The 60,948-nt window shown below is 49.3% G+C and overlaps 2 protein-coding genes across 4 annotated transcripts; both read right to left on the reverse strand.

Annotated features, from left to right (window-relative positions):
* Positions 1 to 42,003: 42,003 nt before the first annotated feature.
* Positions 42,004 to 50,959, reverse strand: FOXL1 (forkhead box L1). Of its 2 annotated transcripts, none has more exons than XM_063334758.1 (3): positions 50,546 to 50,959; positions 46,968 to 49,380; positions 42,004 to 42,176 (listed from the first exon to the last, which is right to left on the reverse strand). In XM_063334758.1, exon 2 carries the CDS (start codon positions 49,216 to 49,218, stop codon positions 48,292 to 48,294), a length of 927 nt encoding a protein of 308 aa, XP_063190828.1. In that variant the 5' UTR covers positions 49,219 to 49,380; positions 50,546 to 50,959; the 3' UTR covers positions 42,004 to 42,176; positions 46,968 to 48,291. The 2 variants fall into 2 exon arrangements, with proteins under 2 accessions (XP_063190828.1, XP_063190827.1); XM_063334757.1 differs by having other exon boundaries at positions 50,355 to 50,959.
* Positions 50,960 to 51,303: 344 nt separating this feature from the next.
* FOXC2 (forkhead box C2) lies at positions 51,304 to 58,225 on the reverse strand. 2 transcript variants are annotated; one of them, XM_063334755.1, is made up of 3 exons: positions 56,404 to 58,225; positions 52,963 to 53,217; positions 51,304 to 51,820 (listed from the first exon to the last, which is right to left on the reverse strand). In XM_063334755.1, the coding sequence occupies exons 1-2, from the start codon at positions 57,781 to 57,783 to the stop codon at positions 53,080 to 53,082; spliced, it is 1,518 nt and encodes a 505-aa protein (XP_063190825.1). In that variant the 5' UTR covers positions 57,784 to 58,225; the 3' UTR covers positions 51,304 to 51,820; positions 52,963 to 53,079. The 2 variants fall into 2 exon arrangements, with proteins under 2 accessions (XP_063190825.1, XP_063190826.1); XM_063334756.1 differs by lacking the exon at positions 51,304 to 51,820 and adding an exon at positions 52,023 to 52,878.
* Positions 58,226 to 60,948: the final 2,723 nt, after the last annotated feature.

Genomic DNA, 60,948 nt, shown 5'->3' on the forward strand with positions numbered 1-60,948 from the left:
ATCGCTTTTCACATCCCTCTCAGGGGAAAACCAAAGGAAAAAAAAAAAAAGGACTGGTATAAAGCCTCTATAGAAGAAAGCAGACATAAGGGTATTATATTATTATAAAAAGCGGTTTTCTCCCCACATCATCCCCAGACAAGCAGTTAAAGTGGCAGAGCTGCAGGGAGGGAAAGGCCAGAGTGAAAGCAGGGCTGCCCACGTCCCTGATCCTACATCACTTTTCAGAGACAGCCTCTCCCAAATACACATGGTTCAGCTGTCACTCCGCCCACCCTCCCCCCCCCACCTCCTCCAGCCATGCTCTTTGGAGAAATTGAGTTAAAATAGCCCCACAACTGCTCACGACACTAGAAGGGAATGCGACCAACAAGCTCCTGACCTCTGCCGTCAGCGAGCGACTCCTTTTCCTGCTCCTCGCAGGCAAAATCTCCGCCGGGCAAAGCTCCCTTTGCAGAGCTGGCACCCGTCCCACCTGCGCCAGCGCGAGCAAATTCGGCGTTTTCTCAGAGCGAGGCGCTTGGGTTCCTCGTGGGGCCAAGGATGTGCCCGTGCGCACGCAAGGCTGGGAGGCTGGGAGACGCTGAGGTCAATGGGATACTTTTAACCGATGCTAATCGGAGCCGTTAAATGCCCGGGAAGAGCTGGGCTCCCAGGAGGGTCGTAGGCTGTGCCTACATGAGCCGGCAACGCAGCCCGGGGGCAGCGTGTTTAAGGGGAACCCCGGTGGCGCTGAGGACTTAGCACCCAGGAGCGACGCGACGCCTCTTTCTCCCCGGAAAACCCGTAAAATGCGACAGGTCAGAGTGAGGTACTCAATGCGCCCCCCTTTAGTTGGGATCAGGGCTATAATTAAGGCTAAAAAGAGTTTGTCTGCTCCTTACTGGGCTGTTAGGGGACTTATTTGCATCTAATATCCCTTAAAAAAAATATGGGTTTAGGTAGCGTAAATCCGCGGAAGAAAAGAGTGGCACGAACTCAGCGATACCCCTCAGAAATAAATCACACCCAGGCCCCGGTAAGAAAGCGGATCGGTCGAGTAAGTGACAGCGAATTAACAAATTGCGTCTGATGGGGAAGAAACAGCGTATAAAACAGGGCTCCAACCGAGCGGCTTCGTGCAGCCGGGGAGGGCGATGGGACAGGTTCAACACCAGGTTACTTTCCCACACAGCGTGTTCTCTGTTTGCGCAGACGGATCCGTCTGTCTGCGTCTATATTTAACTAGTCCCGAAACAAAGCGAGATAACCAGGTTAAGGTTAGCGTTCGGGGTACATGTGCGCCTGTGTCAAATAGGGTATCCTGATTACATAATTAAATGCTTTCCTGTCGGAGTAATTAGGAGAGACATGCTGAGATTTATAGACGCCTAATCGTTGCAGACATTCTCGGCTCCCTATCTGAGGGACCGAGCCTGCAGTTTTTTGCCAGATCCTCATTTCCAACACATTTTTACAGTTGCAAAATTAGATTAAAAAACGAGACGAATGCGAGGGCTTCTCGAGAGCGAGCCGGCTGCTGGCATTTTTATTTCCAGCTTACTTACATGGACTTTGTTTATGTGTTGCTCCACTTTAAACAAACTCTCTCTTTGTCTCTTCCCCGACAAGAGCTGTCTAGATGGAAATAGAGATGCAGCCAGCCCTGCGCTCACTGGGTGCCGTTGTACCTCTCTGGGAAGGGATGAAGCAACACGGACCGCTTTTATCCTGTTAGTACATGTGAAAAAGATGAAAACTGGCCTTGACGTGAATTAAGTCGGGCAAACCAGAAAGCCGGCTGGCCATAGCCAACGTGGCAACAGCGCAAAAGCCTCAGAAGATGTGAAGATTTAGGGCTCTGACTCACAGACGGAGCAGATTAAACTCAGGCTTCCCACAGCTTCCTGCCCTGCCCCGTTTTAGAGTCTCCCTCCTCCACAGCACGGACACTTCAGCCACCGCGGCACAAATCCCTGCCGGGCATGGCCAGCACGCCCCGGCCCTTTAGCAAAGGCATTTGCATGGCACCTGCCCCGCAATGATTTCTATTTCTTGCCCCATTTTTGCAGGTGGGGAAACTGAGGCACGGAGAAGCTTTGCCCAAAATTTTTAGGACTGGGTGCCGGAGAAAAGGAGGCTGAGGGGAGACCTTATCGCTCTCTACAACTACCTGAAAGGAGGTTGTAGCGAGCGGGGGGGGGGGTGTGTCCACCTCTTCTCCCAAGTGACAGGCGATGGGACAAGAGGAAATGGCCTCAAGTTGCACCAGGGGAGGTTTAGATTGGATATTAGGAAAAAAATTCTTCACCAAAAGGGTTGTCAAGCATTGGAACAGGCTGCCCAGGGACGGGGTTGAGTTACCATTCCTGGAGGTATCTAAAAGACATGTAGACGTGGTGCTGAGGGACGTGGCTTAGTGGTGGACCTGGCAGCGCTAGGTTAACGGTTGGACTTGATGATCTTAAAGGCCTTTTCCAACCTAAACAATTCTATCAGTCTATGACTGTATGAAACTGTATTTCTAAATCAGTGTATAGGCATCTACTAAACACCTGTAAGGAAATTCAGGTGACCCATGGAAGTATCTCAGTATGGAGTTAGAAATCAGGTTTCAGGCATCATCTTCCTCAATCCTTTCCTCCCGTGACCACAAGAGCGTGTGGATGTCAGCCGACATGTGAGTGCCAGTGTGGATACATCATTAGAAGCAGGATAGGAAGAGTGTGTTTTCTCCATTTTCTTAGCCCAGCTGAACACAAGCTAAGGAGAAGCCCGGGTCCCACCTCGCTCCCATCACCAGGAATCAGGTACAATCCCAAGCCCCAGGACAATGATTAGCAATCACGTCTAGATTTAGTTATCGCAGATAGAGATCTCGGGGACTGTGACTCACAGCCCCGGTTCGCAGCCAGGAGCATCAACGCAAGTTAAAATTGAGGGTGGTCAGCATTAACATGGGACTACGCTTCCGATAGGAGCCATGGGGTGACAGGGGCAGGTGTAACCTCAACCCATGCGGGAATACCCATGGTCATGAGGATTTCCCCTTTGCAGGTTGCTTTCAGAAATCCACGGTGCGATGGTATTTCTTCCTGGGGATTTTGCCACTTATCAGCATTTAGCATCTGCCAAGCTATTGAAATGTGATTTAATTTCTCATCTGCGTGATCCGGACATTAGTATTCTGCTTCAGCGCTGAAAGGTTCAGAGTAAGCCAAGAGGTTGCTGGAACCCAACAGTTAATGAGGAAAAGTTGTCTTGGCAAGAGCAATGGTCTCATAGGCTGGTTCGAATATATTAAAGGTGAAATGTTTTGCAACGGGGAGGATGCTCTTTCCAGACCAAGCTTTTAAGGTTGAGTTTCCTGATTTGCATTCTTTTGAAAGCATAGATAAAAGCTTGGAGTCATTTCTGCTTCCTTTGCTGTTTTGAAAAGTCCAGGGGCTAGAGTGTAGATGCTGAGGGGTATACTTGGCACACACAAAAAAAAAAATTGAGGGGGGGCGGTGAAAGGACAGGAAGAAATTAAGAGTTTGGACACGTGATAACAGGAGATATTGTTCCTCTGATTTGAAGGCTAGTGACTTGCCACCGATGTGAACGAGTCCTGCACCTCTATCATGCCACCAGCTGCAACGTTTCATCGGGGAAACGTGGAATAACTTCTGTCCAGACCAACAGATGCCAGTGGAAGAAGGCGCCCCGGTGATCTCCTTCCCATCTTGAATATCTCTCGGCCGCCTCCTGTGCGGCGTTTCATCTTTTCACGTGGGGCTGGTGCAGAGGAGAGCAGCCTTCCCATGCCTTGGCAAGCCGGGCATCTTGTCTTCAGCTGGAGGCTGCTCCAGTTTTTAAAGGAGCTTTGCTAGTAGGGCAGCCACTGCCAGAGGGAAAGCCCCTCTTTAAACCATTGCCACTTACTTTTCAGCGTGAGAGTCCCTCCTGCCCGCTTTCACACATTCATGGTGGAATACGATAAGTCATAATCATGCTTTCAAGCCTGCCTGTTTGGCTGCCTTCTCTCGGAGCGGCCACTTCGCCGCCGCCTGCCTTTGAAGTGTATCTAAGCTCCTAGTAGCTATACGATGACACTTAAGTTACACCTCTCCTGCATTCTTATCTCTGTCAGCGGTCTTTGAATGGCTGACACATTGGCAGCCCGATGGCCCTTCTGGTGATCGGGTTGTCCCCTGCGTGACCTTTGGGTTTCTGAAGCAGACACCTGAAACCCCAAATGGAAGGGATCAGAGGAAGGGGGAATCCCACCTCTTCTTCATCAGCTGCCAAAGGGCCGTCTCCCCTTCCACAGGAAACAGCATCTGTCTTGTCTCTTTATTTGTCTCCCTTTTTTAAACTTTTCTGTTAGACATAGGACCTTTTGAAACCGCTTCTTGTTTTTCCTTCTTTCCCAATGCGTCGTTGAACCTCTCCTCCAAGTAAATATCGTTACAAAAGGTTGCTAAAGGGAAGGAGGTTGTGTTGCTGCTAGTGGTGCAGAATGAAGATGAAGCCCCAGAAAATCCCCGAGTTTTTGGTCAGCTGCAAGAATTCGGGGTACAAACCAAGCAGCTCTGCTACAGCAGAAGGCAGGTTTCCCTTTTTCTTTCGTACTTCTTTTTGTAACAGTGTGAATACCAGCAGTGTGCTGATACTTTTGTATAATGATTAAAATAAATAACAAGCCTAAATCTCCGGCCTGCTTTGGATAACGCGGTCGAACATCAAAGAGCATCTGCCCCTTCCCATCTGAGTCTTCACCTGCACTCATTCTCATTCCTCACCGTTACACGGATAATAAATCTGGACTTTATCAGCACGTAGGTTAGCTGTTTTATGGTGTTCTCCAGTATGAATGGAGCAATCCCAGAAACAGCACCGAGCCTGGTACCTCTTGCCAGAAAAGTCCCCAGAAAAATCCACTGCCGTTACTCGTAGTGGACAGAAACGGACTTGTTGGCATGACGGTACCTGCTGGGTTTCACTCCCCACATCCCAGACTTGGATTTGCCGAGTACTGGTGGCAGAAGGTCCCCTGAGCAGTGAGGGGCACCATGGGGCTCCCGTACGTGTCAGAAGGTTTGGGGCAGCACCGTGCAAACCCACCGCTCGGGCCTTTCCTTAGCTTTCTCACCTGGGCAGAAAAACAGAGAAGTCCTCATTTCTCCTCAGATGACCAACTCGCTATCGAAAATCTGCTGCCAGTACCGTTCCCTCTTCTCAACACCCTGTTTCTCCCTCCACGGCCCCGTTTAGCGTTTGTGCTTTTCAGCCACGTAACGAAGACCAGAAGGGCTGCTGTGATGGACAGAACTAGTTCAGCTCTTGCTGGATTTTGATGAAAGGCAATTTGATTTCCACAGCCAAGTTATTTAATGAGCCTCTAAAATTACAGCCACAAATTATGCGCATACAAAACTATGCATTTGTGCACTGAAAAGGCAAGATTTCCAAAACAGGAAGCCATTGGTCTGCATTTAAAGAAAAACCCTGCCTGCGTAGCTGGTTCCCCATATCAATGCGTATAATTATTCAGGCTGCCCCGCTAACAGGGTGGACTGAATGCACAACGGCTCTGTCGGTACCCACCCAGCCATTTTCACATTATAGATGCCTCCTGCTGTGTTTATACACCCATTTGCTGGAACTGTGCGTGCAGGTTTATGTCTGGAGCAAGGAAGGACACAGCTCCCATCACGCAAGGAGCGTGCGAGCCCTTTGCTGACGCTGAGTGGGGGGAATAACGTCACCTTAACCCCATCCCCTCCTCCTTCCACCCTCAAGGATTCAACACCTGCTTAACCAGCTCTTTGCAAGACGTCTGAGATGCCCGTAAGCCTGCAAACAGCTCCAGGTGCCCTTGCACTCCGTGCAGTTGCGGGGGAAGAAAATGCACGCGTCAGCCCCGTGGTTACTGATTCACGCCTTTACGTACGTGGCTGCGGCGCTGGTCACGACACTTTGCCTGCTCCGCCAGCAAGCGCTCTCCAAGTCCCAGTTTTCAGGCTGGCCGTGATTTGTCGGGACGAGCTAACGGGGAGAAGGGGACCTTCATTGCAAAAAGCAAGTCGAGTTGTAGAGAAGGCAGAAAAGGAGAGGCGTGTGTCCCCGCAATGGAATTACTTTCAATAAGTAAACCCCATCTTTCACTCTTCCTCAGCAGTTAACGCAAGTCTGTCATCAAGGAGGGGTTTAATTGCTTGTTGCCTTATCTCTTCATCTACTCGCTTTCTTTGTGTTCAGCTCCAGAGGTCTGATCGGCCCTTAATTATAACATATCCTTTTTCTTTTCTGAGTGTGAGTGGTTTAGAGTCTTGCTCTTTTTTTGTCTTTTTTTTTTTTTTTTCCTTCTGAATTATAACAGAAGCCCACCGAACACTGACCTGTTATTTTAAACCTGTTGGCAACCTCACATCAGATCGTTTTGCATCATATCTTATGACCCCCCCTTGCTTCGTCCTTCAAATCTCCTAACAGAGCCCACGGGAGCGGCAACAATTCTCCAAACCAAAGACAAAACTCTTAACATGTTTGTTCGAATCTCGACTATCCTTCCCTGCTCCGTTAAAGCTACTCTCAAAGAGTGATGTTGGAATAGCTGTCAGAAAGGGATTTTTTTCTAATTCCACAAAGCTTGAGAAACTCTCCAGGAATAGTGGGAAAAGTAATCGGTTTTCTGTTCTCAAAGTGATTTTTACAGCAGGGAAAGGAGGTGCTCAGCTGACAGACCGGTGGATGACAGCTGTCTTCTCCAGAGACCATAGGAAGCATGACGAATGCTACAGAGCCGCATATATTATCCTTATACAGCGCTGTCTCCAGCACACTTGCTCCAGTTCAGTTTCCAGAAACTCCAGAGCTCTGAGCCGCGAGTTTCTTTTTTAACTCTTGCAGAACCCTCTGCCGCGCCGTGGGCACCGTGAGCAGCCGGAAGATGACTCATCCCCACTTTTTTTGTTTTCTCTTCTTTTCTGGTTTTCTCTTTCTTGAAGCAAGATCCTTTTTGCCAATTCCTCTTAAAATGTGCACAACCTCAACCTTTTTTTTTTTTTTTTTTCTTTTTTTTTAAGGACTCGCACAGCCGCCATCGGTGTGCAAAAGCCAGCAGCATTAAAGCGATCTCAATGCACAGTCAGCTGCGGTATGAATTTATTTTTATTTCCTTTTGAGACAGAATGCACGTCTTTGTTCTTCATCACGTATTCCCCTAATCCAACCTAAGCAGCTATTTAAGCCCCCCCCCTTTTTTTTTTTTTATCTTGAATAAGTTCTTTGTACAACCTGACCATTTACCTAGCTGTTATAGAATCAAAATTCCCCAGAATATAGCGGCAACTCCTAAAACAGGAGCTCCTGGGAGAGCAAAAGAGCTTCAGAAATAAGAAGAGCTTCCTGTGCAGCAGGAAATGCCAACACGCACCTCCCTGGGCAGAGCATTATTGGCCGACCGACCTGAGAAGGAAGGAACAGGACGGCTAGAACGGCTGATCGTGGCATTTCCTAAACTTAGCAACATAAGAAAATCAGACCGGGCCAGCCTCGGAATAAAAGGAAGACTTTTCAACGCCGCCACAATCTCAGCGGTTAATATACGGGACTGTGAAAGCTGGCAAGTCACTGAAAGGTTAGGCAGAAAACTAGATGCTTTCCAAATAAAAAAATAAAAAAAAAAGACTGCAAGGAGGTCAGGGCAGAGTATGGAAAGATTTCATCACCAGCAAAGACATTTGAGAATTCGTCCTCTTCCAGCCCTTCTCTGGATATCTAAATATTCTGGGGGCATGCACGCTGGACGGCACACGATTCCCACAGCAAGCGCTGAAAACCTGCTGGTAAAGCTGGAGTGAGCTGCCAGATAAAAAGCAAACGTTCTCATGCTGCGGGAAGGGAAAGCGGGACCCTGCACCAGGAGGGGGGACCTGAGCCGTATGCCAGTGCTGGGGGACAAGCGTTGGCCAACGGCGGCACGGTCAGCGCGGTCCCAGCAGCGGAGCCGAGAGGGAGAGCATCTTCACGGAGGCGATTTTTAAGAGCCAGGTCAGGAACCAGCTGCGATCGCCAAGCTGGACACAACAGCTTGAGCCTTGGAAATGTGCAGCAGTGCATCTCCAAGAGAAATCTTTTAAAAAGCCCCAGCAAAGGAAGCAGCGGAGTTGGTTTCAACAGCGTTGAGCTGATGGAAACCGCCGCAAAGGATGGAGAGAAGTGGAAGGGACAAGTTTCCACCCTGCGTGCCAGCGTTGGCCCAGGGAACATGTAACAAAATGTAAAAATAATATGCTTATTAAACATAATGGACAAGTTGACCCAAATGAGTCAAAGGTAGAAAATCAAAATTAAATGTTTCTATGGCATTAAATTAAAGTGACTTGTCGTTATTAAAAAGAAGTTGGAAAACCAAAATTCTACATCTCGCCTTTTTGGAAGTTATAAGTTTCTCCCAAATTATTGAATTTCATATATAATTTAGACAACATTCTGAATTGCTCCATCAAAAACTGTTGGACAACTGCACCCCAACATTGTTGATATGAGAATGACCATCATTGATTTAAGATGGACTTTGGGTCAGCATCTTACGGAGCAAAAGCGTTGCACAAAAATGCACGCATCCTACTCTGTTAGATTAATTTCGGCAATAACCTCCTTCCAAATATTGCTTGCTCGCCAGGGTCAGTCCATATTTAAAGCCAATTTCAAGGCTATGCTTGAATCCCCCAGTCCTTACGTCCTGCTGCATACCTGTGGGAAGGGAAAAGGACACCCTGTAAGTGTTTCAAAGGAACGAGGTTCATCAGAATGTGTATGCCACGTGGGATGGTTAGGACCGCAATGGGGGGGGAGGGAAAAAAGGTAGTTAAGGTACTAGTTAGTAAGTGCCAAAAATGTACCACTATGTAATAAGAATGGCAGCGAATTTTATTTTGAAGGATGTCTGAAGCCGTACTAAAAGTTCCTCTAAATATAGAGAACTCAGAGGTACAAGTGCTTCAGGATGTATAAAAAGTGGATTTTCCTCTCGTATATTTGCTGTTTATAACGCGCGTTTATGGCCGCACCATACAGTGTGTGCTCATGTGAGAAAGGAGGAAGGTTTTGCTTATTTCCAGAAAACTTGCCTGTTCCCAATAACCTTCTATTTCTTTTAACAGTGAGCTGGGAAACAATAGCCTCCAATTAACAACAGCACAAAGCAGCTGAAGCTTGAAATCAGCTGATCCCGACGAGCGCTGAAAGATCAGATTTCTCCGTGTTTAGTTCACCGCCACCCAAGGGTGCTCTGAACCCCCATCTCCAGCTGCTTCCCAGAGACAATAATTAGCATCTCTGTTGCAAATTGCATCTCCAGGACACTTGGCACACACAACCGGGGTGAACCCTGAAAACAGCCAAATGTGGTTTACACTGGAAATATTGATGACTTTGTTGAATCAGATCAAGGTCATCACCTGCAGGTCACAAAAAGGTCCCTTTTGCCATTCCTGGAAACTCAAGTGAGAAGAAGGTGGGGAGAAAGGAGGTCATCCTTACGCATCTTCTAGCAGGAAAAATACCGCTGCGCCCCCTTTTTCCTCCCACAAGGATGTTTTCCATCCACATTTGATTGCTGGGGTGATAACTGCTCTTGTTTTCTTCTCCTTTCTTTTCTAATCCAGCTTTCGCTGAACTCAGGTCACCAGCTTCCCTGTCTCACGTGTCCAAAAGGAAAAACTGTGGATGTATCTTGCCAAGGTGGCATTTTCAATGGCTGGCATGGCACCACAACTCAACCATCGAAACTTTCATCCTGAGTATTTTTGTATTATTCAGGACGCAGCAATCCCAGTTATCACAGCTCCTGTGATGGAAGAGAATAAGGCTCTGTCACATTTCAGTTGTGTTGCGTTGTGTTTTTTTAAATTCCCCAGCCAAGCAGGCAAAGGGGGGGAAAAAAAAATGATGTGGGATTTCAGTACGTACAAAACATCTGAAACCAACATTTTTGGAACGTCTTGATTGCAAATAAAGAAAGAGGTGATTTGAGATTTTCATATTTGCTTGCGTCTTTGAGGATGTTTTCGGTCTTTCATCCCGTTTTGAAGGCGTGTCACCTAATTATGACTCTTTCATCCCTCTATTCCCCAGTTAGAACATGCCAATCCCTTTTACGGCAATTGATTATGACTTGGAGGTTTCCACATTCCAGCCAGTTCAGAGAGCTGGGATATTTGTGAATACCTGAATAAACTCCTTTAATCCAAAAACAAACTCCACCTGAAAGCGGCGGTATGAAAAGGCCATTCATACGGTGTTTTCAAACTTACTGGTTCATGGTTTCTTTGGATTTGACCCGACTTCCTGTACTAATGGTCTCTGAATGCATTCCCAATTGTGGCTTATTGGTCTATAAGGGACCCAGCATTTATGAGGAAGAGGAAAAGGAGTTACACAGCAACTGCTTACACAGAAAACTCTGCCTGAAAGGGCAAAAAATGGACCTGAAGTTGAAAGGAAACATAAAGTGTACAAACGGCTGGCCCCTTCTGCTAAAACTTTTTAAACAAATATTCCCTTGATGTTGCTGCTTTAAAAAGATCTTGGCGTCTTGCTGATGAAAAATACCTTTAAAATTACCGCTACGACTGTCATTCCCAAGTGTGAGAACTGACACTTTGCTGATTAAGGTAGGACCGTGTTTGAGTAATCTGGTAACATAAGTGCAAATGTGCCGATGATCTCACGGAGCGGGGCGAGACCGCAGAGGGAGATCGCTGCTCCCGATAGCTGGGGGACACGGCAAGAGCGCTGAAATCACGGGGCTCGCGCCTGCTGCCGAGATCAGACCAACAAAAGGAGATTAAAGTTCGCAAGCACGCGTAGTCGCCTACAAGTGACATTTTTGGAGGCTGTGAGAGGGTTTAGAGAGGTAGCATTACACGTTTGCACTATTCTTGTACATTTTCTTATGCATCCTCTACGGACCGCTGCCAGAGACAGGACTCTGCTCTCGATGCTTCGTTCAGACCTGGTACGATCTGATCATTCAGTGTGGGGTCAAATCCTTCATCAGCTGGTGAAGGCGAGTCCACCTAAACAAACCTCCTCAGCCTCGTGACTTCCTACAAAAGCCAATTAAACCTACTCAAGGGTGTTCACCTTTTTGGAGATGAGGCCAGTTCCAGTTAGAAAGTTGCAGATGGGTTTTGGTGGCTAAACATGGGCTCCTACCTTTAAAAAGTTGGGCCCTGAATTACAGAAACTCGTTAATCAAAGCGCTCCAACCCCCATGGGTGAGGCGGGAGATGCCTTCCTTTTGCAGCTGTCCTGCTGTCCCCATCCAAAGCTCTTCCCGATATTAAGACCGTAATGCTGAGGCTCAGCAAGCCACGCTTACGATGACGGACTTGCACCCGAGAGCCCTTTTCAAAAGTTAGTTGGTGCTTTTTTAAAACTTTTTCTTAATTATTGCACTTACCGCCTCGTAAAATTTTACCGGAGAATGTGAAAACATAAGACTCACAGATAGGCACTTGTGTCTGAATTTCCATTATTTGGTGGTCTGAACCGATTTATCTGTCCGCGAGCACACGGGGCCTTGATTTCAGTATCCTGTGAAAGGCAGGATCTAATGAGGCAGAGGAAAGAAGTGACAGATTTTGGCTTCCTGCAGCCCATCCTCGGAGATGGAAACTCCCGGTGTTGACTGACCGGCTTGGCTGAGTGATAAGCCAAAATGGGTTTGGGCACCGGGCCAAGACGGGGTCGGTTCCTCCTTCAGGATAAGATTAACGAGTTTCGGGAGAGGGGCAGAGATTCAGGACTCGTCTTACATCCGATTTACCCCCCCTCGCAGCGGTGACATTTGTCTCGCTGGCCCGGGGTCTTTGTGTTGCTCGCTTGGTCGCCACCGGACTCTGGATCGCTCAAGATGCGCCAAAAAAGCCCGTTCCCTGGAAAACAGACATTCCAGCCTGGAGAATCTGGCAGTTCTCCTTCACATACAATATCCATGGTAAAGGAGATTTTTTTGGAACCTACAGCTAAGGCTGCTTGCTGGTAGTGGCTGTTTGCCTACAAAATAAACAGGACCAGAATATGCCTCATTACAGTCACACAGTGGGTTTTATTTTTCTCTGACATTTCAGGAGGTGGTGCAGAAAATGAGACTCTCTCCAGAGTGATTCACGCGGTGGCCAAAGAGGTCTCTGTGGCTGACAGTAAACCGTGTGACCTGCCCATTTCCCAGTAAGGATCCAGCGCCCGGCGCCAGCACGGGACAAGGGGGAAAGAGGGGGCGGGGAGGGAAGGCTCTCGGAGAGAGATTTGGGTTTGGAAATGTCTCTGGGTGAATTTTGAATGCAAAAAAAAAAAAAAAAAAAAAAAAAAATTTAAAAAAATTAAAAAAAAAGGAAATGAAGGCAAAGTTTAAAAAACACCAAAACAGCTAAACCTCCTCAAACTGGAGCCAATCTTTGATTCCTTCTCTGAAATGACATCATCGCATACCCAGTGCAGCCACAAAGCATGACAGCCGTCATGGGCCTGCCTTGGGAAGGATATATCACTTCCCTTTGAGAAATACGGAAGGTATTGTCTGTAATCGCAGCCTGCCCCAGGCCGGGCAGGGGGGCTGGTTTTTGCAATAAGATCCTTCTGCAGCTTTTTTTTTTTTTTTCTTTTTCCCTTGGTCTTTCACACAAATTAGACGAGTCCCGGAGGCTGGAATGCTCTCCTCAGTGGCTGTGTGCATCCACAGGCATTAAGCAAGGAGGTCAGGGAGGGATGGAGTTGGACAAAGCAGCCTGATTCATGCGGATGTGGCTGCTTGCAGCCCTGAGGTGAGGGCTGCAATGTCCCCTGGTGCCATCTGTTGCTGGTGGCATTCACTGCTGAGTGCCTTCACGCTTAACCCCACGTCTGCCAAGCTCTAACTTCCTTCTGTTCTCCTTGCCTTCTTCGGTGATGAACAAAGGTCAAAGGCTTTTGGAGAAGCACAAAGGTCTTGTTCTGCAGAAGGTATGGGTATGGGACAAGCCAGCAGTGCTTCACTAGATGCAAGTGGGTACATAGGAAGTGTGTTTCCAGGAATCATCTTGTCTTGATGTCAAAGCAAGCCATCACAGAGAATGGGGAAACTGAAGCCTCAGGAGCAGAAGATGACTTTGCTCTGGTTTTTGACACGATGTGTATCGTGGGCAGCGGGATTTTTACTGTCTGTGACTGAAAGGAGGGAAAAGGAGACTGAGGTCCCCCAGAGATTTGTTTTTGGATGGTCAAATGGCCTGCAAGAGCATGCAGGCATCTGCCTTTCAATAGTGAAAGCTGGGTCAGGAGGAGTTCGTTCCCAAGGGAGAGAGATCAGGGCCCTGCTTCACTCCACAAACTACAGTCTGGCAAAAAGATGGACAAACGCCATAGGAATCTAAAAGATGTCTTATTAGGATATGTGTGGCTCATATTTCATTCTACCAAATGTCTAGCTATATTAATGAAACCCACGTTTCATTGTCTCAGAGAATTTTAAGGCCAAAGGGACCATTAGATCATCTGATTTGACCTGGGTAACGTGGGCCAGAGAATTTCACCCATAGAGACAAATAATGTGTGTTTGATTAAGTTCAGTTAACACAATGTTTCACCAAAACAATAGAAATGGATGCACTTTCATAATCCATATTTTTAGGAAAGATCTTACAATTTACGTTTTCCCTTTGGGAATAGGAGCTCAGCCTTTATTGTTCTTTTAAACGGCAGCGCTGCCCACACTGGTGGCCTGGCCGCACTCCCGTCGAGGGGGAGGACAGGGAACGGAAGCCACAGCCACATCACAGGGGACCACGCACCATCGTATGTTGTGCCAGTGGGGCTGGAGCCCTCCGAGTCCATTATACCCCCGAGTCAAGCCTGTGGGGGTGGTGGGGTCTGCCCGCAACGCACCTTGGCCTACGGAGCGAATCCAACTAGGGAGATCCTCCCTCCCTCTCCCCAAACCCGCTCAAATGAGCAGTGCTTAGACTGAGGACGCTTCTGCAATTTGCCTTTTATTATTCATCATCATCATCATCATCATCCATCATAATTAGCAGAAACACGGTGGAAGATACTCAGACGTTCTGGCCATGAGCAGAGAAAGAAGCTTTGAAATAAAATATCGTTATTATGGCTGCATATTTCAGCTGGCACCAGATGAAGACTGTTGCGATGAGCACTGCACAAGGAATTGCTGGAAGACACCATGAACAAACGGCAGGAGAAGACCGTCTAGTGGCGAGAAAACCAAAATATCTTTACAACCACTGGAAATCGTTGAACTTTTGACAACATTCTTCACGGCTTCCCTCTCCTCTTTCATCAGCTGTGGAAGTGATCAGCAATTTTTCCCATTCAAATTTTGGCAAAAAGCTGTCTTTTGCATCCCACAAAAGAATATCCCGTGTTCGTATTTCCTTATCCCAAGTGATAAACAGAAGCACAAAGAGACTTTCCTAAGGTCACGCAGGAAGCCTAAGGAAGGGGCTGGGAATCAAAACATGAATTTCTGGGTCTGAGTCCGTCATTACAATCTATAGAGAAAATGATGACAAATCCTTTTATTGGCTATAAGATATACAACGCACATTCCTTAGCCTAAATAATGTACATTTCAAAGAGGGATAATTATGAAATTAGGAAGAGCAGCAGCCAGCTATGGAAGTTTCCCAACTACTGCCAATGCTTGTGCAGAACTTCAAACTGTTTAGACGAGGGGGGAAAGCTTTGTCACGGACTGCAATCACTGCCACTTTGCATTTTTCTGACGAAACCCATGGAAATGGTTATGATCCTGAACAAGTGGCACCTGTGGACACCGTTTTTCACAAAGCTTTCAATTTCCGAACTGGTTCAGCTTAGTTGAACGCAGCCTTTTGGTAACGGAGTTGTTCAAGATGTTCGTAGCACATAGTGGAAAACACTGACTCTACTGTCTTTTCTCCTTTCTTTTTTAAGACTCCTTTTTTTATATTTTTTTTTTTCATCTTGTGGTCCACATTACTCATGGCCTGCAAACGATTCCCAAGAAAGCCACAATCAGTGGATTCTCCCTCTGTCTGTAAAAACAAGGCTGGATCCGACCTGCTGTGAGGTCATCGTTAGCAGCCCGTTTTTGGCTGGAACCAAGCCGTGAAGCCGATTCACACGCGCACGGCCACCCCTCACGAGGTTGGCGTTGCAGAGGACTAGCGACGCTCCCACGGTCACTGCCCACAGCTTGGGCAGCCGGTCCTGGTTGGTGGAGCAGGACTTCTTCGACCACCCCGCTATCTGCCGCGCCGGCGGGGCTACGAGGGGTTTATGCTTTTAAAACACAAAACACGGGGTATAAAATAACGAGAGCGCAGCGGAGGACTAACTAGTGGCAGGCAGCGGGGTGCCACAGCGGCATCGCGGGGGCTCAGCACCTCTCGTGGTGCTGAGCTGCTCAGGTGGGGCAGAGACAGGGCGACGGAAAAGGCTCCTCAGACAACCGTGGGCAAAGCGCCTTTGCAGCCCAGGATTATCTGGTTTCCAGGCTGAAACGTCGTGACCTCAGCCCCATTCCCTGCAGACTTAACCCAGCGATGCTAATTTAGCGCCAGCGTCCCGGTTGGCAAAGTGAGCAGGGAGGCCGTCAGCTAAAGCTCTCCTCCACCCATCGGTCCTCCTCAATGGAGGTCTGAGTCACACGGAGCACTGGGAGACGGGCGGAGGAGGCAGGGAAAGGTGTCGCTGGGAACAGTCATCATTTGTGCTACCTGCCCCTGGGTACAGTGGGACTTTGTTCTTCCACCAGCTTGCACCAACACGGGAGTTCCTCCTCCACGAAGCACATGCATCCCCTTTGCCAAACGGTAGACTGGAGAAATTAGCCTTTACCACCAGAACAGCCTTGAAAGGTGGCAGGTTTTAGCTGTTCATAATCGCGTTGGAAGGGGGAATTAATTTTAAGTTATCACAAAAGGTGACAGAGTTGTCTGTCTTATGAACTGCCGCTGATTCTGTGTGTACTGATCTGTCGAGGAGAAAAGAGCCAGAAGCCTTTATTGGCTTCGCTGTGCCTAGCGAAAGTGTCTGCCCTCTTCCAGAAGATAAGTTCAGCCTTGTTTATTTTCATTTTAGCTATTCAGAAACCTCCGTTATGTGCCGTACCAGACAATATCGCTGTGCCTTTAAAAAGGAAAGGAAGTGTGGTCCTGGCAAACATAACCGGAGCAATAAAATATAAATCTTTGTAATTGTTGTGGAGACAGAAAGCAAAACAAACTGTACTTAAGTACATTGTAAGAAAATGTCAGAGATTTGAGGGAATGGTCATTAGCATACGAAATCATTTATCTCCCATGAGTAAGAGAGTTGGACGGAGACCAACCCATTTAATTTTCAGTATTTTTCCTTTTGGGATTTCTTGGAATGTCAAAACTACTATTTTTTCCTCCAGAAAAGAAGATTGACTTCAAGGCTGATGTTCAGAGACCACAGAAACAAGTTGAACACGGCGTCAGCTCCCCCAGTCACCCCCTGCACACGTGCGTAGCCGAGTGCCCGGCTAGGGGTGCGGGATGCTCCGTCTGCAGCCTCGGACCCCGTACAGCGTTCGTGGGTGCTGCTTGGCATTGACATCCAGCGCCCGAGACGACTCGCAGACTCCCGTACCATCACCCCCACCCACGAGGGTGTCGGCAGGACATTAAATTTGCTCAAATGAAAGTAACAGTTTCCTGTCGGTCTGCGATTCCCAGGGCCACTGCATAAAACGATCCCAAGAGGAGTAGTATCCTTCTAGCGTCACCTCAAACCACCCACTGTTCAACCGGTCCCGCCGGTCCCTTCCCTGATGGCAAGCTTGCCTGGAAGCCACTTTCACAGACAGACACTTCTTCCCCGTGCCTGACCCTGTGTCATCCCGCCAACATCACATCTCCTTTCTTTATTTGTTTAAAAGCTAAATTACAGAGGGAGAAGGCTATTGGGAAAAAACGTGACATGGAGTATCTCCACCCAGAAGGCATCAGGTGATGGGTGAGGTGTCCCAATACCCTTCAGCCCCCCGCCCCGAGGCGGTCCTTCTCCCAGGAGAGCCAAGGGACGGGGATGGGTTGAACCTGATGGGGAGCCCCACGCCGCCGTGCTTGGTTACACAGCTGCCGAGCTGAAACGCATGGAGTTATCTGAGACAGTTATGGAAACATTTGGGTACCCTGAACTTCTCCCTGCTTGGATTCTTGTCCCAGATGGGAAGAAAATGAAGTTCAGATCTTCTGGGATTAATATAATCAGAAAATCTGAGAGGAGAACTCGTGAGTCGTTTTCCTCCTGTCTTTGATGAAGGGGGTGTCTCCAAGGTTAATGAACTGCATCCCTCACAGTAGGCAAAATGATATCACACGTGTTTCAGCGCAGAGCAAGCTTGGAGGTACCGTGGCAAAGGTTTATTCTTTTAATTATAGAACAGGAAAATCGTGTTTCAGCTCCCTAGTAGGACTGTTCCTAGCAAGAAAGTACTGAACAGTACCAAATGCAAATATCTTGCCTTTTTTTTTTTTTTTTTTTTTTAAATAAGGTGGTCAAAAGGTCTAAGGGGAAGCAGGGATTTTGGAAGTATGCACAAAGTCAACAGTGCAGTTAGCAATGGGATAGTAAGATTTCACAGCTCCGCTTTGATCAGTATTTCAGAAAAGTGAAGCCGTAGTACTGAACGTCCTCTGAACTGAAACCAAGGCAGGCTTTGTCTTTTGTCTCAAATATCAGCTAAGAAAATTAGAATGATATGAAAATGCTGAACTCATTACATTTTATTCGCGGTTTTGCAAAACTGCTCCAGTAAGGCATATGGTTTCTTAATGAAGGTAAAAATTTCTGGGACACTCTAAGTGCTTCGTAGGGTCTATGTGTGAGACAAAGAAGTCATCATTCCCCCCAAAATATTTTGCAATTTGAAGCTGCAGTCACTTATTAACTGTCCTTGATTTTTGGAGCATACTGGTGTTTCATTTTCTTTCCAGAAGACACTTTGAAAGCTGTAGCCGCTAAAAGTCAAGTGGGAAGGCAATGCTTGATTTTGCTTTTCAGCCTGATTAAATATTTTCTCCTTCCCCTCACTTTATTTAGTCCTTCTTCATTATTTTTCTTCAGTGCAAAAGGCCTTACAATGTTTTTTTGAACCAACACGCAAGCAAAAGCAAAATGCCCGTCCATAATTTGAAGCAGATGCAGCTTCAACACCCAAAGCTTGGATTGTACCCGGAGGTTGTGTTATGGACCTCTCTTCAGAAAATAATTAGGGGTGGATTTGGTGACGTCTGTGGCTTTGGTGACTTCAGTGGACTTGGATCAGGCCTGTAGCTGTCTAATTGACATCCATTTTCTTCCTGAACACCAAAATGACATCCACCACTGCATTTTCATGGCTAAGTGGAGAAAGCCCTAGGTGAAAGAGATCCTAAGCAGGAGAACCAAGCATGATGTTAAGAGGTTTTGCTAACACTTTTCTACCTGTTATCTTTTGTCCAAAGCACTGTCTTCCTCTAGGAAGAGTCATTATTAATAAATAATTAATGAGAGCTCAGAAATATTCTTTACTTTCTCCTTATTCTTGTCAATGTGTAAGTTCAGACAACAAAAACTCCTACCAAGCATCTTCTTATCAAAATACCCGCAGAACTACAAGTGGCACACCGTCAAGTGACAAACCCCATCCTCATCTGGGATGACGGCGCTGGTCCTGGTCCAAACCTCTCAGAGGCAATGGGAGATGGGGCAGAGCTGAAGGTCAGGGCCTATTTGTGTAATTATCCCGTGTCTGTTGTTCTTAGCAAAACCACAAGACCTCGCTAAAGCAGCCTCACCCAGGATGCTTCTAGCCTACGGGGGTAACACAACAGAGCGAAGAGTTGCGTGAAATTTTGTTTTCTTTAAAGCGAGCAGAGTCTTTTAAATCTCTTCTGAATTTCAGGCTCAGCATCATGAGGGGGTTTTTTTCGCAGACAATGAGTGACAAGACCAAAACCGCTCTGAAGGCAGAAGTTCAGCCTGTCTGTGGGGAGGGGGTGCAGGCGGTGGGGAAGGTCAGGGCCACCTCCAGCAACAGCACAGACAAAGTCTCCTTGGAAGTCTTTGGTTTCTAATCTTTAAATTTCATCCATGCCTCTGCACATCAGTACCAAGCGCGCTGTGGAAAATGGGGAATGAAGTGGAGGCAAACCAAATTTTGCTGTTCCGAGGATGAGGAGCTCTTCTTCCACATGACGGTGAAGAAACAAGGGAAACGGTGCTGCGAGTGGGGTGGGATGGCAATGCCAGAGCCCTGGGGCAGGTGTGGAGCAGGAGCTAAGCTTCCTGAATTGCAAACTCTCCCTTGACAGCGGTGCTACCGTCACCTTCGGCTTCCAGGGCTGCTCTGCCGTCACAAGCGACCGCTTTGCTTTGGGCTTCGACAGAGCAAATGTCCGTGGGAGGAGGATTTCTACATTACATCAGCACATTTTCAGGGAAATAAAATGCTGTGCTCTGAAGCGCAACTATTCACAGCAGAAACGCCCCACATTCATCCAGCTGAGCAACATAAACAGCTCCACCGCGCTTATCCGTCTGCAATCAGGACGCTCAGCAAAATACCTGAAGAAGCATTTCATGAATCAGTTTGCTCAAATGCACTTTGAGAGAGTGATAATTGGCCTGGCAATATTCCTGAACAGAAAAGGAGGTTGAAATTAATTGTCCTCTAGATAGAGTTGTTGGCGGTTGTCCTCTGGTCTCTTGCTCGGGTGCATCCCTGTTGTTGAGGAGCAGAAGGAGGAAGGGTGGTACAGGACGGGGCAGCAGCAGTTGAAGCAGCTGCTTTGTCCTACTCTCACCAGCGCTGTTCTCAGATACCGCCTCAAGTCCTGATCTTCCCTTCGACAGCACCTTCCCCAGCTCTCCCGACCCAAGCGAGCTGTGGTTGCCCTCACACTTTGCCCATGTCTCTCCTAGCATGGCTTTTTCCAAGAGTTCCTGGTTGACTTAAGGTCTTACTTCTACCTCCAAAACAAATCCTGGGGGGCTCCAGGGAGGTTGTTCCAGCCAGTCCCTGCACATGGGGTACGACCAACAAACCGAGGAACAAAAAACACATACGTGTTTATCTTGGGATGCTCCGGTCGCTGGTGACTAACCTCGCTAAGCCTTCGGCTCCGGGATGCGGCTTGGCTCCGTTTTGCTTTTTTGCAAGCTGGCAGGTGACGCCGGGCCACCGCAACCCCCTTTCCCACTCCAGGAGCTTTTTGTGCTGAGACACACCACCACCCCGGCGGCTGGATGCTTGGTCAGCGCGGAAAGCCAGCTGTTCCCAGCCCTCGGCAGCGCCTCGGTGGCTCCACGTCCTGCCAAGGCACCAGCTCCACACTGCGCGTTTCCAGACGCATCTTGGGACGCGAGGCTTCTGGGACACCTTTGCCTGCACTTCTTATATATGAGCTTCCCGCTGTATTTAAGGATTACTTCTCCTCTTCGCCTTCCTGATGTATTGTAGGGGCATTATCAGCTAGAATGAGGCTTTACAGAGCAAGACCCCTGATCACAGATGAAAGCTTTACAAAGTTTCCCCCACACACACACTTTTTTTTTTCTTTATTTAACAAATTCTACTGGTTACAGACCCATAAAATTACTTTTTTCTCACTCCTCCTCTTCCTACAGCCTCCACCAGTTTCCGGTTCAGGGATGCCACAGGAGCAATAGCCCGCCTGCTCTGCTCCCCATGAACCAACTCGTTTTCACCCCCGAAGACAAGGACACCCAGTCGTCCCCAAGCTGACCCTTGAAACTGCTCTTGTCACAAAGGTGCTATAGACCGAGGCAACCCGAAGCTTTTCCAAACATCTGTCTGTGGGGAAAACCAAGGAATTTTACTGGTTTAGAAATGCTTTATTTGTGGGTGGCGGTGGGAACTAAAGCAAGGCTGCTGGAAGGTCACCCATACAAGGGCTTCTCTTTTCGTTCAGAAACAACTGGAACCTTCCTCTGCGTTGGAGGATTTTTATGATAATGAGCGATGCTCTAGTGTATTTAAGCAATTTTCACTTCTTTCTTTTTAATCATGTGGGGTTTATAAGAACCTCCTGATATTCAGAGAATCCACTTTAAACCTTGTTGCCCATACATTTTCCATTGCAGATGTTCTGGGATGAACCGAGCTCTTTCATCAAGGGCTTCTCCACAACGGAAAACTTATTAATACTAATTAACTGCACACCGAATTGTGATCCAGTGCTTGGATCCAGCTCACCCTAAGCTCCATTCTCCCACTCCGTTGTACAAAAGTACTCCAGCACTGCCTCTCCAGTGGCACAGAAGTGCTGACTTCGCCAAGCCCGTAAGCAGATGCAAAAGTTTAACAGTAAGCTGAAATCTTTCTAATTTCAATGAAATCACTCTCAGGCTTACAGTTAAGCATGTGCTTGGAGTCTTTACTGCACCATCGCCTACATGTAGAAAATAAAGCCAATAATAGCTTTCTTTTCCTTTGGCTTCTGTGGTCTTTGTGTCATCACAATGTGGTGACAGTCAGTTTTTTCCTCTGTAGCATCGTGGTGGTATGTGTTTGTTTAAAAAGAGTTTTGTAGCAGGAGGGATGTGCCCCACTGCAGAAGCTGAAATGGCGATAATCAGATTGTTTCAAATTGGGCCCCTCTGTTATCCGTCCCCTTGGAGGCACGGAAAAGCGGTTGGCCAAGGGAAAAACACGCTCATGAAAATGCTCAGCGTGAGAAATGCCGTTCACAGTGACGTGGGAAATCAAATAGCACTGGGACTGCACGGATCTCTCTTCATCTTCTCCCACTAGAGATATCTTTATTTTAAAAAAATGGAAAGAAAAGCAGCCTCCCAACCATTACTAGATATTAATGTACATTGATATAGGTGCATTTCTACCTGAGCACGGGATAATGTCGTTTTGCCAGAAAGTGACTGTGCTTTTTAACTTTGGTTGGTGCCCCACCCTCAGTAGGTAAACTCTCTCTGAGATCAGTGATCCCTGAGGAACCGTGTCATTTATCCAAGTGTTAGTAAAATTGTGCGTTAGTGTGCTCCTCCCTGGTGTAAATCCACGTGTTGGTTCCCCGTTCACAAGAGTCAAGGGTTTTTTTCTCTATTTCAAACTGACTCTTGAAAATTTACTTCGCAGTCATCAGTTTTGGTAGGGAAAAAAAAAAAAATAAAGGAGGGAAGGAATGGAAAAAGAAGAGGGGGGAAATTCCCATACAACAAAAAATCCATGACAGCAGAATCCAGACAAACAAATAATAAAAAAAATACCTCCTTTAATTTTAGTTGGGTGCCATGGCTTTTCTGGCTTGGCTAAATTAGCTGAGAGCGAGAGTCCCCGTGCAGTCCCATCCCCGTTCCAGCCCGTACAAACAGAGGAAGTGGTTTCCTGGGAACAAAACCCACGTGGAAGTTTTGCTGATGGTGCTTTACCTCCCATCATTTCCTCCTCTCTTCACATTTCACACGTAAACCCGCCAGCAGGACAGAGCGCCTGGTGCCCAGGTCAGATTTATCTCATCTGAAAGAAGAGGCGCACAACTCATCAACCATTCTGAGCACAACTCAAGTCCCACCATGGCTCAGTTCGATGCCTCCTAAAACGGCAATGCCTCCTAAAATGGACTCCATCACATAGTGATTATTGGTGGGACAAGAAGAGCTAAAAGGGCTTTCTCCCCTCCGTTAGCTGTGGTACATGTCTTTGTCATGATGCCATGGCCATGTGGTCCTCAGGCCATATAGATGCTGTGTCTGCCCCTACTTAAAATGATGTAGTTGCCGGGATTACTTTCTCTTAAGAAGTAAAAGGCGGTTATCTCAAGTTCAAAGTGACTGAATTTAAAAAAACCTTTGGAGCAACCAAATACCTATGGTGATCGGGTCATTTCTGTGTCTCACCTGGCTGCAAGCAAGGACCATACAGGTCCAAGGGATGATGCCATAATATCAGTCTCCTGACCCACCCAGTTCTCGCCGTGAAATAACATGTATTTAAGACTGTAGAAGGATTGTATTTAAGACTGCAGAAGCCTAGCTGCTTCCAGACGCACATTTCCCAAGTCATGGCAAAGATTAAAAGACTTTAATAGGTTAAAGCACCCTTCTCTGGGGTCAAGACTGCATCCAGAATATTGACTGGACTGTCTCTTGAACGTGGCATGAACCACACGGAGCAGGGACGTGCCTGCTTTTTGAGGAACGATGCTAAAGTACGCGCTCTTTAGGGAGCCACAGGACATTTAACGGAGCAATGAAGACAGCGTGGTAAGACTGGACAAAGTAATCAGGGAGCTCATAGTCCAAAAGGTTGTTTCCAAACCAAAGCAATGATGCCTTTCATCGTAAAAATGATATATTTTCTCGTTTTGTTAATTACTTTATGTTAAAATATTGAAAGTCTACATTTTGCAGAACCACGAAGAACAACAGCTCTGCTGAACACCTCAAATGTTAATAGACTGCAGGTCTTACAGTGGTTTATGTCTTGAAAATTAAGCCTTTAACATGTGTTTGAAGATTCAAGCTTCAGCCCTTTCAGTTAATTAGAAAGCTTAAAAAATGCAGCTTAATGAATTCAGTGCTTGTTTATGTTAAACTGTCAAGGAGTCAAGCAACGAAAAAGTGTGATTTGGGGAACATCTGATTGCAGCCCATGTGGAATTCCATATGTCAGGGAAGCTGGAAAGCATTTTATTGAGCCATTGTCTAAAATGTGAATTAATTTCCTACTACTTCATAAAAGACTTCTTGGTAGGGTTGACAAAGGATTTATCATAATTATTGCTCTGGCCTGGATCATGATTATAAATGATACGTGTGTGTATTTTGTTTATAAAATTCCCAATTTGCAATTAAAACAAGCTGTAATTTTCTTTTTTCCTGCTTTCTCCTCAGCGGCTGATCTGAAAATCTACCATTTGTTTTCAAAATTAATACCTGTCAAACATTTCTTTTGCTTTACAGTGCCAGGAAGAGTGAAAAAATAAGAAATGTTTGAAAGATTTTAACAGAAGAGGGTTGGTACCGAGCTGGTAGAGAATAACGATGCTTCGTATTTGTTAGGACAAAAGCTGCAACCACTTTTCCGTGCGTAGCTGTTTCATTGCCCGAGAGCCAAATCAAACACCCTTAATCATGTCAAGCACTAGCAGATTGTTTGATTTTAGTGAAATCACTTTCTGAGGTTCCTGAACTTGGTTTTTCTCTAAATTATCACTGAAAGCGTTTGCATGGGGTTTGTTGCAGGTGTGGATGTCATATGCACGAAAGGGAAGTGTTAAATTAACAGGATTTCGCGTACTTCTCCAGGTGGATGTGTTTCCACTCCAGGAACAGACTGGAAGGCCTGCAGCATCCCAGGACTTACCTGGCCAATACGTCCTGGTTGGTGAATATCAACTAGTCGTGCAGCAATGACTTAAAATACTACGGCCAGATTACAAGGGGAGAAGGTGAGAGCAATCCGCCGTCCTGGTGCGGCGTCCCGTGGGAAGTACAGAACACCAGCAGAGCAAAAGCCAACTCGGGCATTCGTAAATCCGATGAACTGAGGATGCAATGAGAGGGGTAAACGGGTCTTAAACATGCCTTGGGTCTTACTGGGGTCATCACCCTCAGTAGAAATTTGGCATTTGTACAGCTGAGCCTGGAAATGAAGAGTCTCAGCCCAAGATAACGTTATGTCCTCTGCAACTCTCATTTCGGACGTGTAGATGATCCTTCAAGCCGTAACACCGTGTACCGCAGCAACAAACATGTGCCAAGGTAATTCAGTGTGGGCATTTTGAGTCCTCTCTCTTTCTTCCTCTTTATTCTATTGCCTGGGGGATTTCTTTTACATCCCAAACACTTAACCCAGTCCTTTAGGATGCACAACGATCTGGGTGGGGAGCTGACTGACTTCAGATGGATCAGATCGATGACCTTGGCTTTACAAAGTTGCTGTTATTATCAAATCAGTTTATCTTGTAAATGCGGAGAACAGTGGTCAAAGAGGATATTCTGAGTCTATTGAAATACTTACTGATGGTAAAAGAAGGGACCTGAGGGGGACTGAAAAGAAAATTTTGATAAAATTTAACCCAAAGTAGCATTTTGAACACCCAAATGATCCATTTAAGGTCATCTTCTCATTTTCTTAACTGTGTACAGTAGCTTTAAGCCTTTCAAATCTATTTTTTCCTCTTTGATACCATCTCTAAGTTTGCAACTAGAACCACAGCCATCCTGGACTCCTTGACTGCCTCAAGAATAAACAATTCCGCAGACAACGTCAAGCCTACAAATCACTCGTGTCACTTGTGGTTTGTGTAAACCCCTGGTCCACGGTCTTGGAAATTTTGTCTTAAATGCTGTTGCAAACACCAGTGGTACTGGATATACCCAAAGTCAATAGATGGTCCATTAAATATAGTAACTGCCCATGCAGAAGCTTTTTCCCCTCCCAGTAAATCAAGCTCCCATTTTCCATTCACAAAATCTGTGTGTCTGTGCGTTGTTTTTGAAGTTGACTATTTTGGATGGTGTTCAAACATCAATACATTTTTATCACAGGTTTGGTTTTTGTTTTTTTTTTTCCATAGGAAAGTTAAAAGCCTAATGGGATCGCTGCACAGAGGCGGAAAAGTTCCAGGGGAGGAAGTAATATATGATAAAAAGAAGGGTGTTTGATTTCAAAGACTTCTAATAGAAAGTTTCAGAAAACCATGAATAGAAAACACTTACACTAATACTGCCAGCCTACATTATGTATATCAAATAAAAAAAAAAAAAAAAAAAAAGTAGTTTCTTTTTTTAGCTCTTGGGGGAAATTAAAATAACATACTTGTACAGGAGAATATGCAATCTAAGTGAATGCTTTGTTTATATTTAATACAACACAGGGAAAGTATTTTGGAATTCACCAGGGCAAATCAAGCTGGATACGTTTCGCTGCCCTGGACCGACCGTTGCAATGAGCCTTGCGCTGGGCTGTATCCGGAGCTTGGCTTGGGTGCCACCACGCTGACTGCGCTGACCGGCACCGCCAGGGCATCAGACCAGACTCAGGCACTCACTAAACCCCTTCTCATAATCTTAAACGTGTTTCATTTCTTCTCACTCCTTCCTTTTCTTGTTTGATGTGAAGTTTTCCAGAGTGTTTTTCCTTGGTTCAGTTCCTAATTTTTTTCTCCGGAGACAGGATTGCATCCATCTTCCTGCGAACATTTCTTGACAGTTCTTTGTCCCGGTTCCATAAATACGTGTGAGTTCATAAACCAATTTTCAGAAGGCCAAGTTTTCTCTGAAAAGAAGAAATTTTTTTACACATGATGAAAGTGATAAATAATAGCTATTTGTATGTGTAAGGCAAGGTTTATGGAAGCTTTAGCCAGCTACTGGAACCCATGGAAATGTAGAACGGAGTTCTCGGTGTTGTTTCTGCTTGATGACCCAAGTAGAAACTCTTGGACCGTCGGAACATGAAACAAACCTTTACTCTCAGTGGAAGCATCCCACAAGGGAAATCCACTTCTGCGTTCACCCCGGCAGAAGTTTAGCAAACCTTGGCTCAAACCGTGATGCCAGATTGCAGAGAGGCTTAGTAGCTGCACCCGTTTATTTCACTTTTTTGCATTTCTTTCTCTTTTTTCCTTTCTTGGGCTTGTTTGTGAACAAGTCTGGCTTAGCTAGCCCTGTGCTTGCACCCAGGCAAAACCCCACCGGGAGGTTTTCCTCCCCCAGGCTCCTTCTCTGGGCAGCGCAGAGGCGTGGGGTGCTCCGCGGGTCTGAGTTATCCTTGGGCAGCATCAGCCACCGACGATGGCGGTTATTCACAAGCCAAGGCAAGGCAAAAAGGAGGCAAAGGGAAGATGTGGCCGTGTCCCAGAAAGCAGGATTTGTCCCTCATGACATGGGGTGTGGCAGGACACCCGTTCCAGTGCATCCCGTACCCACATCCTAGGAAAACGTATTCACAAACACGCTTGCTAACTCTAACCTGCCGCTGAATTCCAATACGTGCAATGGCTTTTCTTCACCGTTTTTTTTTTTTTTTTTTGCTAACAATGTTTGGCCGGTATTTATTTGTTTGAGTGTTTGAAGAGGGGCTTTTATTCATGTGAATATAGGTATTCATCATGTAAATGAATGTATTTATTCTGTAAAGGCTCACCCCGTCTCTGCTACGCTCATGCAGTTACTTGATAGGAATGTGACAAGAGGAAATTGAATATAAAGTCTACCGGACAGCCAATAAATCAGGCTTATATCTTTCTCTCTACCTCAGACAGGAAGGAACCCAGCTATTTTTAAATCTACGGTCCATATAACTAGCCAGAGCTGTTTCTTCTGTTTAAAAAAAAAAAAGAAAAAGAAAAAAAAAGAAAAAAAAAGAGGAGGAAAAAAAAAGAAAGACGAACAAAATTTCAAATGTCCTACAATTCCTTAGACTTGCTCACCTGGCCGTGTGCCTGTCCCCCCCGAGGGCATTGCCTCCCCTTCCCCGAGATGCACAACACGCTCACGACACAGCCAAAACCCCTTCGAGGGCCCGATGTCAAAGCCAACATAGGGCACATTCATCAATCCTAACCAAGGGCTGGATAAAAAATATAGCAATAAAAATAATTCTCAGACCACTGCCAACACTGTGAGCCCTGGTCTCGATTCTGGAGCCATCCTGTCCCGATAGGACAAATCCTCTCTGCCAAGCAGGCTGTGACACAGGTCTTTTAAAGTCAAATTTCTCCAGCTCGGAGCATTTTTAAGTCAGCGGAGCCGGTTACACGCACATGACCTCGCCAGGGCTGCCGGGTAAGAGTGCTTTGTTCCAAGCAATCCCCCAGTGTGAATCTTTGCTGATTAACATTTTCATTTGTCTTCCTTTAACAAGCAAGTTACTGCTGATGAGGAGATGAGGGATTCTTAAGTTTCCTAGAACTAAATTAACTATTCCTACTCGATTTGCTCTGGCTGAACTTAGATTATATTGCCCTCAAGGCTGCTAATTTGAAAAACGCTCTTGGATATTTTTTTTTTAATTTATTTTTTTTTTTCAGTGTTCCTGATAGAGATCCAAGTGCTAATAAGGAGTTAAGTTACATTTCTTGGTAAGATTTCTTAATTGCCAATGCTGGCTGAAACTTGAACAGTTCAGAGATTCTGTTGATTATGTCGGCCTGAATGTTATTACATTGAAATCCCTCCAGGATAACTGCAGCTTTTGTTGTATCCATTGCATCATTTTCCTAATGTTCTTCAAACCCACTGCTATAATAATTTTGCGGATTGGAAGGAAATTAACTGCGTCCATAATGCTGTGCCTCTCCAGTAGGCCCTGCATTGCGATTGTCTTTCTTACAAAAGTTTTTTTTGGTCGTGTTTGCTCCACCACCCAGGTGAAGCTTCACAATGTTTTGAAGGAAATATTCACCGGTCTGTAATTCTTCACCCACACAGCTCAAATATTTTAGGGCAGGATGGGAGAAGTTCCTGCGTCCATAAGCTCAGAAACAAGGGCTCCAGAAGAGTTAAAATCCACATTTGCTCCAGGGGTACCCAATTTGGGAAGGCTGCTCTGGTCCGGTGGAGATGCTCACGCTAGGGTTGGATGCTCTGGGAGGGAGATGGACAGCTGGAGTGAGTCCACCCAAAAACAGGTAATGAAATATTTCTGCACAGATGCAAAGCAGAAGACCTGGGTTCTTTGAAGGCCAAATATTGATTTCAAGAAGCAAATCGAGAAGCTGAGATACGCATGGCATTGCCCACTTCCCAAGCCCTCCTGTGGTCCCTGTATCCATATGTCTTTCAAAGAGGGCAGCAGTGGGACATGTCCCCAGACACAGAGCGATGCTCATCCCAAGGCAAAGCATGGAAATCCACTGGGACACCAGGTCAACCTGTCTGCACGAGGTCCATGGTGCCTCAGCAGCCTACCTGCCGCTCACACCAGAACCCACTTAAAACCATGCCATTTCTACACGCGCACCTAAAAAAAAAAGAAAATGCCTTCAGACATATCATCCGTCACCCCGAGTCACCAGCAGCTTCAGAGGCCATTTGTTCAGTTTGAAAAATCGCGTTTCTGAAGGTACAATATTAGCTTTAAGCTGCAGCTATCACTGTCTCATATATCAGCTCATTAAGAACACAGCTCGTCTCGATGGGGCCGATGCAGATGATAAGAGACATCAAGTAGCAGCCCGTGGCAGGAGGAGCACGAGAGCCCTGGCCAGGCTGATTGGACTCAGCTGTCCGTTCCTCCCCATCCCCGGCTCCGCGAGGAATTCGCAACTAGGTCTTATTTGCATGGTTGCTTTTAGATCGCTCTCACTCAAGTTGCAGCGAGACGTCTTGTTTGTTTTTATTCTCTTTTCAGGAAATGCATCATTTTCTTCCTTGCCGCCTGCAAAAATTGGTGCGCTCACAATGCGTCCTCTGCAAATTCAAATCCTTGCTCCAACGAGGAAATATGTTTCTCGTTTTGCCGGTGTCATTTTCTCAGAAGTAATTTCTGTATAAACTTTCCACCCTTCTTCTCCTGCTGTTTTCTGTCTTGTGTTCAAAAGGCCCTGAAACATGTCAATTTTCTGTTTCCTCCTATGGTACAACAATCTTTTTAGTAACTATGATAAGCATCTCTGCTGAAGATGCAGAAATAATCCACTGCAGTTGGCTGCATATTTCCCTCATGTTGCGTGTGCACCGGGAATAAGCAAAAGATTATTTACAACCCACAAAGCCTGACTGGATCTCTGAGATGAATACAAACACTAGAAAAATACAATCGATGTCATTAGAAATTGTAATTTCTTCTATATTTACATGTACTTGGTTATTTGCAGTATTCCCTAAACCTGGGAGGAACGGCTCAAAACTTATGCTAAATGGAAGCCTTACGGGCGATGAATACGGGCAGGATTAAGAAGGTATTTAAAGTTCCGAGGAATTTTGCTTCTGTAATATTTGCTGTTGTTTCTCATGACCTCCCTCTGAGAGGAAAAGTAGTTGCGGTTCTTTTTGGGATGATTTGGTCACTCAGCTTAATGAAATCAAGTTTTCAGCCTTGGTTTCCGAAACCCGCTACCGACCTCCCGTGTGGCTTGGGTTGGGTCTTTCCATCTCCTCATCCTCCTTTTTTCCCTCCAACAATAAACTCGGGACTGTGTCACTGCTGCGACAAGAAGCAGGTTGAGACGACTGCCAGGAAAAGGCACAAAATTGCAAAATGTCAGTTTTTCTTTTGTTCTGTGAAATTTTGGTGAAAAAAAAGAAAGGAAATTTTCCATCCATGGTAAAGGAGACCAAAATCTGAGCTGTTTTCTCTCCTGGTTTCACCCTGGGGCACGCGGGCTCTGCGATGCTCGGAGCCAGCACCGCAGCGCTCTCTCGGCGCAGGGGATGCTGTTGCCCGAGTCTCACGCCCGTGCAACACGATTTTCTCTTAAAGCGCGAACAGGTTCTTGCGGGGTGAAAAGTTCAGATCAAAAACGTTTCCATCCCGAGCCTTAACCTTCCTGCCATCAAAACCGACTGCCAGATTCCTATTGATATAAGTGAAAGCAGAATCAGCGCTCGCATAATGGCAAGCTTTGTTTTTTCATGGTTTATTATTGCTATCAGTGACTCCTGTGTTACTGAGGGTTTATTCACGCTGTCTCCTGGATCTCTCTCCCTCTCTCTCTCTCTCTCTTTTCATATTCATTTTTCACTTCTTTGCACCGTCCCTGCCTGGGTGGATGAGATCATGGACCTGGCAGTGTTGCTTTTGGACGGCCTCTCACCTTATCAGATGGGATCAGAGTGTCCCATCTATTTGACAAAGCTGCGTTGCCGGTGAATTCTGCACTTCGTAGGAGCTCAGTTACCAAACCCAGTGTATTTGTTGATGGACCTGAGCATCTGTTGGGTGAGAAAATGCCACAGCGAGCTCCATCTCCCCAGGGCTGGTCTGGGCAGCGATGGGCTCTCCTGCCCCGGGCATCCCGGGAAGCAGCTCCAACACCCTGGGTTGGGAGCCCGGGAAGTGGGGAAGGAAAGCAGCCAGCCCTGAGAGCCGATGTTGTGTGGCAGCAACTGCGGGGTGATGTGTTTCTGTCATCTCCTTTGCCGTTCCCAAATGCTGTGAACTAGAGCTGGCCAGAAAAACAAGGGTAAAGGGCATTTATTTATTTATTTTCCCCCCATTTGGTCAGAATTTTAAACAGCAAGAAATCTTTTGCTGACTCTCTGGGTAATGCTTGATCTGCTGTTGTTCCCATGTAAATGGAAGAAATTGGGAAAATACCATATAATCCCGCGACTTCTGAAAACAAGAGTCTTCCAAAGAATGAGAACCAAATTATTTCCCCCTCCTTTTGCCTTTATAAAAGATCACAACCCTCCAATTTGGACTGCATTTCAGCTTCCAGTCCAGCTCTCTGAAGGGTGAAAGAGTCTATAGCGAGCGATAATCTAATTTATTAGTGCTGGGGCTGAGAAAACAGGGATAAGTATATGGGAAGAGAGAAAGGAGAATGCAGGATAAAATAGGAGATGACAGGAACCATAAAAAAATACGCTCTTGTGACTGAACTTCTCAAATCCTTTCACTGATGAGCACACTTTTCAACGCGGTTCTGGCAGCGGGTCCCACCTCGACAGCTAAGCTTCCCCTGGGTTTGCAAACCCACTTTTAAATGCCACAAGCCCACTTGGGGCCCCAACCCTTAGTTTGGGATGCTCGGCCGGGAGGGATGCTCCAGGTAGACGGGCAGCCTTTATTGCACCATCAGAGACAAAATTGCCACACCTTAACGGGCAAAAATGGCAAGAGCTGATGTCGGTGACTTGATCCTATGAATTTTATTCCAGTTAGCAAGGGAAACTATCAGATGAGAAGGTTTTGTGGCATTTCTAAAGACAGGCAAGCTTCGAGTTCACCTGACACGCACCAAAAGCAAAGGTGATTTACTAGGAACAGCATGTCTAGGGACGAGCAAGGCAGCGGCCTTAATCGCGTGCCTTCAACCCAGCACCTCCAACTGGCATCGCACCAAAAGGTTTCAACCTTCAAAACATGCCTTTGTTTTTCTTCGGGGTTTTTTCTTTCAATTTCTGCACTTCTAAGTCCCAACCAAGATGAGAAGAGCCCAGAGCGCCATCAGAGAAGGGAGTTCGCTCTTCACCAGGAGCAGAGGAAGGAAGAAAATCAGAACATACCTTCAAACCAGATAAACCAGTCCCCAATATTTATCTTCTGTGATGCACCAGTTTCATTTTTGCTCAGTGAATAGCTCATTCTCTCTTCAAAGTCTGCTTGCCAGAAAGAAGATGGATTAAATAAAGGAAAAGAGAACGTCCCCAGAGCCAGTATCTAGTTAGCAGATAAGCTGTCATCAATGGAAGAAAGTTAGAAGACGATTTCTAGCAGTCGGAGCCTTTCCATAGTGCTGAAGAGGGAGGGAAAAGCAGGGAAAGTTTAAGATGGAGTTGACTTGTTTGAGAAAAAGATCACATGAAATGGTGTCTGTGCTTGGAGTCTTCACAATCCAAATTTTCCCTCGCTACCAACTGCGTGAGATTCCCCGCTGCCATTTTCAGTGCCGTCTGCACCTTTTCAAGAAAAGGCCGAAACTTTCTCCAAAGGCAGTTGGTTTGTTTCCCGTGCTACAGCTTGCAAAAACAGGAATCCTACCGCACCAGAGCGCAAAATCAGGGATCCCACGGTCTGAGTTGCGTTACGCATGAAAGCCAAGGCGTGTACAAATGAACAGCTGACGACTGCACCATCGTGCTCTGCCGCTGAGCGAAGCCACTTCTGCGGGGGAGAGGGGGGTTACAGCTACACCGGGAAGCAAAGCCACTAAGGCAGACACTACTGGTATGCCAGGAGTGGCATAATACCCAGGGAAATTCATCTAGCTCAGATTTCTTCTCTAGTGTGCTGGTTTCTCAAGTGGAAGCAAAGCATTTATAACCTTTAACGTCCTCCTGGGTTAAGGCAAGGAGGAGGAGAGGTGGGCATCGATCCTTCGGCCGCCGGTGGGACCTCCAGAGACACTCCTCTGTCCCAAGCGTCAAGAAGCACGGTAGACAGACTAAAGGGACTTACTCACTTAACTAATTTAGAGAAGCGAGGCACCCCCTCCAAATATGAAGTCGGAGAGACAGAAAACTGCCTTGAGTCCACCACGGCATCCCTCTGTGGGGTGGCTGAAGGGGAAGGGGGATGCTGGAGACCTGGCTCTTACCCACTGGGTCAGCCAGAGAGAGGAGCTCCAGCACGCAAACGCAGGGCAGCGGTGAGAGCTGACTGCTGCAAGCCCCGACCACCAAAGGGACCCAACCCAAAGCTGATTTATTCGCCCTCACTTTCGCAGGCACTGGATGAGCCCGGGTCCGGCCAGCCCAGTCTGAGGACGACGTGCAGGCTCTGTTTTACCCCCTGTCACCAAGAGAGGGATCCTTTCGCCTGTCCCTGGGGGCCCGCCTGACATTTCTTTTAAAAATTAAGAAAACAAAGCCGCGTGAGTTGAGTGAAAGTGCAATTACACAACGCTTTGAAGTGCCTTGCTAATCCTCTTGCTCCCTCGGGACATGAGGCACAGGTTCGCAGAGTGACAGCCACATCGCTTCGCCCAAATGTTGACGCTGGCTCACAGCAAAGGCGGTGGAGGAACTGCTGTCTCAGGACAACGCTGTGCACGTGGGCAGAAAGTGGCCCAAAACCCCTGTCCAGAGAGAGCCCCCTTTGCTGCTTGCGTGAGCAGAGGAGGAGGAGGTATCCCAGCAGAGACGATAACCCCAGCGGGTGCAGAAGCAGCCAGTATTGGTGATAATTATAAAGTCAATCAAAGCTCCTGTGGATGAAACCAAAGACTATGGTAGGAACATGGTCTCTATACTATTTAGGATACCTCAGTACAGCTCCCAGGATGCTCTGCAGAAGAAGTAAGGCCAAGTGAGGCTGGTGTTGACCCTACCCTGCCTTCTTCTTAACCCTGACGCGGCGCTGAAAGGAGACGTGGTTTTGCCTCCTGCCTTCCCAGCACCTCCCTCCTTGGAGCCAAGGGATGCCCCAGCTGCAAAGAGCAAAGAGACCGACGAGCCGCGGGGCTCACAGAGGGACTCAGGAGAGGCGTTCCCACCCGCCTCCAGCACATTGGCAGAGCCATTTGTCCCAGTCTATTTACACAGCGTTTAATGCTGCTCTTGATGTCAGTGTAGAGATGTGTTAATAACCCAATTAAACTGTTCATCCAGCTATGTCAAATCCAATCGCTTGGGGAAGGCTTGTGTGTTTTGCTTTGTAATTCTTGTACCGCGTTACAGCATGCAAAAGGGATGTCCTTGCGGCTGACGCCTAGCCCCAGCTCGTCATCAACAGGATCTCCTGCAACATTAGGCAGTGAAGTGCTAAAATCTGAAGCTGTCTTGCATGAACACCACCTGCGCTAGCTGACCGCTTCCTCCCCATCATGAGGACGGAGGCAAAGGCACACAAGCGCATGAGATCATGCGCGAAACTTGGCAGACGTGCTCAGGAGCAGGTCATGGCCTTCTAAGGTGGGAAACGGCAAGGCAAGACCTTGGCAAGTGGGCTGCAAAGGGGAGGGATTAAATGCCTACGGCAAGGATGTTGCACTGATGGCAGGACAACCCAGCAGCTGCCCACCGGCAGGGCACGGTGCAGAGCGTACGTGGCACCCACCATGCCAGCTGGGGCTACGTGCAGGCAGCAGGACGAGGGCTCAGGTCTGCCTGAACATGCCCATGCACGGCTGACACATCCCATCCAGCGACGGAAGGCAGGAATGTTTCCCTGCCCCGCTCGGTTTCTTGGGAGGCTCCAGTCACTCCTGTCCGCCAAGGGATCACAAGTCCCTATTTTGCAGAGCTGTTGCCCAGAAAAGACCAGCTATTAATGTCCCTCTACCGTTGCCCTTGGTTGTCATCCTCTGGATGTAAGTAAGAAGCCTGTGAAGCACAGCACATGTGCAGGTATGTATGTGTCCATATATATCCATATGTGTCCATACATATCCATATATGTAGCAGATCTATGCATATATATCAGTTTATTAATCACCCAATATTTGGCTGATGAGGTTTGTATTTCCATGAGACTGATCTGACTTCCTTCCCTATTTAACAAAATCTGTAAGCTCTGAGCGTCCTCAACACTGTCCCCTCAACTATGAATTTAATACAAAAACCTTCGTGGAGCAAAGAAATTGAGAACTGTGTTACGTGGTCCCACTTGAAGAAAACATCTCCCCTCCAGACAGTTCGTAAGCATGCGCTTAACTGTAGGCATGTTTAACGCCGGCTGGTATCCGCAGAGCTGCAAAACACATCAATAAAGCTGAAGTTAGCTTCGACAATTCACTTAAGGGCTGCTCCGAACAGGGACCGACTTAAGCATGTGCTTAAATATTTTCTTGAATCTAAGCCTGTGTTAGTGGAAAAGTCATTGTTCCATACTAGATTTTTATATGTCTGTGACTTTAGGATAGTTTTAGTATTCTCAGTAGATCGCTTCTTTGGATGGATTCCTCCACTCATCATTAATATTTGGCGTCAACTGTCTTTCTTTCTCATCCATTCCCAGAGACAAGGAAAAATTTTCCCTTCTTTCCACGGATGTATTTATGTTCCCCATGGAAATTCTTCTCTGTGATATATGAACTATTTTCAGAGGAGTTTAGCAAAGCCTAAATCACAAAGGGGAAGAAAACCTCCTCGGCTTGAGTTCATAAGGGGAAAAGTTGGGATTGCAGTGACCTGTAGTGTGAATTTTTTTCTTAAGTTTAATTATTATTTCCACTCAAATCCCTTATATCCTTAGCCATAAATAAGACTCCTGAATAATCTTTAATTTTTGTCCCCATATCTGCCTCCTGTAAAATTAGGAAGGAACATTCAGGATCTGTCAAGATGACTAAGTGTCCTTTATGGTGGCCGAATGAAAGAAAGAATATAACTTTGGGAGAAAGCAACATGCTTTCCTTCAGCGTAGGATTTCCTCCACAGAGACATCATCACAGACTGTCAGAAGCTGGGCAACCCTCCAAAGGTTAGAGACGGGGCCAAAACTTATAATTTCTGCTTTACAGAGGGCCATTTCTGTCTCTGAGATTTTAAATACTGTCTCACCGCAGCTGCGAAATTCAGAGCTCGCAGATTGCAGCTAGCACAAGACGTGAGCTCGCCAGCCTGCGATATTTCACATCTAGGGCTGTACGGGCTATTTCTAGTAAACTGGCTGGAAACGAGTTTTGAAGCCCGAATGCCAGCACCGACGCAGCCCGATCTTGCGAGATGACTCGCAATCGCTGCAACCACCGCAACCGCCATGGGAAAGCTCAGCTCCGCCACCCTCCCCCTCCCTCCCTCCGCCGCGAGACGCGTGGAGGTCTCCATGGAGTGCCCACACCAAACCACCCTTAGACCCGCTGCCCCAAACAACCTTCCCTCACCCTCTCCTTGCAGAGCCGAGTGTGGTCCGCTCAGCTGGGTGCATACCTCCGTGCCGGGGGAGCTGAGTCACTTAATTGTTGTTGGGGTGTTGTGTGGAGCCCGGGACACAGGGATCTTTGTGTGAGAGCTTCACGGAGACACAGGAAGACAAGCGGTCTTGAATATTTCACATGTGAAGTTTCCGTGGTCAATAAGGTCACCCTCTGGATTGGACATTCACTTGGGGTTCAACTCTTACGCCTGCTGCCATGCCTAAGCCAGAGAGAGATGGTGGAGAGGAGCCAGGCTCTTCTCAGGCCACCCAGGAGAGATGCACTCCTTACGGGACCCAAACGATTCTCTCATTAGCTGAGGACGGGGGTAGGGTGTAGCTGCCCTTGACAGACAGTGGGGTGACTTCGCCTTCGGCGCCGGAGCAAGCCGCTCTCTCACAAGCAGGGGGTGGCCTCTGAAGGTACAAAATGCTGTACAAAATGCCACATCCACACGTCTGTGTCACGTACACAGGACTGCAGAGATTTGCACAGGACTCTGTGTAGCCGTGATCTTGGTTTTGCATCCGAGCCCTTTTCCATCGACGCAACGCAATCCAGCGAGAAGCTGAGCCTGGGAAAGGTCTGCGCAGCCCAGCCTGGCTCGTCGTCCTTTGGTCTTACCCTCACTGGGGCAAAGTGAGCCAGGATTTACGGGCTCACAGATCATAGAATCACAGAATCATAGAATCTTCATGGTTGGGAAGGACCTCTGAGATCATCGAGTCCAACCATACACACGCAGACACAAAAAAAACGAACAAACAAACAAAAAAAAACCAACCTACAATCTCTGCCACTAGAGCATGCCCTGATGCCGCTCTATGCACTACACACACACACACAAACAAACACACAGGAACCCCCAGTTCACCAGCTCACAGATCCTTCCCAACCTCAGGAAATAAGAGGAGACGGATTTTCCCTTAGACATCATTACTGCGATAGAGTCTGGGAGGCAAACGCACAGCCCTGGCGCTGATCCAACCAAGTAAGCCTGGGATAGGTTTTCTTTCAAGGATTTCAACCCATTCGTGTGCTTTCTTAATGATCCAAAGTCTTCAAGGGGTTGCCTTTTAGCTTTAGCTCCCTTTCAGCATTTGTCATGTGTGTCAAAGTTGATTCTTCTGTTCCCTCTGTAGCTTAACACACTCAAGGAGAAGCTTCAGGTTTTAGACATTTGAAAGATATTTTTCCCTATTGATTTATTTTATTAACGGAAGAGAAGACGATCACTTTTAAAGCAAGGAGCAAAAATATACAAGCGTGACAGCGGAGGCAGCATACCTCATTTGGAGACTTGATGCTAATGTCCGAGCATGGAAATCTTAATGAGTGACTGGAGGAGGTCATGGAGTCACTTATTCCTCATTACGGTTGGATAGACAAGCAAGTTTTGGTGCAGAACTGGTACCTTAAAGCCACCTGAGTAGAGAGACAGTAATTTCTGTTTTCTTCCTGGAGTGGGGCAGGGTTGGGTAGCTCACGCGCGTGTTGTCCACTTGCACCAGTGCATAGAATCATAGAATAGAATCATGGAATGGTTTGGGTTGGAAAGGACCTTAAAGATCATTTACTTCCAACCCCCCTGCCATGGGCAGGGACACCTCCCACCAGACCTGGCTGCTCAAAGCCCCGTCCAACCTGGTCTTGATTCAGGATATGCCTGAAACAGTGCACCAGGCGCAGAGATATCTGTGTGTGAGGCATCTGTTTATATTGTGTACGAAAGGTGGAGGCTAAATGGGTCGCTCCGGGATGGAAGCAAAGCAGGGTCAAAGGGAACCAGAAGTCACGTCTTGGGCAACATTTGCACCATTCACATCGGTCTGACGTACCAAGAGGCGTTGGAGCCACTGCTGCACAACTGGCTTGCAGGTACCTGTGGGCAGTGACCACTTTGCCCCGGCTGCTGAGTTCTTGGAAACCCTGGACAAATGCCCTACACTAGGCGGTCCGAGCAGGAATGGGGATGAAGGCCTCCCGCCCTTCAGCCTCTGCAGGAACTCTTCTCACAACACGCCTACACCTTCAGAAACTCAAGGAAAGGCCAACAGGTCTTCAACATTTGCTGAGCCACCAGGGTGGCGGATGACTAGTCCTGTTGTGACTGAGGACTTAGCAACAGCATTTGGTAGAGCAAGGTTGGTCGAACAATCCAACAAAGCCCCGTTAGATGCCTGCCCAGACAAAGCCTGCGTATTGCAAATTAAGCGCTCAGGGAAGCTTGCCTGAGCCCTGAGACAGGGAGAGACAGAGTCCTCCTCCAAACACTCCCTTTTGCTCCTCTTGGCCCTTGGCCCCAAGGAAGCCAGACCAGCAGGAGCTCCTATGGCCAGGAGCCCAGCCCCACGTCTGGAGCGGCAGGAGAGCACCTCCAACGCCAACTCCCCGTCCTCGCCTCTCACTGCACCAAAGCTGAGATTCTGCAGTTTGCACACCCCCTGCAAACACCTGATGTCTAAGAGACGTCTCCAGTTAAAATGCAGGTTTTTCCCGCTGTCAGGGGCTTTACTTTGGTTTTGTTTTTGGTTTTTTTTTCCCCCAGCGACAGAGATGGCATATGGATACAAAAAACCATTAGTCCATGAGATTTCAAAGGGCTCACTCACATCTCAGTCTGGTCTTGGGCCGTGTCTGTTCAGCCACAAGCCCTATCAGACAAAGGTGTTTCTGCGTGCTTTGCTACCTGATTGCATTTCACCTTCTAAACACAATTATTTTCTTAATTTTATGCGAACTACGGCTACAGGTCTTTCCCGCTTTGTTTCGCTAACAACGAAATATCTCTGAAATAAGCTAAGAAAATAAAACCGGTCAATCAGAGGTTCCAAGAGACCCACCATGCTGCAAAGGCGTGCAGAGCAGCTAGGTGCCCTGTTTTAAGCTTTAACTTAGCCTGTAACTAGTTACTCTCATTAAATACAGAGTCCTCTGGCTTAATTTGGTTTGCCAGGAATTTACTTTAGGATAATTTGGTGTAGGATCAGAGTCACCAGGCTTCCCCCCCGCCCCCTTTTAGGAAAGAGGATAATAATAGAGGGATTTTTTTTCCGTGAAAGCATATGCAATTTCCTCCATAGCCATCCAAAACAAATAATCAGGAGATTTCCCCATGTTTACAACGGGGCTTTCTACTGACCTTCCCCGCAAAGCACTTTAGGAGAAATCAATGAAAAATACTCCATAAGAAGTGGGTCACAATTGCTGTTATTGTTACTTAGAATTAATGTAACGTCTAATCGGAAACCAGACACAACAATTAAGGGCTTCTCTTTGCCCTTTTCATAACAAAGCAATTATATTTAACAGTAGGTCCAGTTAAATTGGAATAAATCTGGTTTGTATACAGAGACGTTTCATGTATATTAATAATCATTGTGTCCACCGTGTTTAGACCAATTCCAAATATAAGCTATAGCGATGTATAAAAACTTTTCTTCTTTGCATGAGTCATCATGACTGACTTGGCTCTCCCACTTTTTTGAAGGACTGTAATCGTCTCAGGGCAAAACCGGACACATGAGCCTCAGTCTGTAGCAAAGGATACGACGGGCAAAAATGAGGGTAATGCTTGCAGACCTCATGGGGAAAGGGATTTACTGGGCCCGTAATTTGATGAGTCTTTGCGAATTTCTTTATCTAGTAAACCGCTTGGGGAGGCAACTGCTGGGCCACTTTGAAGGCACATCACTGGTGGTCCGTTTGGGAGTCCCTGCTCCAAATCCTCAGTGGAAGGAAACCAGTCATGTCTTACCTCCACTGCAGCACAACCCAACCAAGAACGGCTTGTAAGGAAAATAAAAGGAGCCCTTTGGACGAGTTTAGAGAGGACTTTGTTTCAGTAAAAGTTGCGTTTGCCAGCCAAGCTGACAGCTAGTCTGGAAGAAGCAATCTGCTGCAGGTGGGTTTCACCTCCCCTAGCGCTCTAGAGCACAGACCTTACCCAGCTCCTCCATATATAATCGAAGGGTGATTTCACCCACCCTAAAGCCTCGGGTGGTTGGAAGTTCGGCTCCCTGGAGGTGCTTTGCTGTCCTGATAGATTGTTGTGGAGACGGTTTCGATGGCCAGCGTAGACCAGGTATTGAGTCGTCAGATGACGAGCGTTGACTGAGATGAATCCCATGCAAAGTGCCCTGCCTCAGTTTGCATGAGAAATGGTAGAGATGTAAAGAGATTTCTGGGAAATAGCAACCTCACCTCTGCGCTTTGATGTTTGGGGATGAAATTACGATATTTTATGCAATTCATACCGGGAACTTGAGGCCCACATTGCCTTCAGGACTCAGATCCTTGTGATGGAAGCAAGTGAGTCTCTCTGCTGAGCTCAAAAATACAGCTTGAGGATGCTGCTACCATGATATGGCTGATCACTGAGTCCCTGTTCCTGCAAAGACCTCCGGGAAGATCTTGCTCCTGTGGAGCTCTCGGTGAGACAGGGACAAAAAGGAGAGACACTGCTTTTCAAATTATGGTTAATTGCTATGAAATAAATGAGATCTGATGTGGCTCCAAAGAGTCCTGCTAGAAAAGAGATCTGTTCTGTTCCGTTCCGTTCCGCGAGGACCGGTGCTGGTAGAGGCAGTGGGTGCTGGGACAGGAAAACTCAGCGCTAGAACCCTCATATAGTTAAGTTTCTGCAGGACTAGTTATCGTTACCATCAAAGCCAATTGCTGCACAGCTCAAAAGTACGGAGGAAGGGACAATAAGAAAGAAGAGAGACTAAGGATGATGAAATAGAACCTTTTGCTACTCTCTGTATCTGCCTTTAGGGAGGTAGACGCTATCCGTTGATTGCTCAGCGTCTCGCTCGTTAGGTCTCTGCTGCACTGATGGATGGGCGCGCCAGCAGCTGAGACAAGCGGAAAGACAACGCCAGCGTTTGCAAGAGACGAAGAGCTCCTTACGCACTGCGAGATCACAAATCCATCACACAACGTCTAATGAGGGGGCTGAGCCAGTACAAATACAACTGTTTAACAGTTTATTTTAACCGCCCAATGAGAACGAAATAACTTAAAAAGATTCATGTTGCCAACTATCTTTTTTTTTTTTTTTTTTTTCCCCTCCTCCCTTTCTTGCATGGTATTTGTTAGAAATCAGGATTTTCCTTAACTAAAATGTCTTGTGGTCTCCTTAGCTTTGTTTCTTAACAGGGTTGTCTTTATGTTAGTTTTCTTTGGCTTCCCAATAGAAGAGTAACAGATTTCTTTTGAAGTTTTTATTGATGAATGAGCTCCTATAAATAACTCTCTGTGGCAGCAGCTTGATCTCAGAGTTTACTCTGGAATAATAGTAGCAATGGGAATGGAGGAAATTTATGGCAGCATGACATGAAATAGTTTAATGGGCTTCATACTGTTTAACTTAATCTTTACAGATGTAAAAACAGAAATACAATTATTTTAACAACTATTATTACATATTGCTTTTCTAATGAAAACAACGACTTAGTAAGCAAACGAAGATAGGTAGTGAAGAATGAAGGAGTCCACCTCACTGCAGATTCGGGAATTAGTGTGTTGGGCCGGTGGATTTGCAAACCTCTATCTGAAGAGCCAAGGGAGATCCCAGGATCCGACGGATCTACAGGTGGGACTCAGCGCTTGCGTGTAAACCTGAGTCACGGCGCTTCAGATCAGGACGTAGATGCTTGAAGCTGCCTGAAACCAGTGGAGGCGGTGGAGCCCTGTCTTTGGAGGAGAAAAAAAATACATAAATGCCCTCAGTGTTTCCTCCCATACCCGCTTATTTCACCTGTCTGCTCGGTGAGGAGCTCATCCCAGTCCCACCAAAGCCCCTGGGTGTCTCTGGGCTGGGGGGACACTTGGCCACATCCCTTTTGTTTTGCAGCCCCGTGAACGGTACAGCTCTAATCCTCCCACCTTAAAAGCCGAAACAGGTGTCACACTCGCACCAACCAAAGGATGGAAAGGACAGAGGGAGATGATGAAGAATGAGCGTGACTTCCAGGCTCCAGCCCTCCGATACTGACCCAATAAAAGAGGATTTAACTGCCTACCACCACAACCCTGCTCATCTTTGCTTGTTTCTCTAAGGCAACGTCACTTAACACAAAGATGGTCCAAACGCACCTCTTTTACCAGGGTAAACTCAGCAAGGTGATGGTGGAAGAAAGGAAAAGCTTAAAATCATCTGCCTTCTGTCTAAATGCCTGACGCGCAGGCAGACTGGCGTTTAACCCGGCTGAGGGTTTGGCCCCGGGGACTTCCACCAATGCGCGAGGGCCGGGTGCAAAAACCCGGTATCGTAACGAGTAGGAAGGGCCCAGGGCCTAATTCAGACCTCAGACTTCCTTTGCAGGGCTTCGAACGTGGCTTGAAGCCAACCGCAGCTCCGTCGCGCTTTTTGGTGCTTTGCAAAGGGCTTGGGTAAATATTGAAGCCCGTCGGCGCGCCGCGTAGTTTCTAAAACAATAGCCGGCTGCTAATGGCGTTGTTTCCTCCGTGAGGGAGCGGTATTGGAAATGAAACGGCAACGAGGATTATTAGCATTGTGTTTTAAACCGCCTGTTTAGCGGGAAATTTGCATTATTCACGATGCTTTCCAATCCGCAGAAACTGCCTGTGCAAGAAATAACTTGCAAATTCTGACTCGATTTCCAAAAATGTGGGAAAGTTTATTTATTTCTCCATGCATTCCTGATTCGCAATGTGCTCTCTAAAAATGTCGCTAAGATTTAGGCTAACCAAGCTCATGCTAAATTTAGCAACTATATTTTAAATAAACATTCTTTACGCTTTACTGAACTGGCTTTGAAGCTGGCTTAAAACAAATTGCGTTCACATGAACATTAACAGTGTTTTACTTTGGACTAAGTGAACATCTGAATAAGTAATAATGTATCATTCAGTATAATCTGAAAACGAGATTTAAGAGAGCTAATTCAGCCAATTTAGGAAAGATTCCTATGAGGAATACCGAATCAGACCCATATTTATTTCTGGAAGGGTCCGTTCTGTTCTCCTTGACCGCACAAAACTTTCTCCTGGTGTCGGATCGGGCACCGCGGGCTCCGAGCCTCGGTGAAGTCAGCTGTGACTTAGCACGCATTGCGTTTGAGGAATCCGGCCCATTTTAAAGCACTTAATGATTTGTCTGGATGAAGCACTAAAAATATACTGCGGGGAGCAATTATGCAATGTCCAGACTGATGGATTGCGTAACCTCATAGACCTTTTCCATCTGTAACTTCGCTAATTCTATGATCTTGTCTTCTTGCTCGTTCGCTTAGAATCAAATGCGTGATCTGTTTCCTATCCAAAATGCTGTCTCCCAGGAGACCTCTTTTCTGGGTGTGCGGGGCTATGAATCAAGTCGCGAAGCAGATCCTTCTCCCCTTCTCCTTTCAGGAATTGGCTGCTCTTCACGCCGGGCTTAGGAGCAATTAGCAGGAGGCCGGTGGGTTTTGGTGTGAAAAAGGATGCTCTCTCCGCTACACGCCTTCCTTGGCAAAGGGTAACTGTTAAAAGTAACTATTAAAAGGTGGCGGGGGGGAAGTAGAAGTGATTACCAAGTCTCTTAGAGCTATGTCACCTTGAAATCAAACACGGGCAGCCGCGCACTTTGAGCGACAAGTCCTGGAAGCGGCTTCTGCTCATGTATAAATCCTTGATTTCTTTTTTATATGCTGTGGGACCAACTTTAAGAGAACACACACCGAGCACGTTTAAAGACTGGAAGCCCCATTTATGAGAAATTAAATTCCCGAATTATTTTAATACGCCAAATTTTCAGTTCCTCCCGTAGGAAACCTGCGTTTGGAGCGAAGCTGCTCCATGAACCAAACGACTCCGCTGTGAGCCTCTTCCACTGCGTGCTCCTCTCCGCTCCTGCGAGTTAAAATTGGCTGCAGACCTCGGAGACGTGAAACCTCGCTCGGTTGGGAGAGGTCATTCCTCTCCAGTGGAACGGAAAGGCATATATATCGCCCACACAAGAAGCGTGCTGTTTATACTGCATCCCGGGCTATTTTCTACATTTCTTCGCTGTATTTCAGACTTGTGTTTACAGCCAGCCCCGCGAGGTCGGGAAAACCAGGAGGGGGAAGATTCCAGGGATGAGTTAAATACTGGGTGGCGGTTTTGTGTTGGGCAGCTGCTTTTTTTTTTTTTGGGGGGGGGGGGTGGGATGAAACAGGTGTGAAGCCGTTGGCATCGATTATTTGCAGCTTGTCGAGCCCTGTGCGTTCGTAGGACGCGTTGTCTGCCGGGTACTGCACGGCACCGAAACTCACGCCAGCCGGGCGCAGAGGATTAAAGGATGCTCAGTTACGTCCAAGCGGCAGGTACCGCTGGATTGACACGCACGCTCATTTCCCCGCACCGAAGCGCCGTCGTTTTTACTTGTATGTGCCGTTACTTCTCCTCCTCTCTATATAAACAGATGACGTGCAAAAGCCGTGCGCGGTTAGTCATTCTGCATGTTGGCAATAAGACCCTTTTTCTCGCTATTCATCCCCTGCAAGTTACACCGATGGCCCGATCCCAATTAAATCTAAATCGCCACCCCTAACGATTCGCTCGGTTCTGAGTTCGTTCGAGTTAGAGTCCCTTTTGCGCAGAATGCGTTACATCTGCTAATTTTACCCTCCCGAGCGAAACCAAACTCAGGCACGGGGCGGCTTTTAACTGCTGCAGCTGTGCTTGGTCCCACTCCACCACAACGAAACAGAAATAAAATCAAACGTCCCCGTGCGCGAAGCTTCGCAGAAAAACAAATTCCCCTTGCATAGAAAAAGTTACGTCTCAACAAAAAAAACCAAAACAAAACAAAAGAAAACAAAGCGTGCCTGTGGTAAAGGTATGCGTCGTGCACAGATCAGACTGCAATCCTAATGTAAGACTTACTCCTTCAGATGATTTTTTTTTTTTTTTTGACCAGGACCTGCCACTAAAATCTGCCTTTGTACAGAAAGGGCCCTGAGGTGGAGGGGGTACACCTGTACAAGCAAGAAAGGAATAAAAACACTCTTTGCTGGTCCAAAAAGGTACTTTGGGAGCCAAAACTTGGGGGGTCACAGCTGGGAAACCGAGTGAGGAGAAAGGGGAGCAGAGGAGCGCGAAGACAGAGGTTAAAACTGCTTTGGGGGGAGGGATTTAGTGTATTTTATTTTGTGGGGGGCTGTCCTCACGCTCTGTGCGTGCAGAAGCAAGAGTTTGCCCTCACTGAGAGCATCTGCTTGCCAGCACCTCCCGGACACGTGCGGACACCCCCGGTTTGGTGAAGCTGCTCCGCTCTGGTCCATGCCCCGCACAGCTCTCCCCAAGCCTGACGGGAGCATCCGCTGCTCCTTCAGGGAAGGGTTTTTAAAGAAGCAAAAAGTTTTTTTTTTTTCTGGGAATAAACCACCTTGTGACTGAGAGCATAAATAACCACTTTCTGGGGGTAAAACCTTTCCAGGCTGCAGGGATGCCAGGGATGCAGGATCCCCACCTGTGGGAACCGGCCCTACAGCTTGACGGAGGCGCAGCTTCGAGCATCCTCAGAGGCATTTCCTCCACCTCCCGTATCACATACGCGTCCGAGTCCTAGCACATGCAAGCAGCTGGGGGTGGAGAGATGATCTGAGGTCTCTGCTGGGCAAGAACTAAACTGGATCTTTTCCCTCCCCCTGCAGCTTCCCGTGAGTGATGTTACCACACGGACTCCAAAAAGACCGGCGATGTCAGCCCCGAGCCTTGAACAGAAACCTCCTGGCAAGGTGGCCACTTACTGAACTTGCTACAATACCTGTCTTCCATTACACGCAGGAGTGGCACCGTAGGGACGCAGGATTTCACGCAGAGAGCATTAATCCTCTCGGCGCTTGCCCAGCCCTGTAAATCATGGTGAGGGCACATGCGGCTTTGGGCAGTGACACCTTCACTTTGACAAGCTTGTGAGGTTTTTTTAATTCGGTGCCATAGCTTTCAAGGATGGACTGAATAGATATTCAAACAGGAATTCTCAGAAATAGGAAGGATATAAGAGATTTTATTTAAATAAAGTCTATCTTGAAAAATTTATATAAAAAGCTGACATCCCCTTTTTTACTCTCTTTTTTCCACAGTGAGAAGTTGTAGTTCTCCCTACCCAGGGATCCACCTCTGAGCATCTTTCTTTTGGGAAATCATCGTCAGTTCCCACCTTTTGGAGGTTTTCTGTACTTCCCCAAGTACAGAAGGTACTTCCCCAAGAGCTCTTTGCCTTCTGCTGAAATGAGCCCCTCGGAGCTCCTGGTCCAGGTGTCAAGGCAGTTTGATGCTGGCCATCCTCTGCAAAAGCTGAATCCCAACTCACCTGAGAAACCCGGATTTCCAATAGTCCGGGCGCTAATTTAAGGACAGGCTTTGCCGGTGAGACGGGGTGGGATGGAGGAAGGGGAGGGAGGGAGGAATACAATCATTTTGGGAACCATTATCTCAGTCACACGGAATGAGTAATTTCCCAGGCCCCTATTTTTAGCCTCTCCCGCTTTTTACCTCTCCTGCAGCGTGATCCATCGTGCCATCACCGGGATATTTGCACCAGAGCTCGCTGCTGTGTCCAGCAGCGGGGCCTTCTCCTCGGTCCTCCGGCTGCACAAGCCAAGGGGTGTTTTACAACGCATCAGCCACAGTCCTGAACAAAATACTTTTATTGGATATAGGTTTAGTTTCATAATGAAAATCGAGAATATAGATTTTTTTTTTCCAAAAGGGCATTTATCCACTAATATACAAAAAGCCTCTATTCATGGCAAAAAAAAAAATAATTATTCCTGATTGCTTGTAATGTGTCTGGATTCTTCCTTCTTTAAGAAAAAAGAAAACTTCAGAAACGTAGCTGATGTCTTTTTTTTTTTTTTTTTTTTTCCTGGAAGTTGTCCGGGTCGTTAACACGACTACTTCAAAACACAAAGACCAGCCTCCACAACCCTGCTCCAGTATTTTTTTGGTCAGAAGCAACTGCTCCCAGCAAGACGTGGAAACCGGCCGCATCTCCACGTTCACAAGGTGTTTGCTCGTCCATCCCCCTCTCTCTGGCCACATCAGTGAGACGGCAACGCTATCACGATACTCGAGAAGCACAAGTGCTAGGCAGGATACCAGCTTGCGTTAACGCCATGAATTATATACAGCGCTGAGTCAAAGCAAACAAGATTGTGCAGAATGAGCCCGGATTGTTTGGTCTGCCTTTATTTCAGCTCCGGTTACCTGCCTTTTACCCACTCGGAGGACTGGGCCGCTGGGGCAATATCAGGAATTATTACGTGCAGGCACCCGTGAGTACTAATGGCAAAATAAAACTCAGCCTCCTCCCCCAAGGATGGAAGGGGCGGTTTTTGTTTTCAAAAGAAAAAGAAAAAATAAAAATAAAAATAAAAAAAAAAAAAGAAGAAAACCGGAGACCTGAAGGGCTTGGCAGAAACCAGATCTGGGACACCTGAGGGATGCAAAGACTAAAGGTGCAGAGCAAACCCAACGGGGCTTGGAGGCCAGCATGGGACACCCCCCCACACACTGCCTGCCTCCGTACCTCCACCACCCACGGGAAAAGAAAGCCGTTTTACCTTGAAAAGTCGATCTGGTAGGGGTGGGAGGCAATCGCTAAAGAGAGCTCCGCAGCAAGACGTGCCTTGAAAATGCCCTGAAATCCTGAGTCACCTTCTAACATCGCTTCTTATGGGGTTTTTTTTGGTCTTTACCTGCTTGGTGAGGTCTGAGTCTGGTCTCTCCCTCCCATCGCACCCCCGGAGCAGCGAAGAGGGGGGACGGGGAGGCTGGGGGCGGGGGGGGGGGAGGGGGTGCTATAATTCTGGGGCAGCTACTGGAAATTAAATACCGCCTCGGAGAAGTGGAGAGGGAAGCAGGAGAGGAAGGGGATGCCGATGTGGTAGAGCCTCCCGTGCACCTGGGAGTCGAGCATGAGGGAGGCATTGAGGGCCGGCCCGAAGCCACCGCTGGCCACCAGGGAGCCGCCGAGGCAACCGACCGGGCTCTCCCGGGCCGCTTTGGGGGCTGCCCCGGGGGGCGGCTGCCGCAGCCCCTGGGCGAGGATGCTCTCGATGCTGAAGCTGCGGCCCCGCGGGCCGCTCTTGTGCGGCGGGGCGGCGGCGGCGGCGGCGGCGGCGGCGGCGGGGGCGGGCGGCCGGGGGGCGGCGGGGGCCGGGGCGCCGGGGGGGGCCGCTTCCCCCCCGCCCGGCCTGGGGACCCCCTCGTCGCCCGAGTCCGCCGCCGAGCTCCCCTTGGCCCTTTTGGGTTCGTCGGGGCGGGCGGCCGGCCCCGCTTGCCCGCCGTCCGCGGGGGCCGAGCCGCCCTTCGCCTCCGGTGGCCCCGGGGCTTTGGGCTTCCTCTTCCTGCGGCGGTAGTTGCCGTTCTCGAACATGTCCAGGCAGCGGGGGTCCAGGGTCCAGTAGCTGCCCTTGCCGGGCCGCCCCTTCTCCCGCGGCACCTTGACGAAGCAGTCGTTGAGGGAGAGGTTGTGGCGGATGCTGTTCTGCCAGCCCTGCTTGTTGTCGTGATAGAAGGGGAAGCGGTCCATGATGAACTGGTAGATGCCGCTGAGGGTCACCTTCTGCTCCGGAGCCTCTTTGATGGCCATGGCGATGAGGGCGATGTAGCTGTAGGGGGGCTTCTGCGGGGGGTCCTGCCGGGAGATGGCACCGCTGGGGGCGAAGCCCAGGGCGGCCGGGAGGTACACCATGGAGGGGCTGCCCATGGCGGAGAGGGGGCTGCCGTAGATGTGGCTCATCGCCGGCGGGCTCTCAGCTCCGGGTCTTCCCCCTCGGAGCCCAGCGAAGGGACGGGGCAGGGCAGGAACCTGGGACGAGTCCACCGGGGAGAGATTTGTGCGAGCTCAGATCCCAGCCCTGCCTGAAGCAGCTCGCTCTGCCTCTGTCCCTGCTTCATAGCTCTTAAAAAAAAAAAAAAAAAAAAAAAAAAAAAAAAAGGGAGGGAAAAAAGAAGTTAAATAATTGTTGTAAGTTTGCTATTATATGTTGACTTAGCACTGGAAAATAAATTGTCTCTGATAAACAGTCGTTTGTGTTCTCAGCCCACCCACATTAATTAAAATTTCATTGCTACAAAACTCCAAGCTCTCTCCACGTGTCTTGCTGGTACCAGCCAATGGTCTCCGGGTTATTCCTTCATTTGTTTATAGAATTAGTCTGTTGATAAGTCTGCCCACCCAAGTCGAATCAAGCTGTGTTTATTTGGAAAAATTTCCGGGCACCCAATATATAAACGCACTGATCTGATGTTTGAAATATCACGTCCACCCTTTGACGCTGCAAGCACACACAGCAGAGCAGGATGTTCGCTGCTGGAGCTCGGGGAGCAGCGGGCAAGGATCCCCGCAGGAAAACCGGGGCATTAAACAACAACAACAACAACAGAAAAAAAAAAAAAATAATAACTAAAAATTGAAAGAATGGAAGAAAAAAGGGACCGATGAGAGGAGCAGGCAGCGCTGCGACGGGGAGGAAGGGAAAGGGGCTGTCTGGAGTCCGGAGAAAGGGGGGGGCCCAGGTGTGGCGGGCGTCCCCGGACGGAGCCTGCACCTCCCCGTGTGGGGACCCGGCTCGGAGCGGTGGCCGGGGCCGGTCCTGTCCCCCCCCCAACCCCCCTCCACGCCTCGTCGCGACGGGCCACCCGGGAGCGGGTGGAGGGCGAGCCCTGGGCTCAGCCCCGGGCAAGTAGGGCTGCGCCGGGGGAGTCGCCCGGGGGCTGCAGCGAGCTTCGTAAAAGGGGAATTTGGCAGGCGCGGGGAGGAGAGTCAGTATTTGTGAATGCGGGCCTGTTGCTTTATATTATGTACTTTCCTGTTTATAACAAGGAGGGGGATTATAACAACTTTACAAGTGCACACAGCTGGCCGGTGCTTACATTAGGAATTTGTGATGCTCTTTTTCTGTATAAACGTCCAGGTTTGGGGCTGTGTTTTGTGTTGTTGGATTTTATATATATATATATTTATTTTCATATAAAACTGATGTAACAGTTTTAATCCGAGGCCCCGAGGGATTCCGATGCAGTTGGAGGTGTCGGCTGTTTCCCCAGCCCCCCGCGGCTCAGACCTGCGTTAGCCCCCGGGGAGACCCTGTTCCGTAGAGCATCACTTCTCCGGGGCGAGGGAAGAGGAGGATCCCTTCTTCCTTCGGAGAGAAATATCCCATCAGTGCAGCTCCCACGACCGCGGTGGGACTTTTACCTGGCAGGGGAAGAGGTAAAAGCCGGGCTCCGAGGTGTCCGGCCCTGGCGATGCCCCCCCCCCCCCGCCCCGCTCCGCCTCGGACCTCCCTGCAAACTCCCCAGCACCCGTGGGGTTTCTCACCCACTCCTGCTCCCCTCCTGCCGTTCCCCCAGTCAACCACCGGGCGAAGGGGTTGCACCCCCGGGCTAAAAACCAGCGCGCTGGCTGTGGAGCCCCAGATGAATCCTAAGGGCTGCAAGCCGCCATGCGAGCCTGGGAAATACAGCCGGGGTGCGGAGGGAGGTGGCTTCTCGGGCGGGGGTGGGGGGGGTCTCCCCGCTCACTGGCTGGTCCCACGCAGGGGAAGGGAAACCCACCCCTCTAACACCGCCCTTGCCGCTACCGCCGCATCCACACACACCCCCCCCTGCGGCGCACACACCCGCCGGCCCCGGGAGCTGCAGGAGCCATCCGTAACGCGTGCTATAAATGCAATAAACCCCTAAATAAAAAAAAAAAAAAAAAAAAAAAACGTGAGGCAGGAGAAGGGTTTGGGGACGGGCAAGGCTCCTCTCATCTCGACCCTGGGGACCAGCACTCCCAGGAACCCCCCCGCCTTGAGCATCCTCGCCGGGGAGGGATGGGGCAGACCCCGGCTGCTCTAACCCGCCCGGCGCATCCTCAGGGCAGCCCTGCCGAGGCCAAGGGTGCCCCCCCCCACCCCCCCAACCCCCTCCTCTCCCCACCTCTGGGAATCCCCCGCTCCTTGGGACGCTCCAAGCACGGATTATTAAAACAATAAATACTCGCGTGTACGGCAGGAGACAGGCACACGGGCTCCCGCTCACTCCCCGAGCTCCCTCCCCCAGTAAAATTCTTGCTTCCTCCTTGTTTTCCCCTCTTCTCCTCCTCTTCGCGGTAGGAAATCCTTGGAGGCGGGGATGCGGCTTTTCTGTCCGCTCCTTCTTCCCGGCTCGTGTGCTGCCTGCCGTCTGTCCCTCCTCTGCCGGCGGCATCGCCGGAGCTCGCCGCGTTATCCGCCCGGGAGCAGCCCCCCGAGCGGCTCCGACGGATGCGGGGGGGACCGGGGGGGACCGGGGAGGCGAGCGGCGCGGCGGAGAGGGGCTTTGTTGTTGTTGTTGTCGTCGTCGCTCTTCCCCTGAACGGAAAAAAAAAAAAAAAAAACAAACCACGGAGCCGGCGGTGGAGGCGCTCCTGGACGTGTTTCCCCTCCTCTCCGGCTGACAACCCCCTTTTAAAGCAGCAGCCAGGAGCGCTCCCGTCCGGGGCACCCGGGGGGAGCGGAGTGTAAAATAGGTGCTCCCCACTTCTGCTGCGTCCCGGCTCGGGGGCAAGCAGGGGTGTAAATCAGTGCTCCCCACTTCTGCTGCATCCCGTCCCGCGGAGGGAGCAGGGCACGAATCGGTGCTCCCCACGCCTTGCTGCACCCCCCGACCGTGAGGGAGCAGGGATGTAAATCAGTGCTCCCCGCACCTTGCTGCATCCCGGGCCGGGGAGGGAGCAGGGGTGTAAAGCAGTGCACCCCACTTCTTCCTGCATCCCGGCCCGGGGGAAACAGAGGTGTAAATCCCTGCTCCCCGCTTCTGCTTCATCCCGGCCCAGCGGGAGCGGGGATATAAACTGGTGCTCCCCACTCTTTGCTACACGCCGGCCCGGGGGGAACGGGGGTGTAAATCTGTGCTCCCCACTCCCGTCTCAGCCCGGCCTGGGTCGCCTTAGACACGACCCCCCGGAGGGGCCCGGCGGGAGCTGCCCACCTCTCGCCCCCTCGCCGTGCATGGCGCTGTACAGCTGCGAGGTCGCTCGATACTGACCCGAGGTTTGGGGTATATTTCTTTCTCTCCCGGCCTTTCAGCGCCTGGTATGAACTTTCTGTAAAGTCCCCTCCCAAGTGACAGAAGAGCTATCGGCCTTCCCCAAAAACCTCCTGTGCGGCGCCTTCCCACGGCGCGTTGCGGAGCTCCAGGGGAGGTGGGACGGCGTGGGGGGGGACCAGACAGCTCCGTGCCTGGGTTGTGCAGAGACCTGGGGGGCTTCCTAAAGCCCTAAAGGGATTGTGTTTTACCCGTGTCCCGAAGCACCAGGGAAACGCTCCCTCGGCCGGGCTGCGAGGATATCTCACGCAGGGACCTTCCCGGCGGGAACGAGCTGGAAAACCGCTGTCCTTTCCCCTCCCGAAACCCTGAGGCGTCTGGGCTTTCGGACAGGTTTGCAAACCCGTAGATTAATGGCAGCGCAGCAAGAAAAAAAAAAAATAGTAATAAAACCCCATCCACCAACCTCATCCACTGCCCGGAACAGCGCTGGGCCCCGTCCCGGCGCAACGGGGCATGCAGCAGCTTCAGCCGGCCCCCCCTGGGGCCGAGCTTGGCCCTCCTGATCTGCTACAGGGGGGGTTTATGCTGGGCCTTCAGCTGCGAGGGTCTGCGGGGCCCGATCCGGCCGCGGCTGTCTGCAGCAGCTACCCCGGGCCTTCCTCCTTCCTTCCTTCCTTCCTTTCTTCCTCCTCCTCTGCCCCCGCCGGGCTGAAGTCACCTGTCGCGACAGACGCCTATCGCGTTATCGACCTCCATATCTCAGCTTTTAAATACAGCCCCGAAAAGGTCCCTGCGCCCCGACTTTGCTCTCACCTCGCCTGCAAAATCAGCCCACCCAAAGGGGCTCCCCTCGGAATGGTGGGGGCGACTGGGGCTCGACGGAGAGGGGCAGATGACACCTGGGACAGGGCACAGCAAAGGGACAACGCTCTCAGCCCCCTGCCCCTGGGTGGGTGGCGGGGCTGGATGCCCACCCTGCTCCCGGTGCGGTTCCCTGCCAGCGGGAAGGACTGATCCTGCAAGCTCCCGGGCCCGCACCGCTCTCAGCAATAATTAGAGGCCTTGTTTTTTTCTGCCAAGCTCCTGAAATCCCGAAATCCTGAAATCACGAAATCCCGCCATCTCCGGAGCGCAGCAGCGCGGGGAGAGAGGGACCGGGAGCAGCGCAGACCCCACGGGGGTGCATCCCACCGGGACAGGGAAAAAAAAAACACACTAACAAGGGGTCGGGGAGGAAAGGAGGGAGGACCCCCAAGCCCAGCTCAAGCTGCGCCCCCCCAGGAACTGTCCAGCAGCAGCGGGGGGGGGGGGGGGTGGCAGAGTCCCCGGGGGGGGACGCCCCGGCCCCCAGCATCCCTGTCCACCGTGTGCCCAGCGCCCTTCTCTCTCCTGGGAAGGGGTGGGAGCATCAGCGGCCCCGGGATTTCTCGCCGCGGGTGGGAAAACCCACGGCAGCCACCTGATTTCAGACACCTCCAGGAGGGCAGGAGCCCACCCGGCGCCCCCCCTGCCGCCGGGCTCCAGGCGGGGAGAAAACACGCGGGGAAGTGGGCTGCGCCATGGGAAGAATTCTTCCCCGCTTTTTTTTTTCATACTTTCACCCTATAATTCCTTTTTACCCTTTTATCCTGTTTATTGTCTTTTTACCCTATTTTTTTTTACCCTTTATCCTATTTATTTTCTCGCTTTAAAATAGCACATTGGGTTTTGTTGCATTAAAAAAAAAAAAAAAAAAAAAAAGAGAAAGAAAAGAAAAAAATAAAAACCACCCTCTGAGAGCCAGGAAAAATGGCAAGAGTTTTACAAGAATGTTCCTTAAAATACAGATCAAGTGAGACTCGGACATTTTTCCTCATTTAAACCGAGAGTTTCGGTGCTTTTTGCCAGCTTTCTAGCGCTTGTGAAATTTACCCCATCAAAACCAATTTATATCATCGATTTTAACAGCCTCCCACGCGTATGACCGCTGCCTAAGCCAGCCAGGGCTACGAGGGGTATTGGGGGGGGGGGGGGGGCGGCTGCGGGAGGTGGAAGCGGGGCACGGCCGGGGAACGGTCCCGGGAAATGTTGGACGGCTGAGCCTCTGGGCAGCTGAGAAGTCCCAAAGAGCCCTCCCAAAATCTGCTCCGGACTCTCCCGGCATTTCCATGCCTTTGGCATTGCTGTTCCCCTGCGCTTCTGCCTTAGGTTAAAGCTGCTTTAGCAGGTTAAGGTTGATTTGGGGGGGGGGGGGAAATGCACAGCATCTGTCAGCGCCCGGCATCGCGAATAGGAGCTTAAATAGATAAGGAGAAGGTTAAAATCAGCCAAATCTTCACACGGGAGAGGATTTTAAAGCTTTAAATGATTCCGAAATAAACTTTCCACCTTCTTTTAGGCACCGCAGCGAGTTCGGGTTTAAGCGAGCGGCCTTAGCACCCGCTCGTAGCTTTTCGGGTTTCCTTTTAAAAAAAAAAAAAAAAGGGGGGGGTTTCAGTTTGTTTTCTGTCGTGGGAAGAGCCGGCTCCGGGCGCTGGGACAGGCGAAGGACCGCACAAGGCCTGCGCTTGCAGGGACGGGGCAAAGGAAGCAGGAATCCTCCTCCCTGACGCTCCTTTTTTATCCCGTTCTCCTCATCGGAGGCCTGGGAAAGTTCCCCCGAATTTCAATCTGGCCAAGGATTCGGGATTGAGGGAGAAAGTCGGTGCTCAGACCCGGCCGCCCCCGCGGTGTTTTACTCATTTCCCCCCCCGCAGTTCTATTATTTCCAGCTCCCCACGTGAACTAAACCTTAGATCAAAGATGTAATCATAATAACAGATCTTTAGGCTCCAGAAAAAAAAAGACTTTGCTTTAAAAACAGCTAGTTTTTCTCATGAAGGAAAGATGGAGGGAGGAAAAAAAACCCTGCAAAACCCCACGTATATACACAGACAAGCGCCAGACTTGGAGCAGAAAAAAACAGCACGGATTTATTTTAAGGTAAGTACAACAATTAGGACCACATAAGACAAACGAACTTTGAAGCAGGTTAAAGCAAATAGTCCTTAGGAATGGTCAAGATGAAATCTATTATACAAAACATCACACGTCGTAAATAATAATAAAAAAGTATCAGATACTTTGTCTTTTTTTTTTCTTTCTAAAAAAATCCACCAGCAAAAAATAAATTATTTCAACGTCTTGCGAAAAGAACAGCTCTAAAACGAAAGAAACTCTATTGCATAATTGTACAGAGAAGAAAAAGAAATCACTTGTCATTAATTTGGACATTAGGAATCGTTGGGCGAGACAAAAATAATCCAGTGAACTCAACTTTAAATATTATATTAATGGCTCTGAAAATCAGCCTGATTAGAAATCCACACATATTTTTACAGTACAACAGAGAACTTTAAAAATACCCAGGACATATATTTATATATATATAATTATATATTTTTTTCTTTTAAAACGTATAAATGGTCGTTGTGATATTGGTCCATAACTTATTTTTTCTGAGACCCCCTATACTTTAGCATATAAAATTTGCCACTTTTAGATAGACATATATATAAAATTATTCCTTTTTTTTTTTGTTTAGGAGAGACCCCCCTTTTCAAGTAGAATTTACTTGCCTGGAATTTAAGGAGGCCCCGAACGGGGCTTGGGATCTATAAACTCTGTGGTCCCCAGGTCCACGGGGAAGCTGTCAGATTATTTTGTTGTATTTTTTTCCCCTCCGTCTGAAGCGTTTGGTGTGGTTTTATTTCCCCTAATCGTTTTTTTAACAATAATAATTATTAATAATTTTTTTTTTTTTGGCTTGGGCGGGGGGGGTCGCGGCTACTCAGTACTTAGTGCAGTCGTAGGAGTAGGGGGCGGCGTGGCGGTATAGGGAGGGCGCGGATCTGTAGGGGATCTGACAGGCGGAGTTGCTGCTCACCTGGTGGTCGCTGAGCGAGGCGCTCTCCATCCCCAGCCGGTGCGAGGTGAACATTTCCCGGACGTTGGGAAAAGTCTGCTGTTGGGAGCCAAAAGTGTGGCCGGGCAGGTGGCTCAGCTCAGCCCCGTGGTTGAGGTACCAGGAAGCGGTGGGTTGCCCCCCCGCCGCCCCTCCGCCGCCGCCGTGGGGGTGATGCCCGCTCCCCAGCCCGCCCTCCTGCCCCGAGGGCAGGCTCAGGGTGCCGAGGGGCGATGGGGCACCGGTGGGATGCTCGGCCAGACCCTCCTCCAGCGGTGCGGGGGGCACGCACATGTGGCCCGGCCTCTCGCCGCTGTAGAGGCTCATGGCCCGCATGCTGCAGTGGTAGCTCCCACTAGTGTCCAGGGCCTGGCTGCACGCCGCGCTGTAGCCCGACGGTTGCCCCGCCGGGTAGCCCAGCGGCATCCCGGCGCCCGTCCTGCCCGAGGCGGCACTCACCGGGCTGAGATCCCCCGCGGGGGAAGTCCGCAGGGTCATGATGCTCTCCACGCTGAAGCCCGGTAGCCCGTTACCGGCGGGGTGATGCTCGGGCAGCGAGCCCTCGGGGGAGGCGGCGGCGGGGGGCGAGGCGGCGCTGCGGGGGCTGTCCCGCAGGGCCCCGCCGCTGGCCGGGCTCAGCGTCTCCACCTTGGTGATCACCGGCAGCTCGGGAGACGCCGTCTCGCTCTTGATCACCACCTTCTTCTCGGAGGCCGGCGCCGAGGCGGAGGAGGAGGAAGAGGAGGAGGAGGCTTCCTTGGGGAGGTCGGCGCCGGGCAGCCCGGGGGGCTTGGGCTGCTCCTTCAGCAGCCGTTCCCGGGCCTCCTCCTTCTCCTTGGAGACATCCTTCTTCTTGAAGCGTCTCCGGCGGCGCAGGAAGCTGCCGTTCTCGAACATGTTGTAGGAGTCGGGGTCCAGGGTCCAGTAGCTGCCCTTGCCCGGCTTCTTGTCGTCGCGGGGCACCTTGACGAAGCACTCGTTGAGGGAGAGGTTGTGGCGGATGCTGTTCTGCCAGCCCTGCTTGTTCTCGCGGTAGAAAGGGAAGCGGTCCATGATGAACTGGTAAATCCCATTGAGCGTGATCTTCTTGTCGGGGGCGTTCTGGATGGCCATGGTGATGAGGGCGATGTAGCTGTAAGGTGGCTTCACCAGGTCCTTGGGGGCGGCGGGTTGGTGGGGGTGGTAGGGGCCGTAGGAGCGCCCCATCCCCGCCGCGTACTGCTCGGCGTGGCCCGAGTAGACGCTCATGGGGTTGCCCATGCCGCCGTACGTCCCCGCCGTCCGGTAATAGTTCTGCTCGCTTAAATACGGCACCACTCCCAAAGCGTTGGGGTCCGAGACGGAGTAGCGAGCCTGCATCATGGAGAGGGGCTTCCCGCGGCCGGGGAGGAGAGGAAAGGGAGGAGGAGGAGGAGGGTGGAAGGGCCTCACCCCCGTCCGGGACCCCTCTGCGGAGAAGGAAGAGGGGAGAGAGAGTCTCGGAGACGAGCTCAATCCCGGCGTGTCCTCTAGCAGCGGCACGGCAGCAGCATCCTCCGGGTCGCCGGGGCAGGGTGGTCTCTGGCCGCCTCTCCCTCCCTCTTTATTACTCTGATATACTACACACCAACGGCCCGAGCCCGGGAGGCGGGGAGTGTGTGTGCGTGTGGGGAACCCTATTCTCGCAGGAAAAGGGAATTATATATATATAAAAAATATAATAATAATAAAAAATAAGGGGGAAAAAAAAAAACAAAAAACAAAAAAAAGAAAGCAGCCTTGCGGAAAACCAAATCTTGTCACAACCAAGGGCCCCGAACTCTCCCGGAGCCCGCCGGGCCCCTGCCGAGGGAGGGAGGGGAGGGGGGTGGGTGGGTTCAGCGCGGAGCCGCCGAGCTCCCTCCCGGCCGCGCCGCCGCCTCCCGGGCTCGCCCTGCGCCGCCCGCCCGCTTTTACCGCCCGCCGGCCCCGCCCCCCGCCCGCCGACCCCGAGCAGCCAATGGGCGAGCGCGGCCCCGACGCCGCAGCCAATGGGGAGGCAGGCGGGGGCCCGCGCGCGGCGCACGCAGGCACACGCCACACACACACATACACACACACACACGCGCGCGCGCGCGCGACCGCGCTTTACTCTCAAATTATACATATGCAGTTAAAAAATTACATGTAGCCCCTTCTTCTATAATTTTAACGTTTTGGGCCCACAAGGAGCCGGCGCAGAGCGGGGCCGGCCGGGGGCTCCGCTCAGCCCGCGGCACCTTCCCTCGCGCTGCACCAAAAAGCGAAGTATTTAAGCACTTTTTTCTTTCTTTTTTTTTTTTTTTTCCGATCGCAAGGACGGCGGGAGTCGCGACACAGCGCGTATCGCCCCGCGGTGCCGACGTAACGGTGCCACTCTGCCCGGCAGGTCCTTCTCCCCACACACCCTTTTTTTTATAAATATATCTATTTTCAGTGAAATGGGCCGGCGGTTCCTCGCCCGGCGCCAGGAAAGGCCACCGGCTCCCTCCCCGCCGTGCTCGCCCGGTGGCGAATGGCATCTCGTCCCGCTTTGCCCCTCGCACCCCGGCCCCGCCGTCGCCGGGGGCTGAGAAGTTCCTCTGCATCTTTGGGGGATTTTGAGGGCATTTTACTATTTTTATTATTTTTTTAAAAAAAAGGAAACAGTCCGCGCACTTAAGTGGCTTTCTTTTTTTTTTTTTTTGCGTTCCGGCCATTGAGACGGATTTTCTTGTGTATGTGAAATCCGCCCCTCTGCCTTTTCTCTAATGATTTCATTAGAGGCAATCAGAGGGGGACAATTAGGGACGCGTGGTGACCAAGTGTAAACTCGGGTTTTGGGAAAACCGCTGCCAGCCGCCCTGTCCCGCCCGGGAGAAGCGAGGATCTGCCCGGCGAAGAAAAGAAGGTGGGAAACAGCGACTTCCCCCCTCCCCGTTCCGCCAAAAAAAAAAAAAAAAAAAAAAATTAGCCGCTGCAAAATCGATTCGAGCCCGATGAGATCGAGATAAGGTCGAAATTAATTAGCTGTCACTTCGGCAAGTCTCCTTCCCGTTGCCTCCCCCGAGTCCCGGGCTGCTCCTGCTCTGATTCTAAGTGGTGATTTTTTGGTTTCTTACACTGTAATTCTGCCTTTCCCTCCTTGCAATTTGTGGGGCTTCGTAAGGCTTTAAAGAAAGATTTATTATTTTTTTTCCCCCCAAAGTCAGACTGTGATTTTTGCTGGTCCCTTCCCCGCTCCCAGCCGGGACGGTGGCGACGAGACCGCAGCCGGCTCCGGCCGTGGGAACTCGGCGGTGCTGTTAATTACCGGAGATTTTCTTAATAAGAAAGGAAACGATTTTATGCGATAGACGGGAGAAAAAGAAAAAAAAAAAAAACAGAGGCAGCTCCTCTACAAAGAGGTATCATTAAAAATTATCTGCGATGGAAAAATTGGTTGGGAAGTTTCGCCGGACGCTTGGAAATCGTTATTTAATTTTGATGGAAACAAACGTAAAAGTTCTGTGGGTTTTTTTTTCATAAACCGAGCAAACGTCCGGGGGATTTTTTATGAAAAAAAAAATAGTAAATTCTGCGAGGTCTGCTGATACTTTCCATGTAAATGTAAGACCACCGAGAAAACATTTTTTATTTTTTTTCTGGAATAATTTGAGAACGACTTCACGTTTTTATCTTCGGTTTTCAAAGAAATCATATTTCTTATAAAAACTAGGGCGTTTTCTCAGCGTACATAAGCACACAGGATTTCTTAAACAACATAACTTTTGAAAAGGCAGGAATTTTTCAATGCAAAAGCTTGAGCAAAGCCACCCCTGCGGTGTCCTAGAGCTGTCCCTTCCTAGAAGCCTGGTACGCTCTCGAGAAATAACCTTGATGGAATCTTACCTCTCCTCGGCTGAAAACTTTACCGAGATTAATTTCTACAGAAAACCGAGAAGCAGCAAAAGGTCTTTGCTTGCTGCAGCTGGGAACGTAACAGAGACTCAACCAACGGGCTCGGGAAAGCCCAAACTTCAAATCGCAGGAAGGGAAAAAAAAAAAATAAATAAACCCCATCATTATGAAAAATACCCAGCTTCCAACGGGGGGAGCGCAAGGAGAGGAGTCCTTCCCAGCGAGAGGCAGGGGGGAAGCGCTCTCTCCCCCCGGGCACGGCGGGTTTCTCCCTCCCGTCCTCCGCGGGACTCCGGCGGCGGCGTTCGCCCGACGAACCCGCACAGCCCCGGGCCGGGAGGCGGCGGGTTTCCCTCCGCAGCTTTTATTTGCCTTTGGCGAGCACCCGAGAGCAGCAACCCGGACCCTTCCACTCCCCGAGGGCTCTCCCCGCACCTCGGGGGCTGCCCGGGCCCCGGGGCGGGCGGGCGCTCGGGGCGGCCGGTGCCGGCGGCGGGAGCAGCGCTCACCTGCCCGCCCCGGGGACTCGGAGCGGCGTGTGCTGCCCCCCAGGGGACACCGAAAGCCTTGCACCGCCCCACCGGCACAGCACCGCGTCCTCGGTTGTGCGGGAGTAACGCGCGGGGGAGGAGGAGAGGGAGAGAAGGAGAG

The sequence above is a fragment of the Chroicocephalus ridibundus genome, chromosome 4 (assembly GCF_963924245.1).
Source record: "Chroicocephalus ridibundus chromosome 4, bChrRid1.1, whole genome shotgun sequence".
Taxonomy (NCBI): Eukaryota; Metazoa; Chordata; class Aves; order Charadriiformes; family Laridae; genus Chroicocephalus; species Chroicocephalus ridibundus.

Excerpts from the sequence above, each read along its gene's own strand:
- FOXL1 (XM_063334758.1), bottom strand. The coding sequence starts at position 49,218 with ATGAGCCACATCTACGGCAGCCCCCTCTCCGCCATGGGCAGCCCCTCC.
- FOXC2 (XM_063334755.1), bottom strand. The coding sequence starts at position 57,783 with ATGATGCAGGCTCGCTACTCCGTCTCGGACCCCAACGCTTTGGGAGTG. Across the intron at positions 53,218-56,403 it reads CCTCGCTCAGCGACCACCAG|GTGACTTCAGCCCGGCGGGG; the intron begins GTGAGCAGCAAC and ends CTGTCGCGACAG.